This window comes from Gopherus evgoodei, chromosome 14 (assembly GCF_007399415.2).
Source record: "Gopherus evgoodei ecotype Sinaloan lineage chromosome 14, rGopEvg1_v1.p, whole genome shotgun sequence".
NCBI lineage: Eukaryota > Metazoa > Chordata > Testudines > Testudinidae > Gopherus > Gopherus evgoodei.
In genome coordinates this window covers 21,387,609-21,459,215 of record NC_044335.1, presented here as the reverse complement: position 1 = coordinate 21,459,215, position 71,607 = coordinate 21,387,609, and the positions used below count along the sequence as shown (strand labels likewise).

Genomic DNA, 71,607 nt, shown 5'->3' with positions numbered 1-71,607 from the left:
ATGAAATGAGCTGTTTCTAGACTAGGCCAATGGTGTCTAGTACTGACCCAGTGTGGAGAAAGGTGACTCCACTGGGGAGATCACTCCATGGCAACCTGATGCACTTGAGACAGGATACCTGACTGAGGTCCGTGTCAGCCGTGGATCTCCAAACATGCAATAGCCTCAATCTTCTGGCCAAATATGATGAATGAGGGCTTAAAACTCTGCGTCCCCCTAGGAGCTTGGGTTCCCACTGGGATTAGAGGTTTACATTCCTGAGCAGAGACTGCTTGGGCCAGAGCATTTGAGGCTAGCTGATTTCTATCCTAAGCTGCTCAGAAATGTTCTTCTAAGTGCATCATGCCAGGTTCTGCACCTGAAATGGGGGAGGGGGCAGCTGTTGTGTAAATATCCTGCTCATATTTGTATTTAGTTCTTTTTGTTTCTTTATTTCTTTCTTCCCTTGTGCACTTTTGTGTCTTGTTCTGCAGCCGTCCATCTAGGGTAGGTTATCAGGAAGCTCTCCTGGGGCATGAAATGGGGGGGGGGGGCTGGTGGGGATGTCACTTCACCAAACTTCACCAAAGGTCACTGAAAGGTGAGAGAACAGAACAGACTGAATTCTATGCATTTTTGCCATTGTATGAAGTTTCTCCTGTAGTGGAAAATGCCTGCAGGGGTATTGCATTGGAATCCTGTGGAAAAACAAGGGACTTTGTGACTGAGGATGAAATGGGGATGAGAGGGAGTTTGGGGAAGAAGGGTGGGAAATATTGTAGTGACTGGAGGGTTCCAGTTATTGAGTTTTCATCTCCAGAGAAAATGGAAAGTGAGGGGGAAAGGGAACAAGAGACAGGAATGGAAAATGAGAAAAAATGGAAAACTGAATCAAAGAGCAGGGTCTGGAATTGTTTGCCTCCTACATCCATTGTTCTAGGATTTCATTGAGGATGATCCTGGGTCTGCAGCCCTCTCCTGTAGGACATTAGATGGCCCTAACTTGACTTTCAGAGCCTTTGTTGCATCATCCCTATGACACTGAGATTGGCCAATGGAACATTTTATCATGAGGTAGCACTATTGTGATGTGAGAATTGATCTGTCCAGACCATGAAATGTGGCACCTTTGAAAAAGACCCCTATGTGGGAGCTGGCCTGTGTATGTTCATCCTGGGGTTACTGTAGTTGAGACTGGGATCCCTCCACTCCAGGAGCAACCCCCCTACTGGGGAGACCGAAAGGATAAGCTTGTAAGAGTGGAGCTATTGCCACTGTTGCTGGAAGTTACCCTGTGTCCCTCTGCATACAGGACAAGAGATAGCAGTAGTAGTTAATCTGTAGCTGCAGTTACAAGGCAAGTCATTTCTGGATACCTGAGGCTTCCAGCTTTTGGCATTTCTTTGCCTTGGTAATGGTAAATATTAGTTTATTCTGGGAACCGGAAGGCCTGGGTGTGACATTTTGCTGGAATGTTTTGTAAATGATGAGATGTCCATGGTTGGCAGGGCTGTGCCTGAGTACAAATGCCAAGCACCACAACTAGTGTGGGTTTCAGTGCTCTCTAGGCCAGATCCTAGCATGTGCCCGAGCTCCACTTAGCACAGGTGCAGCTCAAAACTGACTTGTAGGCCCCTGGAGCTGAATCAGCCCCCAGATAAAGTACAGTAGCCTCAAGGCTACTGTACAGCCCACAACAGTGTTCTGACTACTATGCCCACTCCAGGCAACACCCCTGACATCACCAATACACCAGGCCTGTGCAGACTTGTGTTGTAATCTCCAGCTGACCATTTACACACACTTGGGGGGGAGGGGCAAAAATAGAGGCAATTTCTCTGTCTGTGTCTATGTTTCTCTCTCTCTCAAAGAAATAGAAAGCGACTCTACCACCTGAACTCCATGGAAATGAATGGGAACCATGCATACATAACTGGGAACAAAATTGGGCCCCACATGTCAGATTTCTGAATCCAAATATCTTGTCCCGTGTGCACCCTTAGCACAGAACATCCCGTTATATGTCCAATTGGAAAGATTAGGAACAAAGGGACAACTTTGGATGGCCTTTAATTTTAATACACACAGCATGATCTGCTATGAAACCGACCAACTTCTTGTAATAGCATGATGGGTGTAGCGTAATAATTCAGCTAACAAACAATGGAGAGTGACAATCAGGGACAGTACTTAGCAATGTCCTTTTAAATATGTGGGTTGCCTGGGAGGCAGATTTGTCTGTAGTGCCATCTGGTGGGAGGTAGCTTGCAGCCTAGGCACGTTTTTTCCTGTTATCTTCTTGATCTCTTCTTCATGCAATGCAGCTCGTGGGCAAGGGACAGAGGAGTCAAATTGGCCCTCTTCCTTCCACATGCAAGCGTGCTGGCTGTGAGTCAGAAATTCTACCTTCTGCATTGCCGTCGCTCGTACCAAAAGCTTGTGAGAGGATGCCATGGATCAAGATCTCCTTGCATTTTTGTCAAGCCTCCATTTACAGCCGTGGGAATGGCTATAAATCTGTCCCCTGAATAGGCTCCAGAAGCAGCAGTGCAGTCTCTTGGCTAGGGCACTGACTGGGAGTTAGGAGACCTGGCTTCTCTTCCTGATTTGCCACTAACTTGCTAGGTGAATTAGAACAAGTCCCTTCTCTCTGAACCTCTCTTTTCCCCTCCCACGTTTTGACTGTTTAGATTGTATGCTCTTCAGGACTGGGACTGTCTCTCAGTGGGTGTCTGTACTGCCCTGAGCGTAATAGGGCTTGGATCTAGGTTGGGGCTGCAGGGAATACTGTGATATTACTACTACTAACGAATGCACTGGGTCAGGAGCTACTCAGCCGGCTGGGTGCCATAGGGGCTGGGCAGAGAGGATGGGGCTATGTTTTCCTGTGCATACAGTCTCATTAATTTGTTCTCCCCTGCTGTGGGCTCCCACCCTTCCCAAGCAGTGTAGCAACAAAAGCGCACACACTCCCGGGTCCTCTCCCAGGCCTTGTCCCTCACAGAGTTCATTGCTCTTTTTAGCTATGACCTCTTGACAAAGGTAATGACTGGGAGCAGGGAAGGGAACCTTTTCTATTTTCCAGTCATAGGAGGTGTCAACATAACTTCCTCTCTCACAGTAACAACTTCAGGTAACAGCTGAGCACGTGAGCATTGAAATGGAGTGTGTGTGAGGGGGTGATACTTGGTGTCTCATCAGCCTGTAATTGTTAGTAGTTTGGATCTGAAGTGCTGAGACTCTGGGGCATATCTTACTCCTCTGTCCTGACCCTTTGTATTTATGTATCTAGGCTTCTGCATCTATTTTGATTTTAGGAGACATGGGTAACTGACAGTCATATAAATTACTTTACAAGTTTATATGCTAGATTAGTTTGCAGAATCTAACCAGGGACTCCAGCAGTGAGAGTGGATTGACACAGAGCTGGATACATTTATGACAAGCAATAATTTTTGTGGTTTTGCAGGCTAAGAGAAGGGTGATCAAATGTCATGTTTCAGGGCATGAGTTGATCACTCCCAGATTCAGGAAACAACCCCCCACCCCACCACCCCCCGCTCCCATCTTCCCCCATGCAGACCTGCACAACTGACTGCATGGAGTAAGGGGTTTCACCTTCCTTAGCAGAATTGAGTATATTGACTACAATCAAAGGGAGGATGAGAGACTTAGTGGCCCTGTCATAAACATATAGTTAAGGGTTAATGTCTCTTTTACCTGTAAAGGGTTAAGAAGCTCAGTAAACCTGGCTGACACCTGACCAGAGGACCAATAGGGGGACAAGATACTTTCAAATCTTGGTGGAGGGAAGTCTTTTGTTTGTGCTCTTTGTTTTTGGGGGTTGTTCACTCTTGGGACTAAGAGGGACCAGACGTTAATCCAGGCTCTCCAGATCTTTCTGAATCAGTCTCTCATGTTTCAAACTTGTAAGTAACGGCCAGGCAAGGCATGTTAGTCTTATTTTTGTTTTCTCAACTTGTAAATGTTCCTTTTTGCTGAGAGGATTTTACTGCTGTTTGCTGTAACTTTGAACCTAAGGCTAGAGGGGGTTCCTCTGGGCTATATGAATCTGATTACCCTGTAAAGTATTTTCCATCCTGATTTACCAGAGATAATTTTTACCTTTCTTTCTTTAATTAAAAGCTTTCTTTTTAAGAACCTGATTGATTTTTCTTTGTTTTAAGATCCAAGTGGATTGGATCTGGACTCACCAAGAATTGGTAGGGGAAAGGAGCGGGGGGAATGGTTAAATTCTCCTTGTGTTAAGATCCAAGGGGTTGGATCGGTGTTCACCAGGAACTTGGTGAAAAAGCCTCTCAAGGCTGCCCAGGGAGGGGAAGGTTTTGGGGGGACGGGAAGTGATCCAGACACTGAAATTTCTGGATGGTGGCAGTGTTACCAGATCTAAGCTAGTAATTAAGCTTAGAAGTGTCCATGCAGGTCCCCACATCTGTACCCTAAAGTTCAGAGTGGGGGAGGAACCGTGACAGGCCCTTTTAAACTCCGCTCTGTGATGGTAAATCCTGTGGCCCAGTAGAGAGTTTACCTCCATAGATGCTGAGAAGTTGCTGTTTCATGTCAGAACGTGACTGTCCCATTTAGAAGTGGAAGGGCCCAATTCTTCTCTCAGATGTGCACCGCTGGGCCTGGCTCTCTGCTGCCCTGCAGCATGAGTTGTTCCTGACCCTGATGCAAAGTAGGCACAGAGCACCACTGCCACTCTGATTTTTTAGCCTTGTGCAACCACTTTGCCCTGGCGGAAATGATTGCAGCATTCTGGGCAAGGCAGTGGAGAATCAGGCCCACTGTCTTCAGGGGAGTTACTCCTAAGTGTCAGTGAACAGAGCATCAGCCCTTTCAGGCCGTTTCTCTGCAGCCTCCAATGCTGGTGTCTGCATAAGACGAGACGGCAGATGAGACGGAACCTTGTCACGTCTGCTCTCAGAGGGTGGGGATACGTATTTGTTGTTAGCCAAGTATTTCAGGTGTTTACTTTCTGGATTTCTCTATCTCAGATACTTTTCTGGCCCCCATTACTGTCATATCTGAGCACCTGTCAATGTTTAATATGTTCAGCCTTAGAATGCCCCTCTGAACTAGGGCAGTGCTCTTATCCTCATTTCACAGATGGCAAATTGAGCCTCCATGTCCACATTGGAGTAAAAGACCCACGCATGGTTGCAGCTGGCCTAGGTCAGCTGACTCAGGCTTGTGGCACTAAAAATTGCTGTTTAGACATTCAGGCTCAGGCTGGATCCTGGGCTCTGGGACTCTCCCCGCATGCTCCAGTCAGCTGACCTGGGCCAGCCATGGGTGTTTAGTTGCTGTGTTGACGTGCCATAAGTGACTTACATACAAGACATCTGTGGTAGAGCAGTCTGCGAAATCCTAGGCTTGTGCCCTAACCACTGGACCATCTTTCGTCTCGTATTGCTTAAACCATTACCCAGGCCAGTTCAAGAATGCCTGTGTTGTAAGGATCTCACTGAACCCTCCTCCACCTCTTTGCAAACTGGTAGCACCTTGAGCTCTGTTTATGCCTCCCATTATCTTGTTGGCTCAAGATCACAGCCTGCTTGATGGAAGCCAGAACCCAGCTGTGGCCTTTGCCAGGAAATTCTCAAATGCACCTTGAACTCCATTGTCTCCAGGTGTGTCTGTGTAAGTTGGTGCCATTTGCACCATGGTAGGGCATAGCAGGGGAGGGGAAGATCATAGACCTCCCATTGCTGCTTCTCCTTAGCCTCCACCGGGATGCTTTCTTTAGATGTTTCACTGGACTGTTCCAGGCCAGTAGCACCTGTAACCAGTTAGCTGCAGTGGCACGGGGCTGGTCTGAATTAAGTACTGAACATCTTTGTCAAGTTCAGAGCCGTCTAGAAAGAAAGCTGGAGGGAGAGATGTGGCAGGAGGAGGAGGAAGAAACTCCACCACTTGTTTGAAGCCTAACTGAGTTCTCAGACTGATGCCAGTCTGCAGGAGGAACTCTTAGCCCTGCTCATCTGTAGACACAAATATTGATAACCCCTTGCAATGAAATAGCAGCATCTTTTAGCCACAGGTCTCAGAGCAACTTCCAAAAGGAGAAGTGAGTATTAATACCCTTACTACTATATAGCAAGGAAGCATTGTGTTGGATCAAACCTTTGAGTGAGTTGGTTTGGACTGTGTCCACCTCCCTGTCTTGTGTTCACTCTCTGCGAATAGATGTGTTTACCAGCAGGGATGCTGATGCATATGTCAAATTTAGGGCCAGTCCTCCCCTGGGGTAAATGAGTGGAGCTCTATTCAAGTTGGTGGAGCTATGCTGATTGACACCAGCTGAACACCTGGCTCTTTCAATGGGTAGGGGAAGAAAACTTGAAGTAAAACTTTCCAGCATTCACTCCTGGCCCTAAGGATATATCTACACTGCAGTGGCACAGCTAGGGTGCAGCAGCTGTGCTGCTGGAATGTAGACGCTTCCTACATTGACGGAAAGGGTTTCTACACTGACGTACATAATCCGCCTTTCAGAGATGGTAGGTAGGTTGACTGATGAAATCTTTGGTTGACCTAGTTGCATTTACAATGGGGGTTAGGTTAGCCTAACTACATCACACGGGGCATGGAATTTTTCACAGCCCTGAGCGATGTAGCTAGATCAATCTAACTTTTAGATGTAGACCAGGCCTAAGAGTTGCATTCTTCCAGTCAGAGAACAGAAACGTACTATGTGACCTCTTTATCCAATCAAAACTAACCAGAACAGTTTGAACCTTGAATACTGTTGACAAGCTGCTCCCCAGTGATCTATGATTCATCGTTATTAGCAGGAATGACTTGGTGACTCGTTTTGCTCTTTGCAATCAGTCATAAGCTGCTTGGGGACAGTTCACACATAGAAAAAGAGGTGAAGTCTATAGGCTGAGGCCCAGCTCCTCAAAGATCTGTAAGTACCTAACTCCCATTGATATCAAGGAGAGTTAGGTGCCTAAATACCGTAGGAGGAGCTGGTCCTACACAATTCACGACACAGTATTTGCCCTGCTCTAACCATTCTTCTCATTTTTAAATGGTGAAACTGAGGCACAGAAAGACGCTAAGCAATTTGCCTAAGGCCTCACAGTGAGTCAAGGTGAGAGCGCAGGTCTTCTGACTGCTAGTCCTTTTTCCTAACCACTAGACAATACTGCTTCCATTTGCAGTGGATCATGTAAAATCACCTAGTCTGCCAAGCCCCCCGCCCACCGGAGAACTGGGTTTTGAGCTCTTGATAATTATTACTTTTGTCTCAACTGTATCTCAGCAGCAGTTTTGTCTGACAGTTTTTGCTCCATTGACAAAGTTGGTGCCTTTCCCCCCGGGGGTCTGAGATTCTCTGTTTCCTCCTGTGTCCCTCGCTTGCCCACTGCTGGAAGTGCCTGATGTTGAGGGCTAGCCACACTACTAGTATTGGTATCACTGGGGTCTGTGTGATTTGTCTGGCACCAGCTGCTTTACAGATAGGGAGAAGGACAAGGCCCCGTCCCCGAGAAGCTGGCACCCTGAACAGCCCTACCAGCGGGGAGATCATTCTCTGGTTAAAAGTCACATTGTCCTCAAACATTCTAAGCTCAAGGAGGAACATGTCAGTTCAAGCAACTCCCCATGTCTTTCCACTGCCCCACCCCTGTCAACAGGAGCTGAGTACACCCAAGGCCTTCCACACCCACCACAGTGGTGTCACCGCCATCTGAAACTAGGCTCCAGATGTGGAAACGACCACAGAGCCATTCTTCACGCTGCAGTATGCTGGCTGTGCCTGTCTCTCTGCCCTCACCGTGCTGTGGGGCTGGCACGGTCATGCTCCCACTTAGACCCTGAGAGCTGCTGGGAGGGAGGCTTTCAGTGCTAGAAAGTGTGGGAGCTGCGAGCAGGGGGCTCTGGCTTCTATCTTGTTTGGAGCTGGAGGCCGCCCAGAAACAATAAACGGTAAAAGATGATTTGATGTGATTTAAGATTAAAAAGTAGGCGCAGGGTTTGCTGGCGCGGCTGCCTCTCTGAGGGGGAGACTTTGCCTAATGCTCTTTTTTGACTTGGTGAACTCTTGAACAAACTTTCACAAGTCTGGGCTCCCTGTGGGGCAGCACGGCCCAGGCTGTCTAGTCACTGGCTCCTCTTTCAGCTTTTGGTTGAACCAAACCCAATAACTTCCAGGTGGTGGGGAGTGAGGGCAGCTTCAGCCAAGGGGAGCCTCACTCCACCAGGGCTGAGCTGAAATGGGAGGAGGAGGTGGGCTGCCCTGTACTTACTGAGTGCTCTGGGGCGAGCATGACCCCCTAGAAGGTTCAGAGTGTCTCCCTCTTTGTCCCGGTCCCAGCAGGGAAACAACATCCTGTCTAACACAAAACGTCTGGCCATGATCCCTCTAACTCCTTCCAGAGGCACCATAGACCCAGCCCTTACTCCCTTCTGGGCCACTAAGCCCCCAGTCCCCCAGCTAAAGAGTCTGCGGCAGGCAGGGCGAAGCAGGTTGCACGCTGGATATTGGGCCTTGCAGCCCTGAAACCCTGTTGAACAGGGTTTGAACAGGCTAGGATACTTGGAAGCAGGGAAGAAGCAAAGGGACCCAGACCCAGCATAGGAGAGGCCCAGTGCGTGGAAATGGAGTGGAATTGTCATGGCACGTCAGTGGTGTTACGAAGGGCATGATTCAAGGAAAGGGAGCAGAATTGATGACACACAAGGCAGGAGCAGTCGGACGCATGGCAATTGAGCAGGAGAGTAGGGAGAGGGCCATGGAGCAGAGGCAGCCAGACCCATGGACACCCAATGGGAACGGCAGCACAGAGAGAGTTTTAAAGGCTACAATGGTTTTAAGTTGCTAAAGAAAAACACGCCTGACAAATGTTACTTTCATTCCAGCGCTGACCCCTACCCTTGAAAGCCCTGACAGGTGGTAAGTGACCCCTACTAGCAACCCCCAGGCAGTTCCATTTCAGCCCATGATGGCAGGGCTCAGGCCCCTTGGTGTCATTCCCTGTAACCCACCATATAAGAAGCAGAACAAAGCAGGAGATCTCAGCAGGTTAACATTGCAGCCTTCTGCCTCCGCAGACCTGGGTTCAATGTCTTCGTTGAAATGAGCACTGAGCCTGAATTCCTCTTGCATACCAGCAAGAGTGCATGCAGGGGTCCCAGGGTAGGTACATTCTTGGAGCCTGCAGAGAGACTCCAAGCACAGCATCCAGCTTCCTGTGCTACAGGTGGATGGTTCAAAAGAGCTGGGGAGTGGGGGGGCAGGTCCTGCAATGGTATCCGTAGATCATTTTCCTTTCCAGTGCCAAATATCCCAGAAAGAGAACGAATTACATCGTCTGCAAAAAGAGAGTTCCGGTTGTGTAGCTCTAAGCACATGTGCCTCTGCTGGCCCATGTGTTTCACACATGGTTTATTATCAGTGTCAATCCACAAGGGGAACCAATTATTTATCTTCACAACAGGTCTGAGAATGCAAGTTGTGAAACCAAGTTTATATGCTGAAGGAATCAGGGAAAGGGAGTTCAAGCTTGCTGCTTTCTGCTTTTCTCCCTAAAGGAGTCCAAGCTGCAGAATGAAGGGGATTCAAATCAGAGGGTGGTTTTGGTTCAGAAGGGGGACAACAGTCAATTTTTGGATCCACAGTGAGAGGGGTTCTGAATCTGATCCAGGAGTGTTCAGATCCAGAAGAAGGAGGGATTCGGATCTAGGAGAGTTCAGATTCACATGTCGGGGGTGAGGTCTGTTCTGGGAGTATTCAGCTCCATAGTGGAAGGGTTAAATCCAGAGGTTTGTTTGAACCCAGATCTATTTTCCCCACTGTCTCCTGTGGTGTGAGAAGGCTCACAAGTTTCTACCAGTGTGAAGATTCTTGCTATGCAAGCCATTTCCTCAAAAGTCCAAAACCAGCCCAGGTTCAGCCAAAGCTTCCCTGAGTCCCACCAACTTTTCAGTTGAACCTGGACCCTGTTTATTATTGAGGGCGGATGGCAGTTTTGCAAAAGTTTCAATTCAAAAGCAGGTGAATTTCTGTGGTTTTGTTTGAGTTATACTTGGAGTTTTAGGATTCAAATTCAAACCTGAACTCAGGGTTGTGATTCCACATGAACCAAAACCAAAGCAAATATCTGCACAACTCTGCAGCTCTCCTAATGCCTCAGTATCCCCCCCTCACGCACACAGTCGCTAGCGTATTACACAATTCTAGGGGGATACTAACAGGATGCTGGAAACAGGTATGGCACAAGGAGTAATGGGATGAAATTAAGAACATAGCAATTTAGGATGAATATCAGAAAAAAATTCTTAACGGCGAGATCTGTCCTGCTGTGCAGTACCTCCCAAGGGAAGTGATGGGCACTGTGTTGCTTAGGCCATTGAAAATGGGACTAGAGAATTTAGTGGAAGGAGCAGTCCCTCACTGGCTGTGATGTGTCAGGGGAGGGAATAGTCTAGATGACCTGACCGTGCTTTTCCCACTCTGATTTCTCATTACATGACCCCATTGAACCCCCAAACATGTTTTCTCCCAGGCAGCATCAGTGCAGTGGTTTGCTTGAGATTCCTTTGCCTGTGCATTTCTGCTTGGGGGTGGTGATGGAGGGGACAGGAACTGGGTGGTATTCCACATTCTTCTGCTGGGCAGGTTACAAGCAAAACAAAACAGGAGAGTGCAAAAGGGGGAATGCTCGAAGCACAACCCACAGTGAACAGGACTCCAGCCCTGGGAAGCAGCCTGTGTCACACCGGGCACTTAAAAGAGAGCTCAAGGTTGACTGAGCAGGGAGATTAATGTCATCTCTCCCCTGTGCAGAAGGTCCTTCCAGGTCAAGGTTTAGTTGCATTAGGAGGGAAGGGGAAACCTCAACCTGTTTGAAAGTTCATGCACAGACCTATCTCCTAATTCTAGGAGTCAGTCTCTCTGTCCCCCTCTGCCTCTCTCTCTTTCTTTCCCCCCACTGCTTAGAAAGATTAAAATACTTTGATGGAGAAATATGATTGAAGCCAGGCCTGGATATAATGTGCATAGCAATAACATTCTCAGAGTTGTCTCTCCCTCCCTCCCCCATCTCTGAGATGGCTGTGGTACAATACATTAGCACAACAGTGTGTGGGAAAGTCCCTACCTTTACTATCCTGGGCCATGACCTATGCAGAAGACAAGCAGGTGGGATTATCCAGAGATCTGCCAAATTGCAACTAAGAAGCTGCCAAGGTTTGCAATTTGCCGGTGCTTACATTTATGTCTTGTGACACCTCCCTGCGGGTTCCTGTTAGGGAGAGTGGGCCAGATTCTGATCTCAGCTACACTTCAGTAGAGTTTCTCTGGGCGTGACTGAGCTCAGAAGCTAGCCCTGTGCACTCAGTTTTGTAGGCTTTCAGGGACGTATTTCCAAACCAGACAGGAGAAGGGAAGAAACCATGTGCAGATGTAATAGAAGGGTCTTTGCGTGACCCTTCCCTGTTGTGCTTGAAAACCGCAACAAGTATACAGTCACAAGGGCAAATTCTCCGCTCAGTCACACCAAGTGACTCCCGTTGAGTTGCAGCCGTGGAAATAAGCCCAGACACTACAGTGATGAGTGATGGTGAAAAACCCTAAGATATGATAGAAATTCAGCCCAGACAGAAAACTTTAAAAACTACCCACAAATTACCTATCATATCTATATTTATACAGCTCTAGTCATCCTAGCTGAGATGTCAGATACAGTCCCCTCTTATATAAACACACACAAGAGGGGATGAATATTTTGCAGAAGACGTCTCTTTTAAAAGGGGAATGGCGTGGAGAGTGGGAGGGCAGCAAATGAAGAAGCAGACTCCGAGAAGTACCTGGTGGATGCAGAAATCCAGGCCGGCATTTGCTTGTCATTATCCATCCCAGGAGAAAATGAAATGTGCCTTAGGGTCAGAGAGGTAAAGGACTCCAGCAGTCTGTTCATTCACTTGGAATAAGAAGGGGAAGAATGTGGAGTGGATTTCTGTGCTGAATGGGAATAGATTTGGGGGTAACAATAGGCACTAGGGGGGCATAAATTGAAAGAGATCATTGTGCATGTATGTCTTCCAGAACTTTATAGGGGACCAGTTCCTCTCCTAATGCTAAGTGAAATGGTGGCGATGCCTGAGTTGGATTCTCAAAGCCATGAGCAAGAAGAAGCGAAAACAAGCCCCATTCTCCTACAGCATGTTTGAAGTGGCCTGGAGGTTTCTGCTAGCCTGAGAGTGCCACTGGACAGAGCTGCACAGAAGAGAAACCTGATGGCACAGTTCTGATACTTTGTCAACCACACTTCTCTCCTCGCCCCCGTGCCCAATAATATGAATCACTGACTCTGTTTTCCTTTGTATCTTAGAATATAAACGTTTTACAGGAGATGTCAAGTATCAGAGGGTAGCCGTGTTAGTCTGGATCTGTAAAAGCAGCAAAGAATCCTGTGGCACCTTATAGACTAACAGACGCATGCATCTGAGGAAGTGGGTATTCACCCACGAAAGCTCATGCTCCAAAACGTCTGTTAGTCTATAAGGTGCCACAGGATTCTTTGCTGCTTTTACAGGAGATGTGATCTCCTAAATGAGCTGCCTTAAAGGGTTTGTGGGAGTTCATGGAAGTTGATTGGGAGAGGCCAAGTTACCCAGGCATAGAGCAATGGACTGGAACGCAAAAGAGTTGGGTTCTATTCCCAGATTGGCCCCTGGCCTGCTGGATGATCTTGGGCAAGTCACTGTCCCTCTTTACCTCAGTTTCCAAATCTGTAAAATAATGACACTGACCTGACCTCCTTTGAGATCTAGAAATCTAAAAAAAATAAAAAATAAAAAAAAAAAAAGGAAGGAGGAGGATCCAGGGAACTACAGGCCAGTCAACCTCACCTCAGTCCCTGGAAAAATCATGGAGCAGGTCCTCAAGGAATCAATTCTGAAGCACTTAGAGGAGAGGAAAGTGATCAGGAACAGTCAGCATGGATTCACCAAGGGCAAGTCATGCCTGACTAACCTAATTGCCTTCTATGATGAGATAAATGGCTCTGTGGATGAGAGGAAAGCAGTGGATGTGTTGCTCCTTAACTGTAGCAAAGCTTTTGATACGGTCTCCCACAGTATTCTTGCCGGCAAGTTAAAGAAGTATGGGCTGGATGAATGGACTGTAAGGTAGATAGAAAGCTGGCTAGATCATTGGGCTCAGCAGGTAGTGATCAATGGCTCCATGGTATCAAGCAGAGTGCCCCAAGAGTTGGTCCTGGGGCTGGTTTTGTATAATATCTTCATTAAGGATCTGGAGGATGGCGTGGACTGCGCCCTCAGCATGTTTGCACATGACATTAAACTGGGAGGGGTGGTAGATACACTGGAGGCTAGGGATACAGGGGGACCTAAACAAATCAGAGGATTGAGCCAAAATAAATTTGATGAGGTTCAACAAGGACAAGTGCAGACATCCTTGCACTTAGGATGGACAAATTCCATGCACTGCTATAGACTAGGGACTGAATGGCTAGACAGCAGTTCTGCAGAAAAGGACCTAGGGGTTACAGTGGATGAGAAGCTGGATATGAATCGACAGTGTACCCTTGTTTCCAAGAAGGCTAATGGCATTTTGGGCTGTATAAGTAGGGGCATTGCCAGCAGATCAAGGGACATGATCATTCCCCTCTATTTGACATTGGTGAGGCCTCATCTGGAGTACTGTGTCCAGTTTTGGGCCCCACAAGAAGGATGTGGAAACTTTGGAAAGAGTCCAGCGAAGGGCAACAAAAATGATTAGGGGGCTGGAGCACATGACTTATCAGGAGAGGCAGAGGGAACTGGGATTGTTTAGTCTGCAGAAGAGAAGAATGAGGGGGGATTTGATAGCTGCTTTCAACTACCTGAAAGGAAGTTCTAAAAATGATGGATCTAGACTGTTCTCAGTAGTAGCAGATGACAGAACAAGGAGAAATGGTCTCAAGTTGCAGCGGGGGCGGTTTAGGTTGGACATTAGGAAAAACTTTTTCACTAGGAGTGTGGTGAAGCACTGGAATGGGTTACCTAGGGAGGTAATGGAATCTCCTTCCTTAGAGGTTTTTAAGGTTAGGCTTGACAAAGCCCTGGCTGGGATGATTTAGTTGGGGATTGGTCCTGCTTTGAGCAGGGGGTTGGATTAGATGATCTCCTGAGGTCCCTTCCAACCCTGATATTCTGTGATGGAAAGTGCTGTATCAGAGCACTTATTTATGAATGGAGCAGAAGCCCTAGGAGAAACTAAGGACAAGCAGAGGGGCTCCACGTTTGATTTATTCTGTTGTGCTGCAGAAACAAACACCTCACACTCATGACAAACCCAACTGGCGTATTTGGGTGAAGACTTGACAGTCATGAAGCTGTCACCCTGATGCTAATGTTAATGACACCATGTCATTCCCCCCACCACACCCCCAGCCATGTGGGGGTTTCTCAGTGCTGTCAAACCAGGCAATATACAGCTGCAATGATGCTCTCTCACCCGCACAGTCTGGCCCTATCCCGATGCTGACACCACTACCTAAAATGGGAACAATCTATAACATTTTTTTGACCATCTAAAGTGCCCCATCTCTCGATAAACAAGGCCATCTTAAAAAAAAACGTGTGCTGCTGCAAGTTTGGACCTGAGTCCATATGCACAGGTATGCGGCCTATGAATCCTCAGGCGGACTTGACCTGGGCCTTTTGATGCAGCAGGTAGGCAGGCAGCGGCTGTGGCCTGGGATACTGTACCAGTGTAAGATGGCACTCACATATCTATGCAGCAGTATGCTGAAACCCCGGTGAGCTCTGGAAATGTAGCCTCATGGGTTTACACAATAACCTCTCAGACTGTCAGGTAATGTGTGTGCGTGTGTGTGAGTTATTACATTCACTCTGCAAGTACCAGGCTTGTTTGTGCCTCTGTACCTGATAGATGGGTAAACGGGGGGTGGGAGGGGAGCAGGCTTATTTGCAGACATTTTTTTTACTGGCGGTGATATCCATGAGGCTGTTGGATACTCTCTCAAGATGTGCTACTTTTGAGACCCTGAAAGTGGCACTGGGCAAACATTCAAGAATGGAGCTAGCTGGACTATTAGTTAAGAATAATTTAAGGCCAAATTATGAATCCTTTATTCACACCGGTGAGCAGTTCCTTACATAAGTGACTCTATTGACGTCAGTGGGACTCCTCATGTGAGTAATTGTTCATCAGCTGAAGTAACATGATCACTCTCTGGCCATAACAATTTAACCCCTTTTATGATGAGTGAATTTTTCATGAACTGATCCCCATTTTCCTTGAATGTGTTTATTTGCATGTATTTGCTGGGTGAACAATTTTCAGCATAGGGGTTGTTTATAAGCTGTTCACGCTGCCTATTTTCTCCATGACATTTGTTCATGTTGTGTGATTGGTCCCATAAGTCACATGGTGTTATTTTTGCTCTCTGTTTGGATGACAAGAGAATAATGAATAATGAATAACACAGTTTCCAGTTTTCACAAGCATCGTTTATGTAAAATTTATAAAACTTTTGTGATTCACAGACTCTTTTGTGAACAGCTGCTTTTGGAATATTCATGAATAAAAACTGCAAATCAAACTCCTAGAATCAAAGGGAACTGAACTTGAGCTTTTATTCACTAATATTCACCAATCACCTTTTTTTTCCCCATTTGACCAGCTGTTGGGTAGACATGGTCTTGCACTGATGGGTAGTAAGGAGACAAGGGTGACCAAAGAATCAGTAGGTCTTTTGCAACCCACTTCATGTGGGCTGATTCTTTTAACTGGTGTAAATTGGTGTAGTTTCACTGATTACACTGGAGCACTGCTGCTTTACACCAGTTGAGGATCTGGCCCTATGAATCCAATCAATTGCACTTTCTTCTTTGGTGTCTCCTGGAAGATCACACACTTCTGCCTTCTCCAGCGTCTTTGGAAAATCCAAGTGTAATATTAGGCTCTCACCTCTAATTTACAACCAGAAAGTTCTGGAACAAAGCAGCTGTGGCAAAGTGTTATGCTGGAGTCTTCAAATCATTGGCAGTTTCGAGAGCTCTGTAGCTGTTGGTTACTGAGTCTTAGGTGAATTTGCATGAATCCTCCATAATTTTCCTTCTTGGTCAGTGCTTGGCTCCCAGTCCCTGAGATTTCCACAGTGCCTGGTCAGCATTTTGTTGGAGCCAGGGAATGAGGCTGGAACAGCTCTAACTACACTTGCGAGACTGACGCTTAGAGCCAGTTGCTTCTGCAGTGGATATACCCCAAGGTCTCTGAGACTGGAAAGATACCTTTACGGACACTCCTAGGGTAGCAAATTCTTCAACAGCTGGGAGGAAAATGAATTTATTCATAGCAAAAAGTTGATCTTGTGCCATTTTATTCCACTAATAATGGAACAAAGGGAAAATGCAGTATTTTATCGCTACTTAATACCCTACTCCTGCAATGAGTGCCTGGGATCCTTAATGACCCCCAAGTTTTTCTTCTCATCCTGCAGTTCGGTATTGATTCAGACAGAGGAGTGCCATCTATCACTGAAATCAATGGGAGCTTTGCTGTAGATGTCAGTGGGAGCAGTACCTGATCCTTTGCTAGCATGGCATGGCTCTACAGAATATCTCTCATGCAAATGTCATGGGTCTGACCTGCTACCGTGCACAGGCATCCCTGGAGTGGGCAGGGGATTTCAGTGGCCAGGCTCCATTGTTTTCCTTTGTTTCCCACCCCACAAAATCCTGCTCTATAAGTGCACTGTGGGGTCAGGGTTCTGTGCATTGGGGCAGCAGCCTGGGGATGGGCCATTCTCCTTTACACCATCCTCCTGAGCCATGAGAGACAGGGACACATAAGATAATGTGACTCTGCCAGCATTTCCCTGTGCTGCTGGCACCTCTGCTCAATAACTCCCTCTCGGAAGGGATGCTCCCGGGCAGTGACTGGTGAGTGCATCACAGGACGGAGCCATGCTACTGTGGGGAATTGTGCAAATGTGCTGGCCTCCTGAGAGCTGTGCAGACCTTGGGCCACTTGCGTGGGTGGAGGGCTGGCGTAAACCTTTGCCTGCTCCATGGGGATGAGGGGTTGGCAATGGAGTGATTAGGCAGAAACTCCACTAGATGAAAGTCGTGGAGTGTCCTGGTCTCTTGGCTGTTTTTCCCCATGCAGGAATGATCTAGCTAGACCCATTGGCACCTTTTAAACAGAAGCTCTTACTCCTGGAGTTGGTGGAGCTGTACCTGAATTTGGCCCTTTGGTTTGATTCACCCCCACTGGCTTAGGGGGTTGCAACTACACTCTCTTCCCTCTGCACCAGTGGTGGCTTCTGCTCTGCAAGGGATTCGCCCTGCATGGAAAGCCAGGCAGCACTTGCATCACTTCCTTCCCCTAGGGAACTCCAGCAGAGGGAAGCAGCTTCAAGCTGCACCTGCAGTCCTGCTGGCTGAGGTGGATGGTCTATCAGATGCACTAAACCCAGTGCATTACATGGGCACCTGGTCCAGGCCCTTTTCCTGGCAAGGAATGCCCATTTGAGAGGCTCTGATGGCAATCTTTGTGCCCCTTAGCAGAGTAGAGTTTGCAGGTGCTTTGTGCCACTGCAAACTCCCTGAAGGCGGACTTTCCACTAGTGGGATATCCATGCCAGTAGCTGAATCAAGACATACCACATGTCTATGTTGTATTTGTCATGCAATGACAGTATCTGTGGCCATGGCTGTGCAAATTCAGAATGGGCTATACCATGTAAAAGCAGGCACCACCAAGGCATGCAAGGGATATGTAAGAACCATGAACTGGATTAGGTTGCCCTAGAGTTCCAGCCAGGAAAAAATGCATTGAGGGCTGAATACAGCTGCTGTGGCTGGAAACCTTCCTGATCACTAGGGTGGGAGTCTCTGTCCTCCTTCAGCAAAGCATCTTTTGTTTCTAATCCTGGGGCTGCCTCATGGGGGGAGCACTGGCAGAGAGAGCACAGGCAGCCAAAGCTCGTGTAGATCGAGTTTATTTTTTCAATCTCTTCACATTTAATTGATTTTATTTTATTTTAATTATTTTTCATAGTTTCTCTAAGTGCTCCCTAGGGACCTTTCCCTTGCTTATGGACTTCAGCAAAGCCTGAGCAGAAGGGAAATATTACAAGCCAAGCAGGGATTTTTACCACCTGCAACAGTTTTATGTTGGGTTCCCCCCAATACGCGCTCAAACCCCTCTGTCCTCACTCACCATTGTTATTAATGTTTTCCCCTGTCAGTTTCCATTTCCTTGGGGATAGTGTGCAGGACCCTGGGTGAGGTTGGGAACCACGAAGAGACTTCTTAGGAAATAGTCATTAGGTAGGAGCACTACAGATCTTAAGAGCGATGCATTGGCCTGCTAAACCCAGGGTTGTGAGTTCAGTCCTTGAGGGGGCTACCTAGGGATCTGGGGCAAAATCAGTACTTGGTCCTGCTAGTGAAGGCAGAGGGCTGGACTCAATGATCCTTCAGGGTCCCTTCCAGTTCTATGAGATAGGTATATCTCCATGTATTATTATACAGTTTGGTGACCACTGTACTAGGCACTGAATTAGGACCCATCAACTCACTGCACAGAGGCCACCAAAAGCTGTGAGATAGTGTGATGGGATGCATCAGCCTTTCGTGGCCCCCTGCTGGAGGCCTTGCAGTCCTACTATACCCTGCCCCAGGAAAGGAGCAGCGAAGGTGGGGCTTCCCATGGAAGCAGCCAATCAGAGCCCAGCAGGCTCAGATAAAAGGAGCTGCAGGCCTTGATTAGGGTAGTCACTGGGTAAGGAAGGGTGTTCCTTGCTCGTAACAGGAGCTCAAAGGACAGCATATGTTGATCCTGGGAGAAACTAACCCAAAGGGACAGGGTGAGAAGAGGCCCCAGAGAAGCAGCAGCAATTAATTAAAGGCAGCAACACCAGGCTGCTATTTATAGGGTCCCTGGTGGGATGTAGAGTGGTTGGGGGTGCTAGTAAAGTGGTGTACCCCCAAGAAGGGGACAAATGGAGGGCTTGATTTAAAGGGCCCAGAGACCAGGGTCTTCAGCCCCCTGAAGGCAGAGAGTTTACTGAAAGGGTCTATTTGTGTTGACTGTGTGACCTGGCCAGATGGCAGAGCCACAGGGGTGGTGAAAGGCCTCACATCCTATTTCCAGCTCCCTGATGCAGTTCCTCATTATACAGTCTGTGTAGGTGAATGTTGGGAATGTTCTTATTAGCAATCAGATTTATGGGCTGGTCCAGTGGTCTTGCAGTGCCCTTTGGTGCTACCATTTGAGAAACCAAGTTTGGCTCCTGAATTGTGTGGGGCTCCTGCTTCCTGGGCCTTGGAGAGCTCCATAAGAGACCCACTCAACCTAGAGGGGGATATTTGCTCAGTGACACCCCATGCCTGCACAGGACCAACTACTCTGTAAATAAACTTGAGAGGCAGTGTGGTGTAGTGGCTAGAGAGAAGATGTGAGAGTCAGCAGACATGTTTTATTCCTGGCTTGGCTTCCATCTCACTGTGCGACCTTGGGCAAGCCACTTAATCTTTGTCTCAGTTTACCTGTCTGCACAATGGTGATAATTGTCTGAGGTTTCAAGATTCAATGGGTAAATGCCTTGACATCCTTGGATGAGCCTATCAAAAACCCATCCTTTCAGCTAAAATGTCTGTCCGTGTTGTGGTTATCTCCTCCCTTGGCTACTGCAACATCCTCCTTGTTTCCCATCTCACTCATGCTCCACAAAGTAGCAGCCAGAATCACCAGCATTCCCTGCTATTTGGACCAGACCACAACACTCCCTGTGCAAATCCCTTACTCCCAGTGCCCCTTTGCCTAGTGAACCACACATAGGATTCTTGGGTTTGAACAGCTCCGCCCCTTCCTATATCTCTGCTCCTGTTCTTGCTCACCCCGTTCGCTCACCCCGTTCACTCACCAATGGATGCCTCTCTGCTCTAGTCTCTGGATCTCATTTCAGCAGCTTCCATGCTTGCAATCTCCGCCCTCTGCCTCTTTGCCACCCTCACACCTTCTTCACTCAGATCTTTCCTGAAAACACTTTGTCCACAAGGCCTACAAATGGGACCACCTAGTAATACAGAACCGCCACTTCCTCAGTCTGTGGAACAGCATTGTTCTACGTTAACACCATCCGCTGCCTCTTGCAGTGCATCTCATCTGATCTTTGACTTACTCCTGGGGTGCTGGAGGTGCAGGGAGTATTTAACAACACTCCTTGTCTTTAGCAAGTCTTGGGCAACAAAGTACAGTAACTGTTGCTCACCCAAGCCAAGAAAAGGCTCTATTCCATATTACCCACAATCCCTAGCAGGGCAAGGTTGTAAGTACTTTCTCAAGCAGCTGCGCTAAGATGTTTGGGAGTCCCAGGCCATTGGGGCTAGAGGATTTCAGCCACTGTTGGTTACTGAGTTTTAGTGGATCTAACACAAATCCCCAACTCATTCCTTTCTTGGTTTTCTGGCTCTAAATCCCTCGGATTTCCAGCTCGTCTGTTTAGCATTTTGTTGGCGTCTGGGGCAGCTCTTGAAAGCATTCATGAGCCTGCCTGAACCCGCTGCTGCTGACGCCACTTGGAATTTTAATATTCGGGGAGGAGGATGTCAGCAAACAGGCCACATGACTTGGCCATGTGGTAAGGTTGGAGGCCCAGTGGGGAATAGAGTCATTGCTAAGAGCAGATGGCCTCCAAGTGAGGATGTGCTTCACTCTCCTACTAGACACCAGGGAATCCTAACTCTTCCAATGTCTGGGCCCCTGGCACACACCCCCCGCAACTTCTGCGTGTGTGCACACACTGGAGCAACCTTTTCCTGAGGGGGTGGGGGACATGAATCAGTGTTCATGTCACACTCCCCTCAGTAGTTAGTCTGGGCCGGGGAAGCTAGTGACCCAACCAGTGGACCAAATTTGGTGATTAATCCTGGTCATTGGCCACCTGAGGCAAATTGCACATATGCTAAGAGAACCTTTTCCCAACCACCAGTCCCCAAACCATTCCATTTATTCTTCCCCTAGCCCATATCCCAGTATCCTTTGTGTTTCATTCCAGAATGGGACTTTACACACTTTCTGCCAATCCAAAGTGGTGTAATTCAGATTTTTTTAAAATTAATTTTGCCAAAAGATACCTTCAGGGCCTGATCCAAAGTCAGCTGATTAGAGTTTGTGGATGCATAAATGCACATCTGCTTTGTGCATGATCAACTGTGTGGGCATGTACCAACTGGGGATTTGTGCACCAGATGCATGTGCAGATTAGGGATTTGTGCCTGCATATGCACTAGTGTATGTGCAAAGTAGGATGGTACCTAAACATTTTCAAATGCACATACACCACTGTTTGAAAAACAGGATCTTGATGCATTTAAGAATGTATATGTTCCTGTGGGAATTGCGCATTTCCCCATTGCTATGTATTCAATTAATCTAATTACTGCAGTTGTCTACATAACATTTTCTTTGCAGCCTCAAGGGAAAGTCTACAGGAGCTACTTACTCCTCAGTAATTTGCTTTGCTGAAGATATCGTTTGACTGGATTCTTACTCTTGGGCCTCTGAATGGGTCTAAATTCCTTGTACCCAGAGGCCACAAATCTCTGAGATCTAGAGGCATTCCAGCCTGTCTCCCGGTAAGCAGCTGAGACCAAGAGTCAGAATGCAGTCCTGTGGCACCCTCAGAGAATCCTTTCTATTCTTTAATGAAAGTTTAAACTCTGCAGAGAACTTCTCAGCCTCTGGAATCTGGCTTCATGTTGTGCATCAGAGTGGTGATTCCTCAGCTGAGAACCACTGCACTCGAGAACTATGGAGATCTGTAGTGCTCTCTTCCTGTCGCACAGAACCAAACGGTAGGAGTGAGTTAGCCCTTGTCTGCTCCCCACAGAAGGCAGTGCCATTGCCCTGCCCTTCTTGTAACAGACTGAGCGGGCTGTTGGGACACTGTAGATGATCATCTTTGGCTAGAACAGGAGGAAGTGAGTCCCCAGAACCACAATCTGCCACTTCCTTTTGCTGGGCTCTGGTTAGATTTTTAAAAAAAAAACAAAACGGTCAAGCTTTCAACAGCTGCCTCTGTCCTGGGCAAGTTGCGCTCAAGCAGACATAATAAAAACAAGTCTCTTCTTGTATGAGGCCAGAAGAGAGCTTAAGGTTGGGTCCTATGAGTCCTAATGATCATTCTACATATCCATACCTCCCTGGGGCAATACCTTTGCTCCAGACACCACAGATGTGGCCCAGCACAATCCAATATACAGGGCTGATTCTCATTTGCACTAGTGGGACTTAGCCCTCTGTGTGGGCGGTGAACTGAGATGCCCCACTGATGCTGCACATGGCATAGTGGAAATGAGAACAAACAAGGCCCCCCTACTTTACAGTACATGAGCAAAACCCCTGTGCACCCACAGACACTGTACATAGACACACATACCCATGGCACATGTGAGCTCTCCCGTTTCATGCTGCTGTTCTCATAGCCAGCCGGGCTCTGTGGAGCTGCTGCCTCCAGACAGCAAACCCATCTCCCACTGGCCTGCACTGTGCACACTAAAGAGAAGGGATGCTGGGCAAAGGCTGCAAAAGCTGGTTTCAGTTTCACCGCTCCTGCTGAGCCGCCAGCTGATCTCTGAATGGGGCAGAGCAAGAATTCCTTTCTGATGGAAAAGAAGTCATCCCTGTCACAGGCTGAGTTTGAGAATCAGCAAGAAGCAGGGCAATGTCCTGCCGACCCCGGTTTTCCATGGTCAGCATGCATGCCACAGATGAGGCACACAGGGATGTGCAAAGCCAGGATCACACCCTCCCAGTCAAATTCCCCTTGCCTGCCTATAGTAATAACAGAAACACAATGCCACTTTGCAAACCCAAAGCCCCTTCAGGCCGAGGCTCTCGAAGCATTTGCAAATGTCTGTGAACTGAGGCTCACAGCAACCTGATGAGTGTTATTACCCCCCAAGAAATGGGAAACTAAGGGCCTGTGTGGTTCAGGACCTGCAGGAGTGGCTCTAAGTATTTTGCCACCCCAAGCATGGCAGTCAGGCTGCCTTTGGCGGCTTGCCTCCGGGAGGTCCCCAGTCCCACGGATTCGGCAGCATGCCTGTGGGAGGTCCGCCAAAGCCGCGGGACCAGCGGACCCTCCGCAGGCATGCCGCTGAAGGCAACCTGCCTGTCGCCCTCATGGCGACCGGCAGAGCGCCCCCTGTGGCTTGCCGCCCCAAGCACGCGCTTGGCATGCTGGAACCTGGAGCCACCCCGAGGGCCTGATCTCCTCAACTGTGCATGCATACTTATGTACCTGATTTGCACACTTAGTTACCCTGATTTGGGTAGCTGGTCACAAATATGGAAAGGAGGCCCATGTGCACATAGGGTGGATACAGGTTGAGTGCTCACCCTTGTGCAAATGAAATTGGTGGGTGTGCAAACCTGAATGCCAGGACTGAAAGGGTGGCTTGTGGGGTCTAATATCAGAAGGGCAACTCCCTGCTGGTTTGCATTTTAGTCTTCACATGTTTTTCCTTGTATTTGCACAATGGCTCTTTTCGAGATGCCACGGGATCCTTTAGCATCTCTGCCTGCGCACTTCAGCTCCTCCATGAGACTGCAGGCTGAGCAAAAGCTGGTGCAGGCCCAAGCCTGGGTCTCAAATTGCCAGCATGGATGGACAATGGGAGGAGATGACTTCCTAGAGCCCTTGAGGGCCACATACAACTCCTAGGTTGTTACACACTGAGCTAGGGTGGGAGGATATTCAGAACCATACAGACTTGTGCTCTCAGCCTGCCATGCCTCAGATCTGGGAGGATGGAGAGCTAGAGAGAGGGATATGAAGAAAATTAAGGAGGCAGGAAACTGAAAAAGAGCTGGAGGGAGATTTTTCAAGAGAGGCAACATTTTCTATTACTTCAATTTCCTGAATCAGTGATTCGGATAGGAGATTATTGATGCAAATAGAAGCTAGATAAGTGCAAGGTGTGAGACACCCTTCAGGATGTGGAATACTCTGAGAGAAGAGGTGGTTCAGCCAAGCGGAATGTCAGCAGATGACTGAATCCTGAAATGATGATGGAAAATCCATCCTGGATACGGGAGTTCAATTTGTTCAGCAGCCCCATCCGTTAAACAAAGGTTTGTCAGTGTAATTGGCTCATATATCAGTCTCCAGCCTCAACACATGCATGGGAAGGTCAAAAGCCACAGTCTTCTCCTAACTCATGTTACTGGGCACTGGCACGAGACCTTGTAAATCACAACTGGAATCTGAGAGGAGGCTGGGTGGCCTGCTGAATAGATAATCACAGCCCTGCCAGCTGTGCTAGCATTGGAACAATCTGCCTGAGGCCTGAGCTGCAGTGAGTGTGACGTTCTCAGCTCCAGTGGACACGGGTCTTCACATTGCTTAATCACCTCACTTAGAGCAACCTGGTTCTCCACCTGCTCTGGACTGTTACGTAATGAGCAGAGACACAGTCAATATACCAGTGCAGTACTGCTGCAGTGGGTACTGATGCCTTTAGTGTGTGCAGATACAGGGCCTGCACACACTAAAGAAGTGCACATCCACTTGGGAAGGTGTCCCGTTTAGGTGGGCGAAAAGGGGATGTTCAAAATCCGGGGCCAACCCAGAATTTGGCCTCATGGAGCCAGGCCATGATGGCTGGAGGCAGGATTTCAGCAAAAGAACCGCTTGTAGTGTGCATGCAGGAAAGCATCTGATTCCACCACCAAGTTCCTTTCTCCAATACCCACCCTCTCCAGAATTCCTCCAGATGGGAATGGAGTTGTTTTCCCTTTGATCACTCCAAACCTTTATTTATTTTTCAATCCTCTGCCTCTCCGTCAGATTCTTTCACAAGCGTCCAGGAGGGGAGGCTGCCAAAGCACATCCGACTTGGCATTCTGGCTAAAAACAGGAGCCTCTTGCTTAGCAGCTCCAACCAAAGGCCGTCTACCTGTCTGCATGGCCCCACTCCTCCCAGGAGGTGAGCTGGGAGCACCAAGAACAGGCTGCCACACGAAGCGCCTGGCAAAGGCAATGGGCCTGTAGCAAGGTCTGAACATCAGCACGCGTGTGATGTTTTCATGCAGCGGGTAAAGGGGTGGGGGAAACAAACAAAATCCCCTCCTCCCTCTCTGGTGTGCCACATTTCATTAGTCAGTGGTGCAGCTGTGCAGCAGATGTTAGCAGGTTATCTGGAAGACAGCATGGATGTGCAATGCTCTGGGCAATGGTTACTAGCGGGGAGGCTGATGTCTTTGAACAAAGGGGAACGCTTCAGAAGGGGGGCTGAAGAACAGAGGCTTGACCGTTGGCCTGTGTGTGGTGTACTCAAAGCAGGGAATTCACCCAGAAACGTGCAGCTAGTCAACCAGGGCCCTGATTGCACAAGATTTGCTTGCGTTGTTGTGCACTGACTCCTATGAGCAGTCCCTGTAAAGTCAGCATCATCAACAGAAATACAGGCTACATACTCAGCCACTTCGGGCCATGTTTGCTTGCAGTTACTTTGGTGCAAATTGTTACCTTTCATGGGGCTGCCCAAATGCAACTGCGGTCTAACAAGGTTACACTTGTGTAACTGAGGTCAGGATGTGACCCTCTGAATGGGAACCTTCTTTGAGGTGCCTCCTAGGGGACTTACCTGTCTCTTCCGCTCCTTCCCCCCCCCATTCCCATTTCTTGGAGTGAACAGGGCTGGGCACACACTTACAATGGAAAAAGATGCTGGTGGCTCTGGGCTAATTTCAGTCATGGGCCAAGTTCAAGGTGTTTCATCCCACTCCTTTGAGGGAGGCTCCCAGTGTGTGTGTGCGGGGCACCTTGGAGGCAGTGTGATGTAGTGGGTAGCACACTGGACTTGAGACTCGAGATCTGGCTTCTCTTCTTGGATCTGCCACTAGACTGCTGAGTGACCTTGGGCAAGTCACTTCACTTCTGTGCCTCAATTTCCCTATCTGTTTAAAAAAAAAACCATAATGATACTGACCTCCTTTGTGAAGTGCTTTGCAATCTACTGCTCTTTAAGAGCTAGGTATATCTCCCTCACACACGCACACCCCAAAACCAGCCTACAGAATAGGGGGATAAAAGTACTTGTAATTCAGGGGTCCATGTCAGGACATCTGGTTAAGAGGTGCATTGTAGTCAGGACCTAACCATGTCCCCCAAAACTAAACTAAAACCTTGGTCAGTCCTGGGACTCTGCCTGTCATTTGAGTTGTCCGACACTTTAACTCATTCACAGTTGGTCCCATCTACAGTATGTTTTTAACTGGGTCACAGAACACCCATGCTACAACCAGGCCCCCTGACTTGCGTACAGTTGCACTGTGGACAGGGTTTTAGTGTCAGCTGGTAGAAGCTATTTTTGGGTAGCTACAGTGGCAAGTGACACTGCTTTTCAGCAAGGTGGCAGGGTCTTAACCCCTGTTGCATTCCACTTGGTACTTTATAGCTACTAACTTTTTATTAAAGATTGTCACAGGGCATGGTGACCTTTTAAATAGGTTCCAGGTCTAGCTTTGCTAGGCTGCTGGCTTCTACCAAGAACTGCAAGCTTATATGACCTCATAGTCCAGAGGGATTGTGGGAGTCGGAGGCTGGCAAGGAATGCTGGGAAGAGGGTCTGTTGTATGTCAGATCCTTTTCCTCAGTATAGAGGGACCTTGGGAGAGTAGTGGTTGTGGGACTGTCCTTACACTGGGTAGCTGGTGAAGGAGATGCCTGGAGAGCTGGATGGATGGAGAAGGGAAAGTTTCTGGATTGTGAAACTGCTGATGCGTGGATGCTAGAAAGGGTGGCACTCTGAGACCAAGTGGAGGAACAGGGGGTAAATAGAAAAGGAGGGGCTTGGAGAACAAGACCAGACGTTTCCTCCCTTTGCTGGGGGCCAGAGCTTGTATCACAGGGTGAGAGGATACTCCCCTACCCTGCCCTGGGTGGAGAGGTAAAAGTGCCAGGGCCCTTGGGAGACATCTGGTGGCCAGCGCAGGATGGACTTTCATTCCCACTTTATGCCATTGGTCTGTGTTTGAAGTTCTCTTCCTAAAAGAAGAGGCGGCTTAGCAGGAGAGCTGCACTACCTGATCAGCCGGAGGAAACTGAGGCAGCAGCTGAATTCACACAGGAGAAGGTAAGGTCCCCATTACAGAGAGAAACAGAACTGTTGACAGTTCTCTGCATGTAGCTTCCTCTGCCCTAATGAGGGTTCCATTTTAATTTACTCTACATGCTATTGTCCTATCCCTTAATCACCCTGCCCCCACCATAAAATAAACCCTCCGCAATGGGGGAAATTTTCAGACCCCTGCAGAACTCCTGCTTGAAGCTATGGAGCATGGGCTGGTGCACACCGGCTGGTGATGCATAGAGGCCGTTGGTATTGCCTTCAGCTTTCCTCAACGTACGACTGAGCCAGATCCTTCTCAGCTACTGCACATCAGCTCAGCTCCCTTGAAACCACAGGGCTATGCTGATTTACACCAGCTGAGGATGTAGTCTGCTGCTGTGAGTTTTATCCCAGCACTCCCTGTTCTAGGCCTCTCTGTGAGAGAGGCTCGTGCCTCCGAACAGGTTACAGGCCGCGGAAACAATGAATCCTTTCTTCCCATTATCCGATCAGAAAGCCATTCCGACCATCTGCATTGCTGGGATTCCAGCCCCTCTCACCCCGGTGACCCCCTCAGCAGCATTTCCCTCGAAGAGAAGTGGATCCTGTCACAGAGGAATCACAAGGGCCCTGGTGCTTTCTGATCTCATTCCACCCTCCAGGACCCTGCTTGGAAAGATAAGCAACAGGCATCCGAGTCGGAGACGCAGCTCCCTTTTATGATGATGGCCGGCAGGCCTGCATCTGGGAGGGAAGAACGGCTCGCTTGGTAGCTAAAGTAAATTTTTGCATTGAGCATGAGCATGGGTAGCAGCTTCTGCTTGACACTGGGTGCAGAGTGGGTGCTTTGGAGTATCGTCCACTTGGTAACGAAAACAGGATGGTTGCACTGGCTTCTGCCTGGCTCTTACTGCATGGGAGCTGTGTTGGCAGCTGCTTTTGCCAGACATGTGATGGCACATCATCTTGGCTCCAGCTGGACCATGGCAGCAGAGGCATTAGTTTCCATTTGGCTCTGAATGTAAAGGGGCTCTGGCACTGGCTACTCCCGATAATTGGCTGCTTAATGGCTGATTTGGCCCAAGTCTTTGTCTGGCATGGATTGCACACTGGTTGTGTTGACACAGGCTTCTCTCTGGCACTGGGCTTAATGCAGCAACTTCAACAACCAGCTCTGGGTAAATGCAAGTACAAAATGCACTTGTGCGCACACAGATCTGATTTTCTTAACCCCTCGTAAGGTTGAAACATTCCCACCAGGGCTAATAGGAAGTGACAGCAACCTTGCTATAGTTCTGGAGTGAGTAGAACAGCAGCCATCTTGGGCAGCAATTTTGCCGCTTACGGAGAGAGCTAATTCTAACTGTGGACGTGTCGTGGCCAGGAAAATAGCTTAACACTTAATCAGTAGGCGGTGAGTCATCAGGAGCCACTCATGCACATGTTCTACATGGCAGGCTGGAAAGCCCTCAATGGTTATTAAACCCACCATCTTGGCGCTACCACCACCTTGCCAGCCCTTGCAGTGAATGGAGGTGCCAGCTGGCACGATCCTGCACTGGGAAATAATAGCAATACCAGGCCAAGCTGACACAGCTCACAAGACCAGCAATCAGGTGCCAGAAAAAGAATGAGACCAGGTTAATTCATTAGTAGAAGAGAGAGGGAGGGATCTGGGAAGGAGCCCTCAGAGTTGTATACTGTGTGAATCTGATTCTCTTTCCATCCTTACCCTCCTCCACACACTTTCCCTCTGTACCCTCCATCAGAAAAAAGAATCAAATCAGTGAAGCACTTTGAGTCAGTGTCCCACATCAGTGAAGCACTTTGAGTCAGTGTCCCACATCTGACATCAGCCTGAGAGGCGAGTTTCAACACGTGCGATGGGAACAGAGCAAACACATCCCATCTGTTCGCGTCTCTGAATGACTTCCTGTCCCCGCTTCCAACTCCTCATTTATCATCCTGAACACAGGGAAGGGTTGGATAAGATCACAGCTCCTTTCCCATAGCCTGCTGTAGTGATCTTTCCGGGAAATGCAAAGAGCTCCGGCTGGGTGGGATCAGACCAAGAACTTATTAAATCACTCAGGCTAATGGGTTGAGAGCACTGGCTGCAGGGAGCTCACAGCTAATCTGGTCCCAATGTGTCTCACTGGGATGCCCATAGAAGCACTATCTGGCTGTGGGGGAGGGGAAGATGTATGCTGGAAGCACTAAGCAGCAAAGGGTTTCAGATCTTGTCCAGTTCCAGCTTCTCCCGGCAGGAGTCACTTTAAGGAGGGCTCTAGGAGCGGGGTGCTGGATTGACTAGAGCAACTCACAGCTGCTCAGCATGGGTCATTGTGCAAAAATGCTGGAGGAGCGCTTGTTCTGAAAGGCCTCGCTGCTACTTCTCTCCCAGTAGGAGTCACTGTAGCACACGGCATTGGCTCCTCCCCCTCTGAGCATCCTTGCATGTGTGACGCTCACACAAGGCGCTTGGTTTCCAGCATGAGTAAGGGAATCAGTGGTGGAGGCAGCGGGTGCAGGGATCCGATTCTCCCTATACACTCCAGGGGGCCAAACAGAATTTAAAAAAAACAAAACAATTTAAAAAAAAAATCCCCAGCTGGGGTTTGTCATGGAGAGCTTTCCCAGTGTCATAATAAGGAAAGCAGATTCAGGCTAGTGCAATAAAACCCTTGTTGGACTAGAAAAAGGACACTCCCCAGGAAAATAGGTTTAGTAACATGAACTGTATCGGCTGAGTGTTAGGGCTGCGTTGGAACAAAAGGTGTCTTTCATAACCCTTTACATTACAAAGGAGAAAAAAACTTTTTTTTCTCTTTTCGCCCCACCCCTTTAGGGCAACTGCTTCTGGTACTGAAAACCCACTGAGGAAGGCCAGTCCAGAATCAGTCCAGTGAACTCCACAGGCAACAGTGCCCTGGAAAATGGAGGTGTCTTGAAAATCCATTTGCGGGCAGGCTGAGAAAGTACTTTAGCATTTAAAGGAGCCTGTCCTGTGGAAGCTTATTTGTCTCAGCAATGTCAGCTGCATGCTCTTTGTGCTGTCATAGCTCCTTTAATGCCGGAAGGGGCGCTGGGTGAGGGGGGCGGGGGAAGCAGGCTGACATTCCTTCATGGGACTTGAATTATTGAGCCTAAAAGGGGAATTGTTAGTGGCTTTTACCGAACAAGGAGTGCTTGCTGCCTGACCCACTGCCAGAAGAAGGGGAGAGGGGCTGTAAAATAACACATTCCAAAAGATTTGGGGCCCAGTCCTGTAATCATTACTCAGATGAAGCTCCCAGTGAAGTCAGTGGGGCAGATTCATCCCTAAACTGGTGCTAGGGCCAGTGCAGGGACCAAAGGCTTGCACCTCCCCTGTTCAGAGGCTGCTGGGGGCAAGGTTAGCCTCTGTCATGCATTTGAAGAATCCAGAGTGCTGCTCTAACTTGAGCCCTGGGGGTCAATGGCTTCTAAGGTTCAATATAGCTGTGCAGAATTGCCAGGGGATGGGACTACCCCAGCCAGGCCCATGCTTGCACTAGAACATCCGCTTAGATGGGGCCCTCTGAGGAAGATGGGCTATAGACCCTTTGTGTCCAAGGTGCCCACAGAGGATCTCCTGCATCAGAGGTATTCCCCAGGGGTCTGACATGCAGATTTAGTTAGCACAATGGGGCTATGGCATGAGGCTGGATTCCCTTAAAAGGGAGCCCTGTCTTGTGACACTTCTTCATGCAGAACTCCCTTTGCGTTCCAGGGGCCTTCCGTGTGTGAAGGGAAAGCATTCTCCCACCCACCCCCAAAACAGGTACGTTCTACTGACTTCAGTGAGGTTACCTGTCTCTCGGGAAAGAATGGGGCCCCAGGAGAATTGCCTAAGGAAGGTCTGGGAAGGGACTGCAGGATAAGGTCTGTATAGTTTGCTGTAGTGACCCAGACTCATTTCACTTCTCTTCGTTCCTCAGTCATTCTCACCTAGTGCTGGACACCCAAAAATCTCAACATTCAAGAAAGAGCACTAGAATTCAGGCAAAATGTGTGTATCCGTGGCCAGTAAATCAGGGTGGGCAAGTCAGGACTAAATTCAAACAGAAATGGCAAATCCTTCACTCTGAGCTGTGGGCTTTGTCTGTCCTGCTGAGGATAGTGTACAGAGGCCACAAGACAAGGAACATTTGGGGACAAGTTGAACTTGGGAAACCTACTTCCATCAGAAATGGGCTGGAGCCTGGGACTGGAAAATGCCCAAAACTCAGAGGGTTTGAGTTTGGAGGGTTAGTTCAGGCTTATCGTAATTCATCCCCATGAACAACAAACAGCCTCTGTTTCCCTAGATCCCAGCTCAATGAGGGCCAAACTCAGAGCCACTTGCAAACATTCCTTGGCTCTTCCCACTGACGTTGGGATCTGGTCAAAGGGAGCCAGAGCCAAACCACCCTTGGGTCTGGGTCGAGTGTTGCAAAACAAATTCCAACTAACCAAGTTTTGTAAAACCAGTTAAACCCTTGGTCTTTGCTCATCTCCAATCCCAAGCTACTGGCATCTTAAATGCTGTTTATGAAGAGTACAGTGGGCACCAAGTCACCATGCTGGGAGATGCTGAAGAGGAGCACTCTCCTACAGGCCCCTTCTCCGCTGTGGTCTGTCCACAGCCTCCTCTGCTCCTATCTCCTTGTTGGCGTGGCTCATCTCCTTCTTTGCATCATCCTTCTATCTCCTCTCTGACACCCTGTGTTCTTCATAAAAGCATCTTCTCGTGGATTCTGCTACTAGTGAAGAGCTTTTCCACATAGACCCTGCCAACAGGACTGAGGCTGTCTGTCTTACTGTAACAGGGTAGCTGGCCCATTCAGTGAAACTGGGCTCGGTGCGCCTGTTCCAGTCCAGGAGCTCCCAGCTGGGCCAATTGAAGGGAACCAGCATCTGGGGAACTAAAAGGGGCCTGGCAAGAGTCAAGGTGTCAGAGCAGACAGACTCTCAGGAGACAGAGCAGGAGATGGGAGCTGCCAGAGTGATAAGGTGGTTCCTGGAAAAGGGCTGAAGGCAGGAGAGCAGCAAGGGGTTTCCTGGCTGGTGTCCCCAAGCCAGAGAACTGGGACAGGAGAGGGTTGAAGGCAGGAGGAGCAGCAGAAAGAGATGCCTTCTGATTCTAAGAGGGAGAGCCAGAGCCAAGGGCCAGAGAGGGCTGACAGAAAGGGGAGCAGTGGAGGGTGGCATCTCCTTGCAAGAGAGCTGGGCCCAGAGGAACCATGAGAGGCTTCCAGCAGAGAGGCTCTGGGAGTTCCCACTGGGAAGAGGCAGATTGCACTCCAGAAGGAAGGGTTTGGGTGGCTATCCTGATAGAGGGACAAAGAAGGACTGACCAAGAGTCTGGATGTGGTGGTAAATGCCGAAAAGTGGTAGGTGTTATGTAAGTGGCCAAGTTGATATGTGATTTTTTTTTTTAAGGACTACTTGCGCTGGGGTGTTATGAACTGTGCTTTAGGACTTTTGCACTATGTTTGGTTAATAAATTATGTTAATGATGAGTACATGCATCCATGGAGTCATGGGGGACACAATGGAAAATTGAGGTGAGGGTGCCACTTGTAGGGATGCCCTGAGGCTACAAGGGGGCACCTGGGAGGAGGCCACTTGGTTACACTCACCTTCTCTTCATTTGAGCTCTGGAGACCATCTCTTAAAAAATCATCCTAGCTACATTACAAACATCACCAACTGGACCCAAGGAGACGGGAAGCATTAAAAATCTGTTGTGACAGATGGAAGGTGGAGATGTCGCTTAAAAAAGGTGGTGGTGGCCAGAATGTTGCCAAAAAGTGGCATCATTCATAAAACAAGAGGAATGGCCCAGATAGTTCTACAGTACAGGCTGTAGCCATCGTCCACTTTATCCCCAAGCTGTGGACCACTGAGACTGCAAGCCCTGCCCAGCATGCAGTGTGTGGATCGAAAATGGTGCCTTCTGTGCTGGGATCTGTCCTCTCTGCAGCCTGGATCCATAGGCTCCGACGCCATGGGTGCTCTGGGGCTGGAGCATCCACAGAGAAAAATTAGTGGGTGCTGAGCACCCGCCGGCAGCTCCCTGTTGCCCGGCCCCACCCTCTGCTCTAGCTCACCTCCACCTCCTCCGTGAGCACGCTACCGCGTCCTGCTTCTCTCCCCTCCCTCCCTCCCTCCAGGGGCGGCTCTAGGGATTTTGCTGCCCCAAGCACGGCAGGCAGGCTGCCTCTGGCGGTTTATCTGCGGAGGGTCCGCTGGTCCCACGGCTTCGGAGGACCTCCCTCAGGCGCCTGTGGGAGGTCCTCTGAAGCCGTGGGACCAGCGGATCCTCTGCAGGCAAACCACCAGAGGCAGCCTGCCTGCCGCCCTTGCAGCGCTGGCAGAGCACCCCCTGCAGCTTGCCACCTCAAGCACGCGCTTGGCATGCTGGGGCCTGGAGCTGCCCCTGCCTCTCTCCCAGTGCTTGTGCTGTGAAACAGCTGTTTCGTTGGGGAGAGGGAGAACGCGGCGTGCTGGGGAAGAGATGGGGCTGAGTACAGCCCTGCTCAGGACCCTGGATTCATACTCTGGTGGCTAGCCATCCTGCTTCTGTGCTGTTCAGGCTTCACAGATATTTTTAGTGAGCCAGCTAGATCAAAGCTAGCTCAGGTATGCCCACATGTGACTTGCCCCGACCCAAAGAGTCAGCATGAAAGGCGATGCAGAGCCCAGGAGTTCCAGGCTCCCAGGCAGACCCAAGACTACACCTGCAGTAATGTGCTGGCTATCAAACTTAGATATAAATTTGTAGTTGTTGCTACCTACCCACGGCCATCTGAAAGAAGAAGACCTTGGGTTATGGCATAAAGCATGAGGCAGAATGACTTTCACTACCCAAGTAGAACAATAATGCCTTCCACGTGCACCATGCAGGGAGTTTCACTGCTATTATAAAGTGGAATTTATACACACTGAGACCCAGTGCACTTACTGGGCATTAATGACATGGGTATGACTTCATCAAGGACCAATCAGAAAGCTCCATTTGTGTGCAGGGCTCTGCAGCTATTCTATAATGAGGTTTAGCGGCTCTGTAATAGGATACAGATCAAGTGCACAGTTATTAAAACTTAGTAAATAAGTTTTAACATCATCTGGCACTTGTTTTATATGCAATAGCCATCATATTAAATAGAAATAAAAGTTGCATTTAAGGCACTTAATTGCACAAGTGGCCTTTGGTTTTTTCTCTCTCATCTCATAAAAGGCTCCTTTCGATTGGTGCCGGGTGGAAAAACTCAACTGTGGAATTTTTTTATCCCCTCACATGCATGGGCCATAAGCACATTTGGCATTTTTACCCAGAGAAGAGACAATGCTGGACTGCAAGAATAGGAAATGGGTTTCGAGGAGACATTGATGTCTTCCTCCTGGCGCTACTACTGGTTTCAAAGCTCAAGTCTCGTCAAAACCAGAGGCCTGGCTGAGGATAGGTTGTGAGTGTTGCAGCCTGGAGCTTTCAAATGACCTCAGAAGCTTTGGGGAAATGTTGAATGAATTTCCATGCACACGATAGCACGGGATAGCATTGGGCATGGTGCAAGAGGCACTCTGAAGCTTCACACAGGCGCTATCTGCCAATGCATCTCAGCCTTAACCTGTGATATTCTGGGCTCATTGCAAAATCCTGCCAATGCACTTCCATGTCCCCTGCAACTTGCGGCATTTCTGCTGGTTCAGATGTGGGCTCAAAGAAAGGAGAGGCTGCCATTCGTTATGAACTTTTATGGCAGCTTTGTGATTTGGACAAAGAGCTATAATTAGACTCCAAGCTCTTTGCACGTCTGCTTAGAACTGTGAGGAGAATGGAAATTCCATTTCACAAAGGCTTTTAAGATTTCAAAATTTGGTTTTGATGCAATTCGGAATGAAACCTGAACATTTCTAAATTCTCCATTAAAAAAAATGTTTTTAAATGAAATTTGTTTTGGATAGATCAGAACATTAGTTTTGACAAAATCACAATAGTTCACTGGAGTTTTTTAAATTATAATATAAATACAAAATTCAAAAACTTCAGAATGAAAAGTCATTTCTAAGTGAGAAATCACAGTGTTTTGTTCTGACAAAGTTGGACATTTCCACATTGTAGGAACTTTTTTTTCCTGTTTTTTTTTTTTTCCTCTGAAACAAAATTTTGGCAAAATTGACCCAATTTCTCTCAGCGTTTTGATTTCAATGGAGCTGCATTTTCTGACGGAAAATAGTTCTATCTAAGTTTTTCCAACTACCTGGGATCTGCGCAGGGTCTGAGCTCTGGCAAACTACGTGGGGGTTATTCATATTTTTAATAAATGTGTGTGAGTAAGTGTAGTTGGTGAAACATGCTGGAGTAACAGCCCTGTAGACTGAAGTTCTCCATGCAGCCACAAAGGAGGCAGACACACTGCAAATGTACCTCTTCTGCCCCTTGCTAATGGGTCTCAACCCTCATCTGGAGCAACCAACTCCCAGTGCGAGAAGGTAGATCTGTCTGCATGGCCATCTAGTCTGACCAGCAAGGCTGTTGTTCAGTGAGTAGATTTTGTGATTGTGGCTATCTATCACTAAAAATGGAGCTGAGACAGCCACCTCATTTCACACAGTCTGGTGAGCAACCAGCGGATGCTAAATCTGGATATCTGCTGACTTCGTGTGTGGTTGAACCAGCGACGTGGAGATAAAATGTTTTATATCCCATTCCTAATCAAGCTATCAAGTTGCCATAATGGGCTTTATTAAAAATGATTCCATCTCAAAGTTGAGATTTTGCACCTTCTCAGCTGTGCCTAACTACAGAGTCGTCTTTATTACCGTCAGTGCTTAGATAGCACCATGACAGGCACTTTGAAAAGGCATAAAACTGATTCAGTAAAAGTGGAAAGAACACAGCTTACTTCTCAGATCCTAGGAATGTCGGATGCTGGAAACGCTCAACTTGTATTGGGAAAGTTTGTGTGCAAGCAGCCAAGAGGGAATAAATATGCAACTTGACAATGTCTCTTTTTCTAAGTATAACCCCCTGCAATGGGGTTTACAAGCCCCACACTGGGCAAGGACAGAAGGGAGCAGAGAGTCTTCCCTGCTTACAGGCAATCAGACTGACCACCCTGCACTACTATCCCATTGCAGCTGCCAGAACTGCCAAGCGTGGAGACATGCACCCACAGCTGGGATCAATAAGGAAAACAAGCCCAGCTATAAAGAGGGGGAGAACAGAGAGGGAAAATGGAGGCAGAAAGGCTTAGTGTGATAGAGGGGCAACAGGCAGGAGACCCTGAGACATTAACATGGAGACAAAAGGAGATTAAAAGCCCAGGAGCTTAAGGACTGATGGACTCAATTTAAGTTAAGAGGTTATAGCCTGGTCTAATGGTAGATGAATTGAAGGGGACCAGTTAGTAGAGAGTTACACAAAGAGCAGCTGACACCCCAGGATTGTGTCAGCTCCCCAGGAACTTTGGTCCTGATTTGGTGGGAGAGGAAACATGTCAGTTCTTCCATTGGCATCTTAATTATACTGCATATTCTTAACACACAAAATTCAAGCAAAGGGCATTACATCCCATGGCTGGTGAGAACCCATCAGGAAGCTAGTCTCTCTACTGAGTCCAATAGTGTGAACAATATGTGAGGCAGAAGAAAAATAGATCAGACTAAAGTTATGAAAAGAAGGGCACTGCCTTCCCAGTGGCTGTTTTTCACACTTGAATAACTTCAGGGCTGTTTTTTTCTGAAATCATCATCCACAGTGGAAAAAGTAAGAGCCTCTGGAACCTGATTGTTTAAATGTAGATGCCTTTTAAGCTGAAGGAACACGTGAAACTGGATTTTGAACAGGAGGTCTAGGAATAGCTTGGGAAACAACAAAAGATAAGATTCCAGCACCCTCTGCAGGGCAGATGAAGAATCAAACTTTCTTTCTTTGTCAGCCAAACAATGACTTTTAAGTGCTGGATTAGTTGGCTTGACAGCCCCAAAAGCCTCCTGTTTTTATTGGCAGAAAAATGTGCTAGAGCAGCACCACAGCAGCAGTGCAACTGCCCCCCACTGTCCCAGCAATGAGCCTCTATCATAACAGGAGCGACAACTCCTGTAGATGAAGGGAACACAACCATACTGTACAGGATCAGACCAGTGGTCCATCTTGTCCAGTATCATGTCACCAGCAGTGGCCAGGGCCAGCTGTGTCAGAGGAAGGGGTGAGAAATTCTGCAGTAAGCATCTGTGGGCTAACCCTACCTCCAGAGGAAATTTCTTCCTAGCTCTCCACAGTTAGAGACGGGCTTATGCCTAAAGCAGGGGGATTATATCTCTTCCCAAACTACCCTGGTTTTAATCATTGTTATTCTAACTCTGGATATTCCTTTTATCCATATAAATGGCTGGTCCCTCTTTGATTCATGCTAAGCTCTTGTCTTCAATCATATCTTGTGGCAGTGAGTTCCACAAACTAATCATGTAAACAGGGGCACTAGAACAGTTTTTATAGTGGGGGTGCTGAGAGCCATTGAACAACACTCTAATCCCTATTTATGATAGAAATCACTTCAATCAGGGGGTGCAGCTGTACACCCAGCACCCCTAGTTCCAGCACCCCTGCATGCAAAAGTATTTTCTTTCATCAGCTTTAGGTTTGTCTGTCTCCTTTCAATTTCATTCAATGTCCCCTTGTTCTTGTACTATGAAAGAAGTTGAAGAGATATCTCCCTTCTCTATACCATTCATTATTTCATCGATGTACAATGCTCAGGGCCGCCCCTAGAGGGTTGCAGGGCCCAGGGAAGAAGTGACAGATTCATCTTCTAGGACTGACCAATCGCACTGGTCATTGGGCCCCCTGAAGCATGGGGCCCAGAGTGGTCACCCCAATTTGCCTAACCCAAGGGACAGCTCTGACAATGCTGATCCATGCAGTGGTCCCTGCAGTTGTCCTCATCCCAACAATCTCTGCATTCCATCACTACCTTTTGGTGGTTCTTGCCCTTTTTCTATTCATACCTAGCACCTGTCCCCATTTCAAAGCGGCCAGACCTATGATGCTGTAGGCCCTGCCAAGAAACTTCATCTCCCTTCAGCAATTCTCAGCTCTTTCCAATGCTATGGTCCCTGAACCCCCTTTACTATCTCTCTGCTGCAACTTTCTCTGAATCTACCCCTCCGCGTCCCCTGTATGCTGGGGCAGTCTTCACCCCGTCCTGCAACTTTATGATGAGTCTCATGATATTTGAGGACCTTTTAAAGCCCTTGTTGCTGGAATCAAGAGAATGCATGAAAATAACAGCTTTGCCTTTTTTTTAAAGCAAGTTTCTAACCTGCAATGCTGCAGAAAAAGGCCAGAAGATGTGAAGCAAGTGCACCCGGAGTGCTCAGAAACCAGAAGGCAAACAGAAAGAACCTGTCATTTATTATTTTTATAAAACTTGTGATTTCTCAGCAAAATCCAGAACATGGGGAGAGGGACTGGCTCATGATTTTTGAACACTTAAGGCTTGTGATTCCTAACCCCCGGGGTTATCCGGGGGGGAGCACCGGTGAGAGCCGCAGCAGCCTGTTGAGGGTGAGGTTTTGCTTTAGCTCCAATTGTTAACACTGGGTAGTTTGAACTTTTAGCCCGGGTCTGGCTGCGGCATCGAGAGCAGCCCCTGCAGGCTCAGTTTCACCCAGGACTCAGCAGCCACCTGGCTCCACCATAGCTCAGTGGGGCACCCCTGCCTGGGGCAAAGAGCCCCGCCCTGCCTGGGCAGCCCCGGCGTGGGGACGTGGCTAGATCCTCCTTGGACAGGAATCCCCAGCAGGCCTGGTCCTGGAGGCAGCAGGGAAAGCTCCGGCCATTGCTCCCCACGAGTTTAACTTTTTCCTATTACTGCCCCTTTAAACCGGCCTCCCTTCATTGGAGTGGCTGGGCATCCAACCAATCAGCGAAATACACATTCCCGCCAGGGTCCCGCCCCTCTCCCGACTTGAACCGGTTGGCGTGAACCACGCTGTCTCACCAGGGAGGGGGGTTACGGGTCAGCGCTGCTCCCGCTCCCACCCACTTCCCGGGGCGCGTTGTGCTTGTTCCCCGTTCGGAAGGGACGAGACGGGTCAATTCACCAGCGCCCGTTGCTGTTTGACTCCCTCCGCGTCTCTTCCACGCCCCCTCCCTGCGGAGCCAGGTGGTACGGGCCGGCGCCCTGGGCGGAAGCAGACACGTTTCTGCTTCCCGTGGTGAGGCGGCCAGGGGGAGAATGGCGGCCCCGGGTAAGATGCCGGGGCAGCGGCGGGGGCGCACTGCCCATCTCCCCCTGTAGGGCGAGATGGTTCCGCCTGTCGGGGGCTCGCCCCTCCCACCCAGGTGGGACCCGGGCCGCACGGTCTGGGGAGGGGCGTCCCCGGGCCGGTACGCGGCAGCCCCGCCCGGGGGGCGCCCTCCCCCCAAGTTCCCCGTGCCCCGTCCCTAGCGGGCGTGTAGGATCCCCAGCCCTAGGGGGGCTGGTCTGCCCGGTGCACGGGGCGTGTGTCCCTAGCGGGCGTGTAGGATCCCCAGCCCTACGGGGGCTGGTCTGGTCTGCCCGGTGCACGGGGCGTGTGTCCCTAGCGGGCGTGTAGGATCCCCAGCCCTACGGGGGCTGGTCTGGTCTGCCCGGTGCACGGGGCGTGTGTCCCTAGCGGGCGTGTAGGATCCCCAGCCCTAGGGGGGCTGGTCTGCCCGGTGCACGGGGCGTGTGTCCCTAGCGGGCGTGTAGGATCCCCAGCCCTAGGGGGGCTGGTCTGGTCTGCCCGGTGCACGGGGCGTGTGTCCCTAGCGGGCGTGTAGGATCCCCAGCCCTAGGGGGGCTGGTCTGCCCGGTGCACGGGGCGTGTGTCCCTAGCGGGCGTGTAGGATCCCCAGCCCTAGGGGGGCTGGTCTGCCCGGTGCACGGGGCGTGTGTCCCTAGCGGGCGTGTAGGATCCCCAGCCCTAGGGGGGCTGGTCTGGTCTGCCCGGTGCACGGGGCGTGTGTCCCTAGCGGGCGTGTAGGATCCCCAGCCCTACGGGGGCTGGTCTGGTCTGCCCCGTGCACGGGGCGTGTGTCCCTAGCGGGCGTGTAGGATCCCCAGCCCTAGGGGGCTGGAGGGAGCTTCTGGGATCCGTTGATTCCCAGCCCGGGGAGTTTTTGTGGCCTCCTTTCACGTTGCCGGGGGCTGCCTGACCCAGACACGAGGGATTCCGGGTGCAGATTGTGTCATTGTGTTGGAAGAGGGAGGCTTCGCAGGTTCCCTACAGATGGTCAGACTCCGGCCTTGCTAGTTCTCCTCTGGAAGTGCATTTCATGGCCGGATCCCTTCTTTAATCCCTCCCTGCTTTAATTCCTACACTTCCCCTGGGCTTTGTGGCCTGCGCTGTCCCGGAGGAGCACGGCAGTCACACTGGCTCATAGATTGAAATGGGGCTTTAAGGTACTTGGGGCTTGATCCATTTATGGTTTTGAAAATTAGGTCAAAAGCCATTAGACTGACCTGGCTCTCTTTCTTTGTGCTTATGTTCTCTGTTTTAATGCAGTTGTCCCACCCCTTGTCATTCTTTTTTCCCTTGCTTTTTCGCAGAGGACTGCCAGAATTTGACAATTACGTTAGCACTGTCTATTTCTAGTAGTGCTGGTGATGATTTTCCCACCTGGTAGTGGAAAATAAAGGTCAGCAGAGCACAATTGTGCAATTGAGGTGCAATCCCTCACTGAAATCTTTCCTGCACTTTGTTTCCCCAGCTGCCCTCTGACCAGCTTTCTCCCTGACCCCCCTTGGGAGCCCGTTCGGTTATGTAGGATCCAAGTCAAATCTTTCGCTCCGTAAACTGCTCACAAGGGACTCCTGAGCAGTCCTGAAGCTTAAATAATATCTTTCTCTTGTCTATAATATTCTTGCAAAGCCTTATGTCACCACTTCTGACTTGAACGGTTTTACTGGTCACTATTCAGAACTGTCAGAATTATTCAGAGGCTGCTGTCGGTTTCCTCTTGGGATCTGAGAGCATCACCTCTGCAGTGCTCTCAGCTTGTGCTATCCAGAAGAATGAGAGACCAAAAGTGGCCTTCAGACTAAGTTCTCCAGCTCAGTTCTGTGGCGTTGATGCGCCAGAATAGGTATTTCCATCTGAAGTGTTTTCAGTTGGGCGGACCACAGTAACTGCTAGTCCAGCAATGCTAACTATTCACTAAAGCCAAACATGACTTCTGTTTATGAAACAAAATACACTCTGTTCAATGGCATCTTTCTTTTTTCAGGTTCACACACCTTCTTCATCTTGGCTTTAACGTTTGTGGCCAGCATCCAAGCCCTGACACCTACCCATTATCTCACAAGGCGTGATGTGGAGAGACTGAAAGCTTCCTTGGACCGCCCATTCAATGATTTAGAAGCTGCTTTTTACTCCATCGTAGGACTCAGCAAGCTGGGAGTGCAAGTATCTGATGAACAAGTGAGGAGATGCTGCAGTAAATTGTATAGTCATAAAAAATTCACCTCTCACCTTTTTTGTCTTGAAATCTTTTTCATATGTTGCTAAATCCTAGGTTTTGAGACCAGGTGGAAGCATTTCTGCATATCAGTAACTTGGTTAGGTACCTCCTGCTGCACTAAGTATTTCCAAAAGCAGTAACATTAGAATGGTGCCTGAAATAACTTACTAATATTAATTATTTGCCTTCTTTCAAGCTAAGGATCTGAGTTTTCTTGGCATTTCTTGAGCTATTGTGTTGTAATGTAGAAGAAAATATAATACAGGAAGTGCAGCATTTCGTTGATATGTGATCAGTAACACTGTTTGTGAATTTTACCCGTCCCGTACTGTAGTACTATACTGCATTTTTTATTTCAGAAAACTCACAACTACATTTTCCTCTCCAGTAGATCATGCTTAATAACAACCCGGATATTAACAGATTCTGGTTAATAGTAACACTTGCAGTGAATCAGTCCCATGCCATTTACTTTATTGTTAATGGGGTTTGGGTATTGGCAATAGGCATGCATGCACACAAGGATCTCACAGGAGGTAAGGGGCTGCAGGCTGTGAGGGGAGCATGTGGTAGGGCAGTAATGGGGAGAAGAGCTGCAGCTTGAATGCTGATGCTGCGTGGTACCTCTCACTGTGCTCTCCACACTCTTCCCTGGCTGCAGCTACCTGGCAGGGCACAAAGTGCTGGGATGTGCTGAGTCCCAGCCCTCGGAAAGCATAGGGAGAGGTGCCATGTGCCTTCAGGGGCCCCCAGCACTCCTACTCCCCATAGAAAGCCTGGGCATCCAGGCTGCAGCCCACCTTCTGTCCTGCCCCCAGGCAATTTTGCAGGGCTATAGCCAGGAGAGGCACATCCCAGCACTTTCTTCCCTCACAAACCTGCCTTCTGCTTATTGGCAACTGCTGGATAATAGCAACATTTTGCTGACAACTGAGGCATTGCTAATAAGCAGAATCTAGTGTAGTCACTACTCATAAAATGTCAGTACTGACCAGACCACTCATTTTACTACATTAGCTCGCCATTGTATTAGCATACCTTTCAACTCCCTTTTGGCATTGAGTATCGACTATGGGGAATGGATTTTGTCATGCTGGTTTACTCAAAACGTTTCACTTTCACTGAAATCCGATGACCACTTTGCAGTTGCTTTAAGTTGGAATTTGCAGTGTGCGCCTGTCCCGTTTCTAGTAGCTTTGTTTTAGCTGGTATAGTGGAAAAACTCCCGCATAATTTTCTCCTGTTATTCTTCGCTATAATATAAATATATTTCTAGGGCGTGCCTCCCCAGCATATCCTAAGCTCCTAGCATCTTTACACTCTTTTCCTACTATGAGTAATTCATCTTTAGTGTTTCCATCTTTTAAACGTATAAATATCACATCACCCTACTCAGATGTCACCTAGTTAAGCTATACATAGTCAGCTGTTTCAATCCTTTCTCATAAATAGTTCCTCTAGCCCAGTGTTTCTCAAACTTTTGTAGTGGTGACCCCTTTCACATAGCAAGCCTCTGAGTGCAACCCCCCACCCCCGTATAAATTAAAAACACTTTTTTAGAAATTTAACACCATTATAAATGCAAAGCAGTGTTTGGGGTGGAGGCTGACAGCTCGTGGCCCCCATGTAATAACCTTGTGACCCCCTGAGGTGTCCCAACCCCCAGTTTGAGAACACCTGCTCTAGACCATTAATGATAGTGTTACTGTTCTTTGACTCTCGCCGTTTTGTCAGCAGTAGCATAGCTTTTGCTTCTACACTGGCAATACGTGTTCAGTATGTGTGTTTTTCTTCTTTTTTCTAGATCTTATACTTTTCCACAGTTAAGAGTAATAAGATAAGAATGGCCTTACTGGGTCACAGCAATGGTCCATCTAGCCCCAGGGGTTCTCAACCTTTTTCTTCTTGAGCCCACCCCCCTAGCATGCTATAAAAACTCCACAGCCCACCTGTGCCACAACAACTGTTTCTTTCTGCATATAAAAACCAGGGTTGGGGGTAGCAGGCCGGGCAGTTGCTCGGGGGCCCTAGGAAGTTGCTCAGGCTTTGGCGTCAGCCCTGGGTGACAGAGCTTGGAGCCCTGGACTTTAGCCCAGGTGGTGGGGCTTTGGTTTTCTGCCCTGGGCCCCATCAAGTCTAATGCCAGTCCTGCTTGGAGGCCCCCCTGAAACCTGCTTGTTGCCCCCCAGGGGGCCCCAGACCCCTAGTTGAGAGCTACTGGTCTAGGCCAGTATACGATCTTGCAACAGTAGCTGATTGCAGACGCTTCAGAGGCAATGAGAACAGGACAGTTGTTGAATGAGCCAACCCAAATTGTCCAGTCCCAGCTTCTGACAGATTTAGGGACACCCAGAGCATGGGATTGCATCCCTGACCATCTTGGCTAATAGCCATTAATGGACATGTCCTGCATGAACTTACCTAAATTTTTTTTAACCAGTTATACAAGTATTAACAAAATGTTAGCCAAATTCATAATATTTTAATACCCAAAAATACTGCATCTTGTTTAACTTCATCCAGCAGAATAAATTTATCCAGACTCTGTGGTACAGATTTGGTCTCCAGTTATTCAAGGAGCAGCTATTCGTATAATATCTACAAATGGTTGAAAACTCTCTCCTAGTTTAACACAAGTTATGTGCCTTATTGTAACGATCTGACCTCTGCTTATCCCTTTAGTCTGTCAATGAAAAACTTGTCATAGGGTGCAGAGAAAAATTCATATTGCTTAACTTCAAGTTTGTATTTGTTGAGCTGATTTTCCTCCTGTTTATTTTTGGAAGTCTGGATTATCATCTGTTAACCATTTCATGTTTTTAATCAATAAAATCACTATTCACATGGATTTCCTCCATCCTTGAAGAGGCGGCTCTGCTAAATACATTTTATGTCCAGTATGGTTAGTAGAATTGGACACAATTTTAAATCAGTGTTCATTTGCATTGTAGACAACATGAAAATGATTTGATCACTGTGCTTTCTAGAGTGTGTTATCTTACTTTGGGATTTTGGTCAATACAGGAATGATGTGAATTGCATGTAGTTGTTTCCTTTGCAAAGAGTATTTAAGGTGATCTTAGAGTGTCACTGAACTCCATGTTTAGTGGCAACAGGCATGACTCAAATCATAGATTGACTTGTCTTTCTGCACAGGCTGCATGTAACTTCATCAAATCTAACGTGGATCCCAACAGTGTCGATTCCCTTTTCTATGCTGCACAAGCCAGTCAGGCTCTGCCTGGATGTGAGGTGAGTTCAAGCTGCTAAATTATAGTCATTTCAACATTTGCTTTTGTTCTTGGCCAAAACTATTACTTCATCTTATGTTAGCATGCTGTAAAGTGGTTGTGTTTTATCTTATGGTTTACAAAGTACTTTGAGATCCTCTAGGACAATGGTTCTCAAACTAGGGCTGCCGCTTGTTCAGGGAAAGCCCCTGGCGGGATGGGCCTGTTTGTTTACCTGCCATGTCTGCAGGTTCGGCTGATCGCGGCTCCCACTGGCCACGATTTGCCGCTCCAGGCTAATGAAGGCTGCAGGAAGGGCAGCCAGCACATCCCTCGGCCTGTCCCTCCAGGGGCTTTCCCTGAACAAACAGCAGCCTTAGTTCGAGAACCACTGCTTTAGGATAAAGACTATGATATAAAATCACCTTTTCCTAGAGGATCCCAAGGCATTTAATAAACCATATATAAAAAATATGACAAAAACATAGCCCCCTTGCAGCATACTAACAGTAGGGGGAAGTAGAAGTTGATATATAAACAAGTATTCTGATGCTGAACAATGTTGAACATTTGGACAAAAATTTACCTTCTTCACCTCACCTTGAGTTTTAATAAGGCAGAGAGCAATATGGGGGTTTTTTGTACGCCAGCACTATCAGCATTTTCAGGCAGGGCCACGGCTTTGAGGCCCTTGTAATTTGTACATACAAAAACTACATTAAAATAACATTGACTGCTTAATTTTGAAACCTGAAGTTAGAAAATGACAGATTTAGAGTGATGCATGCAACCTTAATTCTGCCCCCTTGTGTCCATCCTGTGTACTGAATGCAGCCGTGGACCCTGTAGAAAAGCAATATGTGGTTGTATAATTAAAGACTGTGACAACACACGTGCTTGCATAAGACCACTTGATTGCTAAGTTATGTATGTATCTTGTTACAAAATGTTCCTTAATATGTTCAAAATTCACGTACAACCCAAACCTGAGTATACAGCTACCCCCATTGCTATACAGCCCTCCCTCACTATCCAGTTACTTTGTATCCTTATGCCACGTGGCAACACTGGTGGTTATCCTGCAGATATCCCTTCTGCCCCTGGACAGTCACCCCCTTTTATCAACACAAATTCCCCTCCATATCATTCCTGGTGTCAGAGGATCTCAGGGCTGTGAAGGTTGCCACCTCACCCTCCACCCCTAATGCCTTGACCAAGCAAACTACATGCATGAACAGATAGCTGATATGGTATCTGAGGCAGAGCCAGCCTCTTTTGGGGTGGGAGGTGGTCCTCATATTGTTCGGGCCCCTCCCGGTGAGCTATTGTATAGCCAAAAAAGAAGGAGCCACTATCTTTTTGGTAGGACTCACTAAAACTGGTCGTATTATACTTTATTAGCTCTCAGGGACAAGGACCATATTTTTGTTCTGTGTACAGCACCTACCACAGTGGGGTCTGGTCTTTGACTGAGGTGCCTGGGTGCCACTGCAATACAAATAAGGGTTTTGGTTTTTGTTTTTTTTATTATTTAACCTAAAAGATAACAAATGACAGAGGATCTTTTTCCCCTACCAGATTCTGCCCATTCTTAGGTCAGATATTGAGCACCCTTTCATTCTTAAGGACAGAGTCATTTAAACATGATCTTACATTTTCTGTGTCTTGTCTTAGGTTGTCATTTCAAATGAGACCGGAGAGCTGCTTCTTGCAGCTGTCAGTGAGGATTCCTCAGTCAACCAGATCTTCCACGCTGTCGGAGCCCTGAGTGGCTTTGGGCTTCCTCTAGCATCCCAGGAAGCACTTAGTGCCCTTACTTCTCGTCTTAGCAAGGAAGAGAATGTCCTGGCGTAAGTTTTGCAAAATATAAAACAATTCAGTCAGCTACATATTCATCCTTTGTAAAGATGGTTTTCTTTGAAGTGAAGGGCACTTGCATATGTATGGTTTTCTTATAATGCAGATTTAGTGAATTAGACACTGCATTTCCAGCGGTGACTTCTATCCACTCCAATGTCTACTGCTTGGGAGAATAAAATGCTTGTAAATGAGCAGGTGAAAATATGCTTTCTTCCCTTAATTGTTCACCTTCAGGTTTTGCAAACCAGTTTTTAAGAACAATGATCTTAGAAGAAACTGATTGTCTTTTTTAGACAGTAAAAGTTTGTTTTGATTTCTGGAGAATCTAGCTTGTGTTCTGCCTCAATCCATTGCTCACAGGTCAAGAGTGATCTAATTTGGGAGGGTGAGGGGGAGAATCCTTTGTCTGGTGGCACAAGCATTGTGATATTTAGCATCTGAAGAATTTGTTAATAGCTTTATTCGAGTTGATAAGCTTGGAAAGAGAATGGAGCTGTTTGGAAGAAGAGAGAGAACTTTATAAGTGCTAAGACCCTCAACTCCCACTGAAAGACGATGGGAGCTGAGCCTGTCAGCAGATTGTAGTATTGGGCCCGTTGATAGCTCAGACCTCTGAAGTTACCTGTACTGATTGGCAGTCATTTGTTTTATCTCATAAGGTGTGCTCTGCAAGAGCAATTTCTCTGTTTTGAGCATCCAGCTGAGGCTCTAAATAAGAAGCTCTGTCCTGCCAGTATTGTAACTTCAGTGCCGTTTGTGACACTCATATGTCAATCAGCTTTTTAGTTTGCTTATTAGGTAGAAGATGTACTCAAGAAAAACGTATCCTCTATGTAATAAGCACTTACTTTGCCAGTGAACAGACTTGTAGATCATGAACAGAATGGACATTTACTATTAAACGTCCTGTCAGAATAGTACATTTGATTGAGAGTCTTGACCTAATTGTTGTATACTTTGCTTGTAATTACATCCGTTCCTTTTCCCACACCCAACTCTAAGCAATTCTCTGCTCATTTTGAAAAATATGCTAAGTAATTTTGTGTAGTACAGATAAGCGGTTGCAAGAAACAAGCGACCTGAAGATCCATCTTTAAAAAAGGGAAGAGGGGGTTGTGAAAACTATTATACCTTGAGAGTGATCCATTTGTAACACTGTAATTTATTTTGAATCATCTAGGGTCCAGACTTTCAAATGTAAGTTCCTAATATCAGCCCCCAAAACCATATTTAGGGACTTATAGGGGTGTTCTCCTTTTCACGAGTGTTGGGCAGGCACAACTGCTGTCAAAGTCAATGGGAGACTTCTGGATTCTCATCGTCTCTGAAAATCTTAAGCACTAAAATGCAAAAAATTTGACTTATGGTTTTATCGGTAATGCAAGTGCAGTATTTTTTTATATATATATATACATTTTCCTTAACCAAATAGTGTCCCTTTACTTGACATAGCTGAAATTAAATATTCAGTTTCCTGTGTACCTCTTCAGGTTTCTGTTGCCCCCTGAGAACCTCCCACCTCCACAAATCGACTGACAGAATGTACTAACTGCCTCTGTTTTCTATTTCAGTTGTAATTCAAACTGTGTAATTGCTTTGGTTTTAACGATGTTATGCTTTTAAACTGATAAAATCACACACTACTTGCTCATCCCTGCTTTGATTTTCATTGTTCCAGAACCATTCAGGCGTTACAGACGGCATCCTACTTGTCCCAGCAGGCAGACCTGAGTGGCATTGTGGAGGAGATAGAGGTAGTAACTTGGCAATTTGAGAGTAAAGCAAGGCGGTCTTTAGAAATCCGCAGCTCTGAAAGATTGTTTTAAAATGCAGCATTGGCTAACTCCCTCCCTTCCCTGCAGTGTTGGAGTTTGTTCAAAAACTCCTTTCAAAGCAGAATTCTTCCCTGTGAATAAAATTGAACAAGTATGTGGACTCTAGATCTAACAAAGGTGATCTTAAATTCACATTAAACCCAGAAAATTACTAGCGGTGGTTCAAGCCAATTAATGCCTTTATTTACTACTTCTGTTTTTTTCCCCAAAACAATTGATACTAGAGTATTTTCACAGAGTCTTAATGTAGGACTGGAATGGATCTTAAGACATCATCTAGTCCAGCTCACTATGCTGAGGCAGGACCAAGTATATTAGACCATCCCTGACAGGTATTTCTCTAACTTTTCTTTGAAAACCTCCAATGTCGGGGATTCCCCAGCCTGCTTTGGACACCTATTCCACTGCTTACCTATCCCTATAATAAGAGTTTTTTCTGGTATCTAACCTAAATCTCCCTTGCTGCAGATTTAGCCCATTACGACTTGTACTACCTTCAGTGGACATGGAGAACAATTGATCATTCTGCTGTTTCTAACAGCCCTTAACATATTTGAAGACTGTTTTCAAGCCCCCACTCAGTCTTCTTTCCTTGACTAAACATGCCCCCTTTTTTAACCTTTCCTCATAGATTAGGTTTTCTAAACTTTTGATCACATTTGTTGTTCTCCTCTACATACTCTCTAATTTGTCCACCTCTTTCTTACAGTATGGTGCCCAGAATTGGACACAGTGCTCCAGCTGAGGCTCACCAATGCTAAATAAAGCTGTAGAAATAACTCCCATGTCTTACATACCACACTCTTGTTAATACAACCCAGAATATTAGCCTTTTTTGCAACTGCGTGACATTGTTGGTTCATATTCAATTTTTGATTCACTGTAACCCCCAGATCCTTTTCAGCAGTACTACCACCTAGCCAGTTATTCCTTATTTTGTAGTTGTGCATTTGATTTTTCTTTCCTAAGTGTAATACTTTGCACTTGTCTTTATTTAATTTCATCTTGTTGATTTCAGACCAATTCTCCAGTTTGTCAACGTTGTTTTGAATTCTAGTCCTGTCCTCCAAAGTGCTTGCAACTTCTCACGGCGTAGTATCATGTGCAGATTTTATAAGTGTACTCTCCACTCCCATTATCCAAGTCATTAATGAAAAGCTGGCACCCCTGTAAAACCCCATTTTGAGTATGGTCTTTCAACTAGTTGTGACTCACCTTATAGCTATTTAATCTAGACAATAGTTCCCTAGTATGCTTATGAGAATGTCATGTGGGACTGTGTCAAAAACCTTACTAAAATCAAGATATGTCCTGTCTACTGCTTCTCTCTCTCCCCCATCCACCAGGCCAGTAACCCTGTCAAAGAAAGAAATTAGGTTGCTTTGGCATGATTTATTCTTGACCAATCCATGTTGGCTATTACTTATGACTCTATTATCCTCTTGGTGTATACAAATTGATTGCTTAATAATTTGTTCCAGTATCTTTTCAGGTATCAAAGTTAGTCTGACTGATCTGTAGTTCTTTGGGTCCTCTTTGTTCCCCCTTTTAAAGAGAGGAACTATGTTTGTCTTTCTCCAGTCCCCGGGGACCTCACCTGTCCACCATGAGTTCTCAAAGATAATTGCAATCATTCCAAGATTGATTCAGTTACTTTCTTAAGTACCCAAGGATGAATTTCATTAGGCCCTGCCAACTTGAATACATCTAACTTATCTAAATATTCTTTAACCCCATTTTTCCTATTTTGGCTTGTGTTCCTTCCCCTTTATTGTTAATAGTAATAACGTTGAGCCACAGTTTACCTTTTAGTGAAGAGTGATGCAAAATAGGCATTAAATGACTACTTGATGTTATCCATTATTAAATCTCCTTCCCTGCTAAGTAGAGGACCCACGCTTCCCTTTGTCTTTCTTTTGTTCTTAATGTATTTAAAGAACCTCTTCTTCTTGCCTTTTATGTCCCTTTTATATCTTAGCCTTTCTAATTTTGTCCCTAGATGTTTGTGCTGTTCTTTTATGTTCACCCTTAGCAATTTGTCCATGTTTCAATTTTTTTGTAGGAATTCTTTTAATATTCAGGTTATTAAAGAACTCCTGATGGAGCCATATTGACTTCTTACCATTCCTATCTTTTCTTCTCATTTGAGATAGTTTGCTGTTGTGCCTTTTAATATTGTCTCTTTGAGAAACAGTCAGCTCTCCTGTCCATTAGATTTTCTTCCCAGGGCACCTTACCTACCAGTTCTGAGTTTAAAGTCTGCTTTGGCCTTGTTCTGCTGCTCTCACTCCTTCCTTTTCTTAGAATCTTTTTGAAATCTCATTGCATGATCACTTTCACCCAGAATACCTTCGACCTTCAGATTTGCAACCAGTTCCTCCCAGGTAGTTACAATCATGTGTAAAACGACTGTCCCTCTAGTTACTTCCTCTGCCTTCAGAAACGAAAAGTTCTCCTCAGTACATTCCAAGAACTTATTGGACAGTTTTTATTTTGCCCTACTAGTTTTCCAACAGATGTCTGGGAAGTTAAAGTCCCTCATTACTACCAGGCCTTGTGTTTTGGATATTTTCATAGCTATAAAGGTTGTTCAGATTACAGTAGAGAAAATTCTCATAGTGATCCCAGTACAAATACTCCATGAACGTATGCCCAAAAGAGAGGAATTAATCCAAGTAGTTCTGCTGTCAGTGGTACAGGTGTTTACCTTTCATACAATTTTTCTCACTCGTTGCTGCTAGGATCTTGTTGCCCGCTTAGATGACCTAGGTGGGGTATATCTGCAGTTTGAAGAAGGACTTGAGACTACTGCATTATTTGTTGCTGCTACATACAGTCTGTCAGACCATGTGGGTACAGAGCCAGCGATGAAGGAGGTATGTACCAGATCCTATGATCCAGAGGGTGTAATAGCTGGTAAAAAACGCTTGTGAAAGAACATTAATTATTGTATTAAAAGGTGTAAGCAGCATGTATATCCGAGAGCAGGAATTGACCCATAGCAAGGATTTGTAGGTTTTAAAGTTTTACACTGTTTTGTTTTTGAGTGCAATTATGTAACAAAAAAAATCTACATTTGTAAGCTGCACTTTCGCAATAGAGATTGTATGAGGTGAATTGAAAAAACTATCATTTTTACAGTGCAAATATTTGTAATAAAAAATAAAATTAAGTGAACACTGTTCATTTTGTATTCTGTGTTGTAACTGAAGTCAATATATTTGAAAAATGTAGAATAACATACAAAAATATTTAACACATTTCAATTGGGATTCTGTTGCTTAACAGTGCCATTAACCGTAATTAATTTTTTTGAGTTAATCGCAATTAATCGACAGCCCTAATAGAAATCATTATTGCGAGCCCTCTACAGGATCATTTACTTAGTGTCTTTTAGGGTAAAGTTCACTGAACCTCAGTGTACCGTTATAACCTGTTTTATGTAAGGACCTGAAAAAAGAAGCTATGCTGAGCCACTTGGTGCATCATTCAGGTAATAGCAGCAATGGAGGGGGCTGAGAATGAAGCCTGTGTACGGAATCTGAGTTCATTCTTGGCCCTTCTCCATGCTGCTGCCACGTAGACTTGATGCTGGAGTAATTTGGATGTCGCTTTTGACACAGAGGTTCTGGTGAACACAGTTGCACATTTCAGACTGTCAGAGTCCCAAGACAGAAAAAAATAAATTGGTCCAATTAGAGAAAATTGTTTAGCGTTGATTCTAAATCAGACTGTCAGGAGCTCTTTTGTTGGATGACTTTTTAACTGAATGGGGAAAATACCTCCTTTTCAGAAAGCTGCCCAAGTTATTTTAAAGTTTAGCGGGTTTATAATATTTAAAACAACTCCCCTTACACTGATTTAATACCATGAAAACTGTATCTGTTGATGATTAAATCCCCGATCCTGTTCTGTTGAAGAGCTCTTCGTGAGGCTGACACATAATAGAGGATCTAATGCTTCCATCTGGGTGCCTTCAATTGGGGTGTCTAGCCTATTGACCATCAGTAGATGCAAACACAGGGAAAAATGAGACATCAGTGGAAACTAAGCAACCTAGAAGAACTTTAAATGTGTTTGAGAAAACTAAAAGGAGATTGTTTAGGAGGTGACTGTAGTGGGTGGTTTTGGTCTGGTTTTGTAATGATAAATGAACTGTATCTGTTCCTCGGATATTGGACGGACTCTCTGGGATATAAGCTGTTTATACAGGCCTCTTATTGGCTTTGAGTACCATGCCATTTTCATACCTGAAGTTGACCCCAATGCCTGTGCTTATATCAAGGGGTAGTCTTATAGTTTGAAACAAACAGGAATTCTAAAGATTCTGTATTAATTTGGGCTTCATCCTCCTGTCTTGTGCTGGGAACTCTAGACCCAAGAACAAGAATCCTAAGGTTCAACCCAGTCGAAGTACAGGTAACTAACCTTCCATTGTTACAGGGCTGACCTAATAATAGTTTAAACAAAATGAATTTACAATACAAGAAACATAAATCTTGTGGCTGTTTGGGTACGGTATTTGTATTTGAATCAGACTATTTTGCCAGTTATATCTGCCGAGAGATCTAAGGTAAAATCACAGGAGTATTAGTCAAGGCTTCTGTTCCTGCACAAGAAGGTTTTAAGCACTTTGTTAGGCTAGGCCCTTCTCAAATGTTGGGGGAAGCAGCCCTCCCTCTCCTTCCTTCTCTGCCACCCTCCATGTTTGGTTAACACTTGATTGATTCCTTTCTGTTTCAGGATCAGATAATCCAGCTGATGAATGCAATTTTTAGCAAGAAGAACTTTGAGACACTCTCTGAGGCCTTCAGCGTGGCTTGTGCTGCAGGTTCTTTATCCCAGAACCGCTACCACTTGCCCGTCATTGTTGTCCCTGATGGGCCAGCAGCCGTGTCTCATCATCAACCCATACTCAGGGTGAGCTCCTAGATCTGAATTTGTCCATAATCTTGGCTCAGTCTGCAGTGTTGCAGGGATGAGATGGCTTAGTGCATTGGATAGCGCCTTTCACTTCTGGCAGCAGGGCTCACGTGCATACTTATTTCACCTAGGCATTGAACGTGGATTTAGGAATTGAGTCTTATGGACCCCCGTATACTGGGGACTAAGCAGAGACACTACCACAAAAAGCACCACAGTGCTCAGCATTATTGCTTTTATTAGGAGAATTAATAATGTTTCTCATCACGATATGAAAGCATCATAAGGAACTAGGTAGACTGAGGATGCTGTGTTTCAAACTTGATATGTTTGGCAGTCAAATCATGGGGAATAGTAGTAGAGGGCAGGGGATTCCTACAAGTGAGTTGTCTTTGGATGCTTCTCCGTCTTCCAAGAATTAGTTCCCGTGTTGGGTAGCCCTCCCAGAAATGTGGATCTCACTCTTACTAATCATTTTTTTTCTTTTTCTAGCTGCAAGTGACCAATGTCATGTCACAGCCACTGACTCAAGCTGCTGTGAAGCTAGACCATGCCAAGTCTGCATCTACCAAAGCCTCTGTCCTTCACCAGATGCCGTTTGCTGTTTCAGAGTAAGGAACAAACCTATTTCTACTATTTGACATAAAGCAACAACCTCTGTTATAAAAACAGTGGATTATTCCCCCTATTCTCTGCCTCTCATAAGAAAGAAGTGCTTGTTGAATGATGGAATACTCAAGGCACCATAGTATCAGAGGGGTAGCCGTGTTAGTCTTGATCTCTAAAAGCAGCGAAGAGTCTTGTGGCACCTTATAGACTAACAGACATTTTGGAGCATGAGCTTTCGTGGGTGAATACCCACTTCGTCGGCATGCATCCGACGAAGTGGGTATTCACCCACGAAAGCTCATGCTCCAAAACATCTGTTAGTCTATAAGGTTCCACAAGAGTCTTTGCTGCTTTCAAGGCACCATAGTGATTTATTGGTGAGCGTAGTGACTTTGAGTGCTCTTTAGTAATGATACTGAATCGTTGCCACGTATCATTTCCCTACTGATACAATTCTCCCCACCCAAAAATATTTCTGACTGCTGGGAGGGGACATATGGTGTTTCTCCTCTTTCCCTAACTCCTTGGATGGATGAAGAATGATTTTGACAGGGCTGATCTGTATGCTTAGGGCTGCCTTACTTATTTTGAATAGTGTCATATATGCTTATCATAACTATATTTGTTCTGACATCAGACTTGCACCTGAGATATGGACTTTACGAGCCACATATGGTGCCCTAAACAATCACATGTCTGGGGTTACTGCCATAATCTGTCAGTTCAGACTGATCCAGCAAGAGTTTGCAAGGGTGAGATGAAGTTGTTCCACCTTCAAAAGAAATTATCATTCCTGCCCTCCATTTTACTGTGTAAATCCACTCTGCTTAAACTTATTGTTCTTCTGCTCATGACTGTTAACCATTGCAATTGCTGTAGATAGAGAGCATCTCATAAGTCTTTGTCTACCAGAAAAAATGCTGTAATAAAACTATGATGTAGTGTACCTAGAAAATATCAGACTTAAATGTAGAAGATATTTTTATTTTTGGAAGGGTTCAAGTCTCTTCTTAACCAGAAATACTGAATTCATGCGAATATTTTTCAATTTGTATATGCTGCTTCTCTCAGATACTTGTAAGCTGTAGTAGAGGAAAATCTAGTATACCCTGCTCTTTGGAGTCTTTCATTTCTGTATAGTTGCTCAAGTTTCCAATTTGTTAATTTCCTATATGGATATTGTAGAGCGTGTGTTTTCTGTTCTTTATATCTCTGTCACAGAGACATCTTTGAGCTGAACTTCATGAATGCCAAACCTGCCAGTGGATATTATGATTTCTCCATCAGCGTCGATGGTGACAGTCGATTAATTGCAAACAAAGTTGAGGTGGGCGTGTTTTGATTCCTGTCTAATTGTAAGGGTTTGTTCAATGGAATTACTTTTAATATATCCCATATGAAGATTGGCCCATTGTACTGAATGTTTGTTATCACAATCTTCTGCAAAGCAGCAGACTTTGATTTAGCCTAAGGGGTTGAGCATGGGGCTGGGAATCAGGAGACTAGGGGGACGGAGGGCTGTGAATTCCTAGCTCTGACCTTGGGGCAAGTCGCTTCATCTGTTTCAGTTTCCCTATATGTAAAATGGCCATAAAGTGCCTGGAAATCTACCAATGAAAAGTACCGAACGCTTAGGCTGTATTATTATTGTTATGACTACCTCAGGATCAGAAGCTAGATCTGGAAGGTATCAGTTAATTTTACTGATTATTAATCACTTAGGTAATATGTGTACATCAAATACAGAACAAAGATTAGTAACATTGACAATGTAAAGCAACTATTTGCATAACATCCATTAGTATGAAGTGATGGAAGAACTAACTAGAAATATTGGTTCTCCAAGCTATTCAGAATTTGAGTCCATAAACTTCAGGATGTGGTTAAAAAGCCATGTTACGCAGTTCTTTATATAACATGAAAATTAATCAGTTGATTTTTAATGTCTTTGTACATACTCTACAGTCAAACTTATGTTCCTTCCATCTTGAAAATAGGTAGACGTTGATGTTCGTGTCAGAGCAAGACTGAGAGAGTCAAGTTGTGGGTGCAAATTAAAAAGCGCTTGTTCAAACACACCTCTGCTAGTGCAACAGTCACCCACTGCCTGTTAGTCGAATAAATGTTTGGGATTCTACTTTTTCCCCAGATTTGCTCCAGGAGAACATTTCATTCACAAAGTCACTGCATTGGTGACAGTTGGGAACAATCGTCACTCTCCTCAAGTGATGTGTATTCTGGGGAGTTAACTTTTTGCCCTCAGTTGCCACTAATGAAAAAACAGCATTTAAAATCTTACAGTTCAGTCAGCACAGAATGGGGGGAGGAAGACACTTATTTACAAGTGCTGGCCTCTGCCATGCTTATCAAATTGGCGTTGTAATTGCAGTAATAATTGCACTTAGAGTGTCAGGAAGGGATTGATGGTCTTGCTTAAACTCTCTCGAGGCATGTGGCGCCAGGGGGAATGCATTAATGCCCATGGCTTTGTGTGATTGTCTCCTAATAATAAGACTCATTGTTAGTGGGGAGGGCTGCGGAGGAGCTGTGTATTCGGAGGTTGTCATTACCATTAATTGTCCCTAATGCATAGTAGTTTTTGACTGTAATGAGCTAAACTGCAGGGTTATTACTCCATGTGGAAAGACTGCATTTCCTGGCATTAAAATATTTGTGAGATGGGCTTATGTGTAATAGTCAGTAAAGGGAACTTCATGGAATAGCACTGAGGTGCTCTCAGTTGCCTTTAAAGCTGGAAATGGATCAGATTCTCACTTCCCTTGTTCCTGTCCTAGAACTAATGAAGTTCTGTTCTCTGGCTAGTTTGGGGCAGGATTCATTAACGAGAAGAAATCTTATGGGTAACATCTGTATTGAAATCTCTAATTCTCAATTGTAAAGGGACAAAGTCAAGATTGGCAGGGCCAAAATCTAACCTACCTCTTTTTTCACTTTGAACATTGCAAATAAAGTTCTTTGTGTAAGAGAAATCCTGTATGGCAGGGTCTGAAACTCAGAGAAACCCTACAGTAACAAACCATAGTACATGATGGGAAAACATCTTGGCAATGAATCGATTTTAACTCTGTAAGGAATGCTGTTTATAAGATGGTGTGAAGGCCAAAATTATAACAGGGTTCAAAAAAGAATTATATAAGTTCATGGAGGATAGGTCCATCAACAGATATTAGCCAACATGGTCAGGGTTACACCTCCACACTCTGAGTGTCTGTAGCCTGTGACTGCCAGAAGCTAGGACTGGACGACGGGATGGATCACTCAGTGATTGCCTGTTCTGTTCATTCCCTCTGAAGCACTTTGTATTGGCCATTGTTGGAAGACAGGATACTGGGCTAGATGGACCCAGTGCTCGGACCCAGTGTGACCATTCGTATGTGAGGAGAACAAATGTGCCAATTAAAAGCTATACTCTGCAGCAACTATTTATGATTGGAAGGAAGCTGAAAGTAAATCCCACGTGATTTGATTGATTACTTGGATTGTCAACTCTTGGGGCAGGGGCTGTCCTGTTTGTACAGCACCTAGCACAGCAGTGTCCTGGTCCATGACTGGGACTCCTTGGGACCACTGCGATACAAATAATAACTTGACTCTAATCATAAAGGAGAATTAGCTAAATTGAAGTAGAGGCCAGTAGCATTTGTGAGTCGTTTGGTTTTGCTCGGTAGTAAGAGATTGTGCAGAAAGTCTAAGTCAAGAAAAACATAGCAGGTTACTGTCAGACTTGTTAGCTAGATATTAATAGGAACTGAGAAAAGTAGAAATGTATTTTAAAAACTGCGAGCAGAGTACCATACATAGTTTCCATTTATTTTAAAAAATGTATAGCGGGATCTAGTTGCTTGAACCATCTTCCTACGCTGCTCTCTATGAGCTAAGATGTGAAAAAATTATCTAAAAAGGGTCAGGTACCTGACCATAATAGACAAGCTGTACTTTACTGATCTCAGTGTGAGGTCTGGATTGTTGGCGTGTGGGTGCGGGGGTTGGTATGGGAGTATATTCTAAATGAATGATCAGTCTCCACCCCACCCCCAAATTCTGGCGAAAGGGGTACTTCAGGCTTGTTCTTGATTATCTCTTAGGCATCTGGAAGTAAGGGGGCTTTCTAAACTTCTAAAGGAAAATGTTGACATGAACTTTGTGTGGGGGAGTGTACTGTTAATTTCCCTCTTATGCTTCGTTGCAGTTGAAAGTAAAGGTCTCCACAGAAGTTGGCATTACAAACGTGGATCTTTCTACTGTGGATAAGGATCAAAGCATTGCACCAAAAACCACAAGGTAAGGCAATAGTGTGTGAGAGGCACTGGCAAATGGCAATATTGAGCCGAGGCCGCTGTTCAGTACCTCCTGATCTGCTGCTATGGAAGCTCAAGTAGTCTTTTATATCTAAATGTCATCAGAAGTGTATCTGTGCCTTCTCCTTTCAACTCACAAATCCTTGAGAGCTCATTGGGGAAAAGTGGCTTTTTTTTAACTGAAGAAAGTGCTGACAGAAGCTAGACAAGCCCTCTAGCCCTCAGTTACTTCCATACAGCTGCTTCATATTGGCAGTGCTCAAGTTAGCAGATATAAGTAGTTAAAATAATTGTTTACCTCCTCATGGTATTGGCAGATTTCATCTAGAGGAACCTCTAAGATGAATGTGTGGTGTAAGGTCATGCTACTGCAAATAGAACTGGGTGAAACTTGTCAGCTGAAACTTTGTTTTCAGGGAAAAATGCAAATTCAGTGAAATTGTGTTTTGCCAAATTGTTTCAGCCAAAAAATTCTGAAAGTTACAACATGTTTTGACATTTTCAAAACAAAATGTTTGAGTTGGGGGTGGTAAATTTTCATTCTGAATTTTTCTTCAATTTAATTTTTTTTAAATGCAAATGAAACATTTGGTTTCCGGTCAAACAAATAATTTCGTTCAACTCAAACCAAATTTTTTTGACTTTTCACTTTACTGGAAATTTAGTTTTCAGGATTTTTTTTTAACTGCCAGCAAACCAAGAAATCCATTATTTGCCCAGCTCTAACTATAAATCAGTGTTTGTGGGGTTTCTTTAAATCCAATATTTTCCCCTTAATATACGCAAATAGCTTTCAGAAATAAATCATGCCAATCATTACTTTTTTCCCTCCTCAGTTTTGTGGGAGGGCAGTGCTAGAACCGAGAGGCATTTTAATTCTCTGAACTGATGTTCTGTTTTATCAAGTAATCTACAGTAAGTCCCCCATGAGTAAATCGTGACACTGTTAGGCAGACTTTACATGTCAGTCACTCCAAAACCTCTGTTGGAAAACCATCTCTAATCTTGTTTTATTCCCCCACCTCCTCCTTAGGGTAGCTTATCCAGCCAAAGCCAAAGGATCATTCACAGCTGACAGCCATCAGAATTTTGCCTTGTCCTTCCAGCTGGTGGATGTGAACAGTGGAGCTGAGCTTATCCCTCACCAGGTCAGGATGAATTTATGTAGTTATCCTGTCATCTGGATTTTAGGCAGCACTTGCTCTTTGAAAAGCTTTCTTAGGCTTTGAAAACCATCCTATTGTCTTTGTTTGAAACGAATTCTGATGGGAAAATTGTAGATAAATACTTTGTGCACCCAAAAGGGAGGGAAAAAAGATTGGATCTGAACAGAGTGAATCCAGTTCACTTACTTTTTTTTGTTACATTTTAAATAAGCCTCTACTAAGCTTTACTTCATGGCTTATTTAGAGAAACAAATACAGAGTGGAGGAAGCGACATCCTGAGCTGTAAAAGTGCATTTCTGCCTTGGATACAGAATGTTCCCTGAAACTCTCATGCCTGAGGTTGCATTTGATGTAGCAACCTCGCGGTCCATAGACCAGGCATGTGAAGATAGTAATACATTGCAAGTACAGCTCATTGCAGCCACAGCAGGAAATGCCCAGCACTCAAGAGTCTTTGTGGACTGCGCTGTATTAGTCTGGCTACTGTGGGAAGGATTGTGCTCAAGTGATTCAGTAAGGTATCCGGTAGGCAGTACTCCTGAATTCTATTTCTAGCTCTGCCACTGAGTCACTAACTGTAGGTAAATCACTTGCCACCATGTGCCTCAGTTTCCCCAGCTCTAAAATATGAATACTTGCCTGCCTCATTGTGTCAAAACCAAGATTTCTTCCTGTGATGAAAATCTCTCCACAAGTATAAAGCCATTATCACTTTCCTTCTCAGACATTTGTCCGTCTTCACAACCCAAAGACTGGGCAGGAGGTGGTGTTTGTCGCAGAACCGGACAGCAAGAATGTGTACAAGTTTGAATTGGACACTGCTGAGAGAAAGACAGAGTTTGATTCTGCCTCTGGTACCTACACCCTTTACTTGATAATTGGAGATGCCACTCTGGAAAATCCAATCCTGTGGAATGTGGTATGTTGCCGACTGTGCAGTGACATGGTTGTGGGATCACTGACAGTGTAGTGAGAAGCAATAATAGAAGCCAAGAAGAATAAAGAGACAAAAGCTGTAGTTCTGTGTGGCTGATCTTGCTTTCTTTTATGGCATATGTAGACTTTGTTTAAAAAAAAATTTTTTTTGAATCAGTGCAAAAGCAAGACTAGAATGACTTTTCAGCTCTGTGTGTCATGGATGAGCAGCCATGGAACAGGCTCCCTGAGATCTGTGCTGTACTGACTGGGCATAGGCTCAGAAACAAGCTGGCCCTGGAAGTAGCTTGTGTGTACCAGCTGGGATTTGAACATATTCAGCTGTATAGTGCTAAATGAAGGGCATTCCCTTCTCTGTTCAGAAAAGGAATTGTCAGTTTAAAATGCAATTCAGTAGGTCTGTGTGGTGAGTTATTTGTAGTGTGGCTGAATTGCTTAGTTGTCTTTAATGCCTTCATTATGTTGGGGAATCTGTCTCTGGGGGGGAAGAAGGGTGTAATAGCCTTTATAGGTCATACACCAGGGTCATGGCTTTGTAATTTTGTTCAATTCCATTTCAGGCTGATGTCGTTATCAAATTCCCAGAGGAAGAGGCTCCATCCACAGTCCAGTCAAAGAAGCTTTTCATTCCCAAGCCAGAAATCCAGGTACAGCTCAAAAGATGGGAATGATTTCTATTTTTGATAGAATATTTCACTTTTACCCTTATCAGTGACAGTCTTAAAAAGTAGCCTTCCATACGAGAGCGTCTTCACCATGTTAATGATGCCCATCAGAGGGAAACAAAAATAACTTCTTGGTGGATAGGGAGTTTAGGGTTGCATTACCTATCAGTAGGCAGAAATAAACTTTGCGTCCCAGTGCAAAATATTGTGCCGTCATTGAGGAGATCCATATCTGAGCAATGGGAACACATTCTGTCTCATTAGAGATCGTATTTTCTATGCTTCATCAAATGGAGACCAAAGAAAGCTTCCACCTCCTAAAGATCTCTCCCCCTACCTCTCCCTCCATGTCAGCTCATGGTGTAGCATCCATGATGCATGCTGAGTAGCCAAGATTCCCTGTTTTACAGTCTACAAGGAAAAATTGACATTGCAAGAAAGCAAGGGATTACATTTGGGAGGGGGAGACACTTTCACAAGAAAGATGTGGACTGGGCCTTTGATACTTAAGAGCCACCCCAATCAAAATTAGTGTGTGGGACCTATGGCTGGGACAGAACCTGGTCCACCTGTTGAGGTGAAACTATTCTTGTGAAGTGCTTCTAAAGGGCCTTCTCTCTACAGCACCTGTTCAGGGAACCTGAGAAGAGACCTCCTACAGTGGTGTCCAACACATTCACGGCCTTGATCCTTTCCCCGCTGTTTTTGCTCTTCATTCTGGTAAGTTGAATAGATTCCATATAGAATTTCTCTTCTGCCCTACAACCCAAAACTAGCACGGTAAACAACTACAGCCACACCTCTTACCCACACTCTGGTTAGGAGTACTTAAGCCAGTCGTGCTGTGATACAGAGGGAAGAAGTGTCTTCCTAGAGGTCCCTTCCAACTCAGATAACTCCCTGGTTCGGTTTCATTCTGTGCTGGACTTCCAGCAAATCATCTTAAGGCACTGAACAGGTTAAAGAAAATGTAATAAAGCCCCTTAGCCTTGGTAGAAGTGCAGTTTTGATTCCCAGACATCAAATGAGAGGCTATCAGGTGACTAGAGGAATCCTTGCCTCACTCATCAGCATTACTTATTTTCTGATACAGCTTCTCTCCAGTCCTTAGAAAGAGAGCCTGATATTAACAAGGCAGGGCATTATGGAAATGGAAAGTTACAAGCAAATTAATGGAGCTACTCAGGGCCCAATCTAGGTGCAAAGGGTTGGACTAGCTTCAGTTCTAATTCCATGTCCCTAAATTGTTTTGTTGAATTTATGCTCCAGTTAGAAAACTAAGAGCACTGATTAGGATGAGACATTGTACAGTATAAGCTTCTCCTACATGGCTCTGCTGAGATTCTCAGTTCTGACCTCAGTTGCCCCTGCTGTTCCAGCCTTAGATTCTTCCAGAACGAAGGCAGTCATACCAAACTGCATGGGAATTTTTTGTGATGTCAATTCACATGCTAAAGGACTTGGCTGAGAGACCACCAGATTGATTCTCACATGTGGGCCTAATGAGCATTTGAGTTCATATTGACAGAGCTGAAATGTACAGCATCAGCCAAGCACCTGTCATCAACTAAACACCACTTTAGAATTTGCTTGCTATACTTTAAAATCTTTCTGCTCATCAAGTTAAATTATACATGGTTTGGTGGGATAAACATATGGCTTCTCTTTGAACCCTCATCTTTACCTCACTGTGTGTTCCAAATGCAACCTCTCCTCTTCTGAAGGCTTGGGCGCAATCGGACAGAGCTGTGTCCAGTGACCTGGGGAATCCATGGTGCACTTGTTGATGACTTAGCCAGCACTCCCTCGTTGATGCTTCTCCTTTTCATCTTCTCTTCTACTCCCTTCAAACTGACATTATTACATGGTCATTCATAACCTTTTATTTCTTCTAGAACTGTAGCTAGTTTCATCCTGGGTTCAGTAACAGAGCATTATGTTCACAGTTACCAGTTTTATTCAGATGAATTCGAGATAAATCAGATTTTTCTGAGGGAAGGATAGGTTTGGACGCTTTGTTTAGCAAAATACTTATGTGAGATCCTGCAGACTCCAAGATAGCTGGAATTTAACTCTTAAAGAAATACTGACTGCTTTCATGAAAACAGTCAAACAGACTTGTTATTGCAGCTAGGAGCAGTGTCTTCTGCCTTAAAAGCTTGGCAGAAGTAGATGGGGTCTTGGGTTGGCCACTGTTTAAGGGCTTGTCTACACAGGGAAGCTATTGTGAAATAAACTCAGGTGTGAATTGAAGCTAAACCACACAAAGACACTGTTAGTGCAGTCTGGGGAGCTATTGTGGAATTGCTGTTCTGCAGTAGCTCCCCCACAGTAACTACTCCAGGCTGTTTCCTCATGTGGACAAGCAGTAACAAATAAGTTGGTTTTGCAGTCTTGGCCACCATTTTAATTGATGAGGAATTTGAAGCGACTCCAATTTGAAAGGCATGTTGAAGAACTTTGTGGTTAACTGATGACAAATCAAAGCTAATGTCTAATAAATCCATTGTGATTGGGGTTTTATTTTTTCTTTCAGTGGATAAAGATTGGTGCCAACATCTCCAATTTCAGCTTTGCTCCCAGCACCATTATCTTTCACCTGGGTCATGCTGGTAAGTGCCAGAGGCTCTTTGCTTTGTATGACCTCGCTCCCACATGGACTTTACAGATGTACTCTGATGATAAATGGACTCACAACCTATTAACTGTAATGACTTAATAGCATAACGTTTCTCTCTCGTTTGCCTCTTCCTTTCAGCCTTTCAGTATTGTTAATAATGGTGATAAACAAACCTGTTTTGTCCATCAGCTTATAACAGCTGTCATTATACTAGGCTCCTCTTTCACACCACTTACCTACACTTAATAGCACTCTTCATATCAAAAGTCACTATTTTTATTCTGTATTCACCCTTTGGTAGATGAGGGATTTTTTTGTGGCAGTGGAGTGGGGATGAAGGCCTATGAGGTCTCCCTATACTCCTTGAGTCTATTTATACACATGCGCGCACACTGTAGACCAACTTGTCCTCGTCAGGAATGGATGGGACCTAGTTTTCTCTGAGAGCTCTGAGTTCTCATTGTTTTTTTTGGTCCCTCACAGAATCCTGGAAGATCCTTCTCCTCTAACACTCACAAACCTTCATATTGCATCCACCAATCTTCCATTTGAAGAGAATTGGACATAACTCACCAGTGCTGCTCGTTCATCAACGACAATGGCACAAGGCCCTTGTTCCCATAGAACTGACTGCAGAGTCCCTCTGGTTCTCCTGGGCCAAGGAGCTAGAGAGAGACTGGAATCCAAGGCTGAGGGATGGCAGCACAATGTGTTACTTCTAAACCATCTAATGCCATGAACAGTTTTAACCAGGGTCTTTCTTTGAAATGATACTTTCTGTCTTGTCTCTTCGTAGCCATGTTGGGGCTGATGTATGTCTATTGGACTCAACTTAACATGTTCCAGACTCTGAAGTACCTGGCCATCTTGGGTAGTGTCACTTTCCTGGCAGGCAACAGAATGTTGGCTCAGAAAGCAGTAAAGAGGTAAGAGGAAGGGAGGTGGATACAACTGTAGGGTCTGGTTTCCAAAAAGCCAGGGGAAGGAAGGCGGCCATGTTGACAGGATCTGACATCAGTAAATGATCCAGTGCTGAATACCAAGTTACTAGTTTCCAGTTCTTGTCCTATTTAGAGGCAGGCAGCTCTGCCATGTTCCACTTGCCATTTTCAGAACAAACACCTAATGGAGTGCTAAATAGCAAGTAGTCTAGCTGCTTGCAGTGGGGGTGGCTGTCACTGAAGAATTACCAGCTGTGGGGTTTTGAGAAGAGTGGATTATAAAGCAGCGCAGTGAATTGATCAAATACTTTGAATTTTGAAAGAGGGAATGTGGATTTTCCTTGGGCATTGACAGAACATGGGTTTTCCTGAAGTCACAGGCCAAGACTTTTCAACTTGGGGGCCTACATTAAGGCACCTAAATGAATGGACTGTTTCTCAGAAGTGCAGAACAGCCAGCAGCAAGCATGGCGGATAATAAGAGTTATAAGGAATAGCCAGCATGGATTTGTCAGGAACAAATCATTCCAAACCAACCTAATTTCCTTCTTGGACAGGGTTACCAGCCTAGTGAAAAGGGGGAGCAGTAGACTCGATACATCTTGATTTTTAGTATTGCTTTTGACACAGTCCCACATGACATTCTCATAAGCAAACTAGGGAAGTGTGATGTAGATGAAATATAAGGTGGGTGCAAAACTGATTGAGAGACTACTCAAAGAGTCGTTATCAAAGGTTCTCTGTCAAACTGGGTAGCTGCATCTAGTGGGGCCCCACAGGGTGGATCTCTCTCCTGTCTGGTACTATTCAATATTTTCATTAATGGCTTGGATAATGGAGTAGAAAGTATGTGTAGAAAATTTGTGAATGACACCAAGCCACAAGCACTTAAGAGGACAGGATTAGAATTCAAAATGACCATGACAAATTAAAGAATTGGTCTGAAATCAACAAGATGAAATTCAGTAAAGACAAGTGCAGAACACTTCATTTAGGAAGGAAAAATCAAATGTACAACTACAAAGTGAGGAATAACTGGCTAAGCAGTAGTACTGCTGGAAAGGATCAGGGAGTTATAGTGGATCACAGATTGAAGAGGACCCAATGATGTAATGCAGTTGCAAAAAAAGGGCTAATATCATTCTGGGTTGTATTAACAGGAGTGTCATATGTGAGACAAGGGAGGTATTTGTACAGCTCTATTCAGCATTGGTGAGGCCTCAGCTGGAGAACTGTGTCCACTTTTAGGCGCCACACTTCTATGATTCTATGGATTTCACTGAAGCCGCTGGTGGCTTAGCATTTTTGAGAGCCAGCCTGCTCATTTAGATGCCTAAATGCAGACTTGGAAGCCTAATTTGAGGTATCCAGGTTTGAAAGTCTAGACCATAAGGCTTTCCTTGGAAGAACTGTACTTATAACAAAGCAGATGCTCTGAAGAGAGTGTGCACTCCATGGTGTATCAAACATGTACAGTAACTTTCATTGTAAGGGTGCTCTGAAATTCCAACCTTCCACAGCTCCACTTACTGGGTAAATGCTTTGGTGGTAAAGGGGATGTTGCTTTGACTTCCTATACTGATATAGGGTTGTTTCAATTCCCTTAAAGCCACTGGAAAGACTCCTGTTGGATTGGCCTTTAAAAGACATCAGCCATGAGACTACAGATCTAACTTGCTGTGCATGTGGAATTTCCCTCCCTTCCCCACTATTATAAAGATGAGACTCCTCAAGGAAGTTGGGAATGTGAGCATGTAACCAGCTACTTTCCTGATGCCCCATGCAAGAGCTTCCCTAGGCTGCACAATTGCTGTCAGCATTCCCTGTGGCTAACCCATCAGCACAAACCTTCCTAGTGGAAGCAAACCTTTATAAGAACACAAACCTAAAGCTTAGCTGGCTACCATCACCCCATAGACGTATCCTTGGCCCTCTAATCAGAGTATCCATAGATCCTTCTCGTACATACCTCGCTACTGCAAAGTCATCTTTCAAACACACACGCACTAGGCTGCCTTCAGGTTGTTGCTCCTTGACCGCAACATCACTCCAGAGTGAGTCTCAGCCATTTTCTTCCTCAGAGCCTCAAGTCCCCTCAGTTGCCACAATTTACTGCTGTCACTTTGAGTCTAATTTAAAGATTCAGGCTTTGATCCCTGTCTTGCAAGTGCAATGCCTGGCCACTGGGCTTACCCCTTGACAACGTTTTTAGTCCAACTTGTTCTCTTCTCTTACCTTGCTCTTGCTGGTCCCCTGGAAGGAGTTTGCACATGCATGTTCACACATTTTTTTACACAGCAATCTGAACCATAAAACTTGAGAGAGAAATAGTATTTTCAGTAACGTTATACTGATTTATTACCTTTAAAATTAAGCAGTATTCAGATACTGCAGCTGGGCAAAGATAATCAGCTAGATCAACAGAACTCAATCCCTTCTCAAAGCAGCATTTTCCAGCCATGCTTGGGATGCTCAGTGTGGTATTTCCCCTCTCCTTTGCATAGAGTTCTCTAGCAGGAGTTCTTTTCTGATGGAGCTGTGTTTTGTCATTCATTCCTGTATTTCAATTGTTAGTAAGTCTGAAGTTTGCTTCTTGCTAAGACGACAAATAGAAATGGTAAAAGTAAAACCAGAAATTGTTAGTGTCCGTATTAAGAAATCTGGAGAATCAGGCAAAGGAGATTCATTGAAGCTTATCTCTGACTGGTTCAGCTCTCCCAGGGCTTCTGTTAGCAGATAAATGGGGGATGGCTTACTTCCTATCTCTCTGAACAGCCTCTCTATATTGAACCATACAGTTTCATTGGTTGTGGCACGTAAGAGTATTTACCAAAATGCCAACTTTAAAATAGAACTTCCACCTAACTGTGGAGGTGGCCCATCCTTCAGGTTCTCATATGAGAATAAGCTGCTAAAAGGCATATTTTGTTGGCTTCCTGTCAGCCCAGTGTAACCCTTGTTGCTAGCCTATGTCAGCAATGGCTACCTGACACAGACTGTGAGTCAAAGCCTCTCTCCTGGTGTGGGCAGCACAGGAGAGGTAGCAGCAGTAATGCTTTGCCCACCCATGCCTTTATTGAAGGTACTGGAAGCCCTGGTTTTGCTTTTAGCTTTTTCTTTCATCGGCTCCAGTTCCTGGAGCCAGGCTGCTCTCCTCTTCGCTGTCCTCTGAATCTTTTCCCTCTCTCCTTTTGGCAGGATTGCTGCAGAACAGAGCAGTAGGTTGGCAAAGTATAGAACGCTGCGGTAAAAGGGGGTTGCTCTTCCTAGAAGTAAGGGCTCTTCTGGAATTTGCCTTTCCCGGGCATTCTGGCTGCTTCATTTCATTCTCATCGCTCGCTCCTCGGCCAAAAGAAATCTTAGCTGAAGCCACTTTCCAACCTGTCACGTATGGCTTTGAATCTGGGCTGGGGGTGTATGATTTTTGATTATAGCTGTCTTTAGATGTTGTTCTGTTACCTACGTGCATTAAGAGAAAATGACTTCTGCGTGAAGCCTTCCCTCTCCCAAGTTTATGTGACATATACAAAACACACGTGCATCATTTTTGTTGCGAGCCTAAGGATTCTAGACAACAATGAAACAAAAGCTAAATTAACCACGGAAACCCGATGTGCGGGAGAGGATTTTTATGCTGGTCAGTGAATGGAGATTGTGGTCTAGAGGTGAGCATAGTGAAAGTGGCCACTGTGCAAACTTGCCCTGACCTGCACTGCACTGTTTCTGCTATTTCATTCCTGGGCATCTTTACCAGAGACTGTGGGTACATCTACACTACCTGCCAGATCGATCTATCGGGGATCGATTTATCACGTGTAGTGTAGACGCGATAACTCGATCCCCGATCGCTCTCCCGTCGACTGCTGAACTCCAGCTCAGCGAGAGGAGGAAACAAAGTCGACGGGGGAGCGGTGGCCGTAATCCCACGCCACGAGGATGCAAAGTAAGTGATTCTAAGTCTATCTAAGATACGTCAACTTCAGCAACGCTATTCTCGTAGCTGAAGTTGCGTGTCTGAAATCGATACCCACTCCAGAAAGTCACACCCAGTTCAGTCTGACTCACAAGCCTGGTCTACACTGGGGGGTGGGAGGGGTGGGAAATCAGATATCCAGTAGAAGCAAGGCCAAACCACCCACCTCTTTTGACTTGTGACCCAAGCTGTGATTTATCCAAGTATCAAATCAGACTAGATTTGATGGCTCCCACTGTGGCATCATAGAGTTTAAGGCCAGAAGGGACTGCTACATCATTTAGTCTGACTGCCTGTATATCACAGGCCACCAACACCTCCCAGCACCCACACACTAAACCCAACAACTCAAATTAAGCCAAAGTGTTACAGCCCACAAGAGACTAGACTGTTATGTGCCACAGGCAGAACCAAGGTGCACCAGTGTTCATGGCCTGTGTAATGGCAGGGAAATAATTAAATAAGATATAGTCAGATAATCTTGCAAGTGACTTGCCCTCCACGCTGCAGAGAGAAGTGAAAAAAAGTCATATTCCTTCCTGACCCCACACGGCAAGACCTGGAGTGTGTGAGCCAAAACCAGCCAGCGAGCCAGGCACCTCAAGAGAGAATGCTCCATGCCACCTCAGAGCCGTGACCCCCATGTCTGATGTCCCCGCTTCAGCCATGGCCATCCTTGATGCTTCAGAAGAAGGAAATGCATTTAAAAACAAACTAAACTCCCAGAACACTCTGGGAAGAAAATCCCTTTCTGGCTTCCTGCATCAGCAGTCAGTCCTTTCCGAATATGAAATCATTTTCAGATCTCCCCAATCACTTTCCCGGTATAAAGCCCCATAATTTGGAGTGGGGAAGGTTCCCATTTCCCATGCAATAGCCCTGTGGGGGTCAGACTGCCCAGCATGCTGCCTGTCTTTCTGCATGTCTCTCTTGTTTCTGTGCATGTGTAATATCCTTCATTTCGCCTACACTGTGCATTCTTTCAGGGTTGAGAGAGAATCAGACTGTAATACCATGAATCTGATGTAATTGAAACCGTTGCAGAATACACTGATGAAAGATCTCTCAAGCTTCTATTTGATTGTTTTGTAATATATCTACAATTATACCTACCCAGTGCTCTAGGCACACATAACTAGGACCCAGGATTCAAATTTTCAAAGAGGGGACTAAATTTTATGTACAAAAATACAGGCACAGGTAACTGTATCCTTAAAACATAGCACTGTTACTTGTGAGTACGAATTCCTGTTTACCTGTTTGTAATTGCCCAATCTGTATCAAGTATGCTTTGTGTTACATGTGCACGAGTATATTTAGTGTCCACAACATTGAAGATTTGGCTTCATGTCCCTTTTCAGACTCTTTCAAGACACCCCTATCACCACCTCTCAACTCTCATGGGTGCTTTTGAAACTTGGACTGCACACATGAAAAAGCTGACATAACTAGAGAGGAATTGGCTTGATATCTATATGTGAGCTTAGTGTCACTGTGCTCTGGCTGATCAGTGTTTGTAACGTTAAATTCTCGGTGCCCCAGTATGGAGTAGGTAAGGAATGGCATTGTATGTCACTTGAACACTTCTCCCTTAGCCAGAGCTAAATGCTCTGGCTAAGGGAGCCCCTCAAAGCTCCCTCAAAGCTTTGCCAGCCCCTCAAAGCCACAACCAGGGTTGCTGTGATACTCCAAGAATGCATCAGTTTGCACTTTCCTGTAACAGAGTTCAGTGTACATGCACGCTCTGAACTCTGCAGAGTGTTGGGGCCTGACTCAAGAGTGCTGAGCACCCAGAGCTCTAGCTGAAGTCAATGGATCCTGCAAGTGTCTTGTCCCTTCCCAGGCCATGGGTTTGTCATGTATGTGTTAGATTTCTCTTGGCTTAGGTTTTAATTTGGAGAAGACATTTTAAGTCTTCCTTTTAAGATCCAAACCCACTAATTCTAACTGCATAAACCAGCTGTTTCTTGATAAGTTTAAGAATTAGACTAAGCCTGTTGAAAGCTTTGCACTCAGCCACCATTTTTTAATTCAGTTTTTGTTTTGCAAGGCTGGTCACCTCTGCCATTTGCCAGAAATCCACCTTTGCGTTTTCTGGACATTTCACTGCTCCTTCTGTTTGCCGCCCCCCTTGTTGTGTTATGATACAGTTTATTACATCTTTGCCATGTAAAAAGAAATCTCGTGTCTTCCTTCAAAAGAATATGGGGCACTTAATGAGCAAGGAATTTCAACCTTGCATTGAAAATGTTAATTTTGTTCGGATTTCTCTTTCCTTTCAGGACACATTAGTACCAGAAAAATGGATGAAATAGGAGGGGAAAAAACTCAAATGTACACAGAAAAGTGGCCAAGAAACAGTCCAGAGGTCAGAAGTTGGAAAGCAGAAAAGAATTTTTTTTATGAAGTCAAGAGAATTGTGGTTATACTTTTTTATTTTTTTGAATGTTTTCCCTCACTTTTTTTTTAGTGCTGTTTGAGCAATTTTGGAATTAAGCCAGCAAAGGCCATGTCTTTTCTTCACACCCCCCCTCCCCAAGTGTTTAAATTCTGACAGTGCAAATTCTGTAATTCTGACATTTCCCCCCCTTGTGGAATAAAAAGGCTGATGAGAGGAAAGAAGGGTTCAGTGTTTTATTCCAAGCTGCTTCAGAGGCTGTGATGAAAGGTTGGATTCCATGTAAGAGTGAAACACGTTTTCACTGGCTTTGCTTAGCCCATAATTTCTTTATTCTAGGCAAGGCATACTGTTGTGTGAAGCTTCTCTTTTCTTGATGCTGCTCCTGCAGTGTGCCTGGCACTTGCTTTCAGGTCCTTCCTTGGCCTCGCCCCATTCTATTCCAGAGTAAAGAAGTTTGTGCAGCAGGATTTTCTACTCTTGTGTTGTCTTGAATGATGGTTGCAGAGGATACACCTGAGAAGCC

At 45.9% G+C, this 71,607-nt stretch overlaps 1 protein-coding gene across 2 annotated transcripts; it reads left to right on the top strand.

Moving 5' to 3' along the window:
• The first annotated feature begins 39,155 nt into the window (after positions 1-39,155).
• On the top strand, positions 39,156-71,302 carry RPN2 (ribophorin II). 2 transcript variants are annotated; one of them, XM_030533095.1, is made up of 18 exons: positions 39,156-39,369; positions 41,372-41,565; positions 44,762-44,857; positions 46,510-46,685; positions 48,374-48,449; positions 51,272-51,406; positions 53,274-53,450; positions 53,946-54,064; positions 55,284-55,389; positions 58,273-58,364; positions 59,415-59,529; positions 60,273-60,467; positions 61,045-61,131; positions 61,774-61,869; positions 63,686-63,761; positions 64,566-64,695; positions 67,909-67,982; positions 70,966-71,302. In XM_030533095.1, exons 1-17 carry the CDS (start codon positions 39,357-39,359, stop codon positions 67,958-67,960), a joined length of 1,935 nt encoding a protein of 644 aa, XP_030388955.1. In that variant the 5' UTR covers positions 39,156-39,356; the 3' UTR covers positions 67,961-67,982; positions 70,966-71,302. The 2 variants fall into 2 exon arrangements, with proteins under 2 accessions (XP_030388955.1, XP_030388956.1); XM_030533096.1 differs by lacking the exon at positions 67,909-67,982 and having other exon boundaries at positions 39,159-39,369; positions 70,966-71,003.
• Positions 71,303-71,607: the final 305 nt, after the last annotated feature.

Coding starts and splice junctions, on each gene's coding strand:
- RPN2 (XM_030533095.1), top strand. Junction 46,686..48,373: donor AAGGAAGAGAATGTCCTGGC/GTAAGTTTTGCA, acceptor TCATTGTTCCAG/AACCATTCAGGCGTTACAGA. Junction 54,065..55,283: donor ATGCCGTTTGCTGTTTCAGA/GTAAGGAACAAA, acceptor TCTCTGTCACAG/AGACATCTTTGAGCTGAACT.